The sequence below is a fragment of the Heptranchias perlo genome, unplaced genomic scaffold (assembly GCF_035084215.1).
Source record: "Heptranchias perlo isolate sHepPer1 unplaced genomic scaffold, sHepPer1.hap1 HAP1_SCAFFOLD_56, whole genome shotgun sequence".
Taxonomy (NCBI): domain Eukaryota; kingdom Metazoa; phylum Chordata; class Chondrichthyes; order Hexanchiformes; family Hexanchidae; genus Heptranchias; species Heptranchias perlo.
Window position 1 is genome coordinate 1,881,701 of NW_027139581.1, and position 72,089 is coordinate 1,953,789.

Here is a 72,089-nt window from a genome sequence, read left to right on the forward strand (position 1 = left end):
TTGCTTTCAAACAAGAAAATTAATGAGTTAACGTAATTTGTATTTAAAGTTTTTCACTACACACCTCAATGTTCACAATAAAGTTTTACAATAATTAACTGCCTCAAAATGTTAATGTAAAGTTTTGCACTAATTTTTTGATGCTGCAATTAAAGCTCACTGTTTCACTTTCAATCTCGCTTGTCCTGTTATCTGCTTTCCTGGGAGGGGGCGAGGAGGCAATTACCCATTTTCATCGATGTCTGCAAGCATCAGCCACTGGGTGCTCTCTCGCTGTCCTGTCTCCTGCAGCCACGGTTTCCTCGGGGGTGGGGGGACCAACAATGGCCCCAGCAACATCCGGGTTGCCATCATGCATCTCATCCATTCCCAGAGGCATCTCGTCTTCCTGGTCAAAGGTCAGTCCTTCCCGCAGGGTAAAGTTGTGCAATGCGCTTCAGACAACCACAACCCTGGACACCTTGACAGGTGAGTGCAGCAAAGATCCCCCGACCTGTCCAAGTATCGAAAGCGTGATTTCAGCTCCCCGATTCTCCTCTCCACGACTTGGCGCGAGCACACGTGGGCACGGCTGCACCTCTCCTGAGCTGTACTATTGGTCCTGTGGTTGGGTGTCATCAGCCACGGCTTCAGCGGGTCGCCCTTGTCACCTGATATCCATCCAGATCCTTGCTGCTCTCCGGTGAAGGTATCATTGCAAGTCTGAGAGGCGAAGGACGGAGGCATCATGGGCACTTCCCTTGTGATCTGTATTTACACTCATGATCCACAGGTCGGCATCGCAAAGGATCCTCACATTTAACCAATTAAACACCTTCCTGTTGTTGTTAGTGACAGGTGCCTCATTGGGTGCCTTGAACGTCACATGGAATCCGTCGACAGCCCCCTGTAATCTGGGAATCCAGCGATCCTGTGGAACACGGTAGACCTCTCCCTTTAGGGAATCCAGCGATCCTGTGGAACGCGGTAGATCTCTCCCTTTGGGGAAATCAGCGATCCTGTGGAACACGGTAGATCTCTCCCTTTGGGGAATCCAGCGATCGTGTGGAACGCGGTAGACATCTCCCATTGGGGAATCCAGCGATCCTGTGGAACACGGTCGACCTCTCCCTTTACCGCGCTGGGGACATGTCAAGTTTGATCAACTGGGAAACCGCGCGGAATATCGCGCCCGTGACCTCATGAATCCACTCTCACAGGACTCTGGGTGATTGTGTATCTGTGACCTGATGAATACAGACTCCCGCGGGGCTCTGGCTAATGGTGTATCTGTGACCTGATCAATTCAGACTCCCGCAGGGCTCTGGGTAATGGTGTATCTGTGACCTGATGAATTCAGACTCTCACATGGCTCTGGGTGATGTTGCACATGTCACCAGGGCGTGACTTAATTGACCCACATGCCACTGACGAGGCCCTGCAGGAAGTAGAAGGTGGCTGAAGCTCCTCTTGTAACATCTCACAGAGGCGGCCGATTGCCTCCTTGCAAAAACGAAGTCTCCACACAGATATCTCTTCCCATACCAATGCAGTTGGTGTGGTGTGTATGGACTTTCAAAAGGCTTTTGATAAATTGCCGGTAGGCTTATCATCAAGATTGCGGCCCCTGGAATGAAGAGGGCAGTAGCAACATGGATACAGAATTGACGAAGGGACAGCAAAGAGAGATAACTGGTGAACGGTTGTTTTTCACACTGGAAGGAGGTGTACAGTGGTGTTCCCCAGGGGTCGCTGCTGGGACCACTACTTTTCTTGATATATATTAATGACTTGGACTTGGATTTCCAGGGCACAATTTCTAAATTTTCAGATAACACAAAACTTGAAGGAGTCGTAAAGAGTGAGGAGGATAGTGATAGACTTCAAGGGAATATGGACTGGCTGGTGGAATGGGCGGATACATGGCAGGTGAAATTTAACGCAAAATAATACGAAGTCATACATTTTGGGAGGAAGAATGAGATGAGGCAATATAAACTAGAGGGCAAAAGTCTAAAGGGGTGCAGGAGCAGAGAGATCTGGGGGTATATGCGCACAAATCGTTGAAGGTGGCAGGGCAGGTTGAGAAAGTGGTTAGAAAAGCATCCTGGGTCTTTGGCTTTAAAATAGAGGCATGGAGAACAAAAGTATGGAAGTCATGATAAAGCTTTTTTAAACACTGGTTCGGCCTCAACTGGAGTAATGTTTCCAGTTCTGGGCACCGCACTTTAGGAAAGATGTGAAGGCCTTAGAGAGGGTGCAGAAGAGATTTATTGGAATGATTCCAGGGATCAGGGACTTTAGTTATGTGGATAGACTGGGGGAGTTGGGATTGCTCTCCTTGGAACAGAGACGGTTGAGAGGAGATTCGATAGAGGAATTCAAAATAATGAAGGGTCCAGTCAGAGTCGATAGAGAGAAAGTGTTCCCATTGGCGAAGGGTCAAGAATCTGAGGACATAGATTTAAGGTGATTGGCAAAATAACCAAAGGTGACACGAGGAAAAACTTTTTTGCACAGAGTGGTTGTGATCTGGAGTGCACTGCCCGAGGGGGTGGTGGAGGCAGATTCAATCATGGCTTTCAAAAGGGAACTGGATAAGTACTTGAAAGGAAAAAGATTGGAGGGCTACAGGGATAGGACGGGGGAGTGGGAATAACTGGAATGCTCTTGCATGGAGCCGGCACGGACCGAATGGCCGAATCGCCTCCTTCCGTGCTGTCACCTTTCCATGTTTCTCTCATTCAAATGGAAGAGTGAAAATGAGCAGTATCAAAATGTAACAACTACCAGGAGTGGGGTTCGAGCCCACGCGGGTATAAACCCATTGGATCTTAAGTCCAACGCCTTAACCACTCGGCCATCCTGGTCTTTTTGCGTTTTGGTTTGGTGTGTAATATACTTGAGTCTCACTGCTTCATTTTCATTGTCAGTCAAAGTCCAGGATGAAATGATGTGTGGAGCGGGGAAAGTGTGACAGAGAGAAACTCTGAGAAGCGTTGAAGAAGTGACACACACGCTCAGACACATGACACACACACACACACACACACACACAGCCACGGACACCTCTATGTGTGAGTGTGTGATGTGTCTGTCCGTGCGATCCCCGTCCGTGCCGGCTTCAATTTTTCATGAAATGACCTATTTGACAACAGTTTGTTGAACTTTCCACGGGCCACTGTTGAAAGACGACTCACTGTTCACATTTCCATCTCTCTGTTAGTTAAGATCCAGAATAAAGTGAAGTAGGGTGCGAGGAAAAGAGTGATAAAGAGAGACACTCAGAAAGAGAGAGAGACACTGGGACAGAAAGAGACTCTCTCGGTCTGTCTGAGTCTGTGTCAGTCTCTCTCCCTCCATCTGTCCAATACCCGCAGATTTGAGAATCACAGGGTCAAAGAAGGAAACAGATTGGAGAAAATTGAGCCTGTGTCCTGTTTCAAAACCGACTCCCAGGAAAACGGCTCCGCTAGAATCGTTAAATGGTCAAAGTTTTTCTGGCGACTTTGACCTCCTCCCTGAGATGGCGAGACACGGGGACGTGGGGCGATTGAAAAGGCTTCGGAAAAATCATTTCCAATTGGATATTCTCCATCGTGGTGAGATATCCCCCCTCAGCCAGGGATTTAATTCCCCGACGGGGAGGAAGCATTTTTAAGACGTCAACTACAAATTTTACTTCTTTGCCTCGCTTCTTCTTCAAAAACGAGAGAGAAAAATAGAACAGAAAAAGAATGAAACAGGTGATTGTCACTTTCAGAATATTATTGAGCGGAGACTGTTTGGGGACTGAATTCTTGGGGCCCGTCTGTTGCAGAGCACAAATGTGTTCCGATCTGTTTCCTTCTTTGACCCTGAGATTCTCAGCTCTGCGGGTATTAGAGAGAGGGAGGGGGAGAGACAAACAGACAGAGAGAGAGAGAGAGAGAGACAGAGGTTGAGACGGAGAGAGAGGCAGAGGGAGGGAGAGAGGGAGAGACAGAGGGAGAGAGAGGCAAAGACTGATCCTGAGAGACTCGATGTGCCGCAAGGCCTCCTTCCGGGCTGCAACCTTTCCATGATTCTGTGATGCAAATGGAAGGAGAGTCAATGAGCAGCAAAAAAATGTCACGGGAAAAACAGCTACCAGGAGTGGTGTTTGAACCCACGCGGGTATAAACCCATTGGATTTTAAATCCAACGCCTTAACCAATCGGCCATCCTGGTCCCTCCAGACGTGCGTCTTATGTGTAATGTACTTGAGTGTCACTTCTACTACGCTTTTCTTTGTCATCAAATAAATGCTGAAAACAGATTCACTGAAATTCGAAGAATGTCCAACGCCACCTGTGGAGTGTGTTCATCACCAGACGACACCAGCTCCTCGTTTGTATCGTGGTGAGTCTCCTCGCCTGTTATTCGGACACCCGTCGTGTAGTGTTGAGGGACAGAGAGAGTCAGGCATCGGAAAGGGCGCAGAGGAGGTTTATCAGAAAGATCTCACATGCAGCAATGAAAAGGATGACCAGTTCATCTGCTTTTTGGTGGTGTTGATTATCGTCCAGGTTTCGAAATTTGAGGAAAGCAAGTTCACACAAACAGCAATGACAGAGTGACAGGTGCATGAGGCAGATGGAACAAGAGTGTCAATGAGCTGTATCAAAATGTGACGAAAATAACATTTACCAGAAATGGGATTTGAAACCTTCCCGTTACAGAACCAGATGGATTTTGAATCCAATGCCTTGACCTCGCGGCCATTCTATCCGTTGAGTTGACGGAATCGTGAGTGTCCCCGAGTGGTTCAGGCGATGGACTAAAAATCTATTGGGATCTCTCCGCGCAGGTTCGGAACCTGCCGACTGGGGATCCCATTATCTGCGTTTCAACATGCAGCAAACTTCTTGTAGAATTACTCATTCTTTCGTGAATTAAAAATGCATGGCTTTTAACACCTCGAGATTTATACTCATTGGAATTGATCTGCAAGATTTCACGGAATCTACGATCGAAATAGAAAAAAAAGTGCCAAATGATCGATCGTCTGTCTCTCTCTGTCTGTTTGAGTCACTCGATGTGTGTCTGTCCGTGTGTGTGTGGGCCTCACATTTTCTCCGTTTTTCTGAATGGGTTTCTGTCTCTTTCTTTCTCTCCCTCACTCTCTCCCGCGTTCCTCACATAATTTTACTCTGGACATGATCCAACAAAGAGATGGAAAAGTGGTCGCTCAGTCTTCTTTCACCAGTGGCCCGTGGAAAGTTTAATAAAATGTCATGAAACACCAGACCGAGTGGTTAAGGACTTCAGATCCAATTGGTTCACAGCAGGGTGAACCCCACCCCCGGTAGCTCTTTAATTTAATCCCGTTACACTTTCATACTGCTCAGTTCCACGCGTTTCCCATCTGCATTATGTACCTGTTACTTTGTCATTGCGGTTTGTGGGACCTTGCCATGCGCATGCTTGGAAACCTGGACGATAATCTTTCGTCAAACAACACCACCAAAAAACAGATTAACTGTTGGTTCTGACATCGAGGTGAAGGGTGAGGCAGAGAGCAGCTTTTAAAATCGCTGGAATATCAGTGAAATTAAATTGTGGAAAGTGGGATGGTCCGAGTTTGTCTTTCAGTGTATTTTCCGCATCCAATATTGCAGATAAATTGCAAGAGAAATGAAAGTGAAACTTTTAAAGGCAGCAAAAGTGTAACCTCCCCGTCGGGGAATTGAATCCCGGTGTCCCACGTGGATTTCTCTCTCTGAATAAACAGATTTCAATGCTGAAAAGGTAACAGAACCATTCTCTCCAACTCGAATTAAAGATAAGACACTTGGAAATCCATGAACAGACATTGATAGCCTCATGGTAGCACTGGGGCTGGATATGGAATGGCCGGCTCAAATCACTGGAGAATGACAAGAATCCCATCGTTTTAATTCTGTTTGGGAAATAACACCCTTCTTTAACATTTGAAAAATAGAGTATCGAACAACATAGGAACATAAGAAACAGGAGCAGGAGTAAGCCATCCGGCACCTCGAGCCTGCTCCGCCATTCAATAATATCATGGCTGACATTCGACCTCAACGCCACTTTCCCGCCCGATCCCCATATCCCTTGATTCCCCGACAGTCCAAAAATCTATCGATCTCAGTCTTGAATATATTGAATGAATCAGCATCCAGAAAGACCTCTAGGGTAAAGAATTCCAAAGGTTCACAACCCTCCGAGTGAAGAAATTCCTCCTGATCTCAGTCTTGAATGGCCAACCCCTTACCCTGAGACTATGCTCCCTCGTTCCAGACTCTCCAGTGGGGAAAACAGCCTCTCAGCATCGACCCTGTCTAGCAACCTCAGAATGTTATATGTTTCAATGAAATCACCTCACATTCTTATAAAATCCAGAGTATAGTCCCATTCTACTGAATCTCTCCTCACAGGAGAATCCTCTCATCCCAGAAATTAATCTGGTGAACCTTCATACACCGCCTCTAAGGCAAGTATATCCTTCCTTAGATAAGGAGACCAAAACTTTCGCAGTACTCCAGGTGAGGTCTCACCAATGTCCCGTACAACTGTAGTAAGACTTCTTTACTCATGCACTCGAACCCCCTTGCAATAAACGGCAACATACAATTTGCCTTCCGAATTGCTTGCTGCACCTGCACACTCACTTTTTTGTGTTTCTTGTTCCAGGACACCCAATTTTCTCTGAACACCAACATTTCATAGTTTCTCACCATATGAAAACATTCTGATTTTCTATTCTTCCTACCGAAGTGAATAACCTCACCTTTCCCCACATTATAGTCCACCTGCCACCTTCTTGACCATTCACTTAGCCTGTCTATATCCCTTTGCAGACTCTTTGTATCCTCTTCACAGCTTACTTTCCCACGCAGCTTTGTATCATCAGCAAAGTCGATACAATACACTCAGTCCCTTCATCGAAGTCATTGATATAGATTATAAATAGCTGAGGCCCAATCACCGATTCATCAGGGACCTCATTCGTTGCAGCCTGCCAACCTGAAAATGACCCGTTTATCCTTATTCTATTTTCTGTCCGTTAACCGATCCTCTATCCATTATAATATGTTACCCCTACGCCATGAATCCTTATATTGTGTAACAACCTTTTCGGTAGCACCTTATTGAATGCCTTTTGAAAATCCAAATATACGACATCCACTCCTTCCCCTTTATCTACCCTTCTCGTTGCATCCTCAAAAAACTCAGATAAATTTGTCAAACACGACTTCCCTTTCATAAAACCATGTTGACTCTGCCTAATCACATTATGATGTTCGAAGTGCCCTGTCGCCACTTCCTTAACAATGGATTCCAGCATTTTCCCGACGACCGAGGTCAGGGAACTGGCCTGTAGTTCCCTGTTTTCTCTCTCCCTCCCTTCTTGAATAACGGGATAACATTTGCTGCCTTCCAATCCACTGGGACCGTTTCGGAAGCTGGAGAATTTTGGAAGACCATAACCAATGCATCCACAATCTCTGCAGCTACCTCTTTTAGATCCTTCGGATTTAGGCCATCAGGCCCAGGGGATTTGGCGGCTTTTAGTCCCATTAGTTTGTCCAGTACCTTTTCTCTCGTGATATTACTTGTTTTAAGTTCGTCCTTCTCATTTACCCATTGGAACCCCCTTATTTTTGGGATGCTTTTTATGTCTTCTACTGTGAGGACAGAGAAAAAATACTTGTTTAACGCATCTGCCATTTCCTGATTCCCGATGGGAATTTCTCCTGTTGCAGCCTCCAAGGGACCAACGTTTACTTTTGCTGCTCTCTTCCTTTTTACATAGAAACATATAAACATAGAAAATAGGAGCAGGAGTAGGCCATTCGGCCCTTCGAGCCTGCTCTACCATTCAATATGATCATGGCTGATCCTCAGTCTCAATACCATATTCCCGCTCTTTCCCCATACCCCTCGATGACTTCTTTGTCTAGAAATCTGTCTATCTCCTTCTTCAATATATTCAGTGACTTGGCCTCCACAGCCTTCTGTGGTAGAGAATTCCACAGGTTCCCCACCCTCTGAGTGAAGAAATTTCTCCTCATTTCAGTCCTAAATGTCTTACCCTGTATCCTGAGACTGTGACCCCTCGTTATGGACCCCCAACCGTGAAAAACATCCTCCCTGCATCCAGTCTGTCTCGCCCTGTCAGGATTTTATACGTTTCAATGAGATTCCCTCTCATTCTTCGAAACTCTCGTAAATACAGGCCGAGTCGGCCCAATCTCTCCTCATGCCACAGTCCTGCCATCCCAGGAGTCGGTCTGGTGAACCTTCGCTGCACTCACTCTGTGGAAAGTATATCCTTTCTTCTGTAAGGTGACCAAAACGGCACACAATACTCCAGGTGTGGTCTCATCAAGCACCTAATTAACTGCAGTAAGACTTCCTTGCTCCTGTACTCAAACCCTCTTGCAATGAAGGCCAACATTCCATTAACCTTCGAAAGACTTGATGCACCTGCATTCTTGCTTTCAGTGACTGGCGTACAAGGACATTCAGGTCCCTTTGTACATCAACATTTCCTAATCTATCACCATTTAATTAATACTCTGCCTTTCTGTTTTTCCTTCTGAAGTGGATAACTTCACATTTATCCACGTTATACTGCGTCTGACATGTATGTTCCCACTCATTCAACTTGCCTAAATCGCCTTGAAGCCTCTTTGCATCCTCCACACAACTCACAATCCCACCTAATTTTGTATCGTCAGCAAACTTGGAAAAATTACATTTGGTTGCCTCATCCAAATCATTGATATATATTGTGAATAGCTGGGGCCCAAGCACTGATCCCTGCGGTACCCCACTAGTCACCGCCTGCCACCCAGAAAAAGACCCATTTATTCCTGCCCTCTGTTTCCTGACTGTTAACCAATTTTCAATCCATGCCAGTGTATTGTCCCCAATCCCATGTGCTTTTATTTTTCACACGAACCTCTTTTGTGGGTCTTTATTAAAGGCATTCTGAAAATCCAAATGTACCACATCCACTGGTTCTCCCTTATCTATTCTACCAGATACATCCTCAAAAAACTCCAGTAGGTTTGTCAAACACGATTTCCCTTCATAAATCCATGTTGACTTTGTCTAATCCCGTTGATATTTTCTATGTGTCCTGTTATCACATCCATTATAATGGTCTCCAGCATTTTCCCTACTACTGATGTTAGGCTAACTGATGTTAGGTTCCGTGTTTTCTCTCTCCCTCCTTTTATAAATAGTGGGGTTACATTTCAAAGCCTCCAATCTGCAGGAACTGTTCCATAATCTATAGTATTTTCGAAGATGACAACCAATGCATCCGCGATATCCATGGCCACCTCTGGGATGCAGATTATCAGGCCCTGGGGATTTATCGACTTTCAGTCCCATTAATTTCTCCAGTACTACTTTTTTTTACCAATACTAATTACGATTTTTATCTCCTTCTCACTGGACCCTTGGTTCCCTCCCATTTCTGGGAAGTTATTTGTGTCCTCTTCCGTGACGTCAGAACCAAAGTATTTGTTTAATTGCTCTGCCATTTCCCTGTTTCCCGTTTCTGACTGTAAGGGACCTTCTTTTGTCTTCACTAATCTTTGCCTTTTTACATAGAAGCTTTAACAGTTCGCTTTGATATTCCTTGCAAGTTTACTCTCATACTCTATTTTTCCCCTCTTAATCAATCTCTTAGTCCTTTTTCTATCAATTCTAAACTGTTCCCAATCCTCAGGCTTGCTGCTTCTTCTGGCAACTTTTTTTGACTTCTCTTTGGATCTAATACTATCCTTAATTTCTTTTGTTAGCCATGGTTGGGCCGCTTTTCCTTTTGTGTTTTTGCGCCAGAAAGGAATGTATAACTGTTGCAATTCATGCATTCGTTCCTTAAATGTTAACCATTGCCTATCCACCGTCATGCCTTTTCATGAAGCTCCCCAATCTATCATAGCCAACTCACTCCTCATACCTTCGTAGTTTCCTTTATTTAGATTTAGGACCCTAGTGTCGGATTGGACTACTTCACTTTCCATCTGAATGAAGAATTCTATCATGTTATGGTCATTCTTCCCTAAAGGACCCGCACAATAAGATTATTAATTAACCCCTTCTCATTGTACCATACCCAATCTAGGATAATCTGTTCCCTCGTTGGCTCCTCAACGTGCTGGTTTTAAAAAATCCATCTCGTACACACACCAGGAATTCATCCTCCACAATATCATTGCAAGTTTGGTTTGGCCAGTCTATATGTAGATTAAAGTCACCCATGATTACTGTAGCATCCTTGTTACACGCATCTCCAAATTGCTGTGTGTTGCCGTCCCCTACATTACAACTAGTCGCATTGATTCATGTTATTAAGAAGGATCTCTTTTTTGATTTTATTCCGTTTAGCTTCTTTCTGTGGACACTGTACAATTGGCGGATGAAAATAAAATCAGCAATCATTTTGAGAGAAATGTTGGAACCTGGAGTCCAGGTTGCACAAGCTGGTGTCTGATTTCTGGAGCCTTAAATTTAATATATGGATTGGTAAACTTTATTTAACCAAGTCATGGTCCTTGCCTGGGCACAGTTTACACTCCAGGGATTTGAGCTGAAAATCTAGGCTGACACTCCAGTGCTGTACTGAGGGAGTGCTGCACTGTCGGAGGTGCCGTCTTTCGGATGAGACATTAAACTGAGGACCTCACAGGGGGATGTAAAAGATCCCATGGTACTATTCGAAGATGAGCAGTGGCGTTCTCTCCCATGTCCTGGCCAATATTTATCACTCAACCAAGACCTGAAACACATTATCTCATCATTTTCTTCATTGCTGTTTATGGGAGCTTGCTGTACTCAAATTGGCTCCCTGCATTACAACAGTGAGTACAGTTAAAAATATTTCATTGATTATAAAGAGCTTTGGGACGACCTGACACTGTGAAAGGTGCTTTAGACATGCACGATTTTCTATCCTTCTTATTCTGCATGCGGTCATTTGAATGAGATAATCTGATACACCCCTCTATCCATGATTCCTCTCTTGCTTTGTGTTTTTCAAACAAAAATACAGATTTTTTATATGTATAGATACGTGCAGATATCCCACGCCTTTTTTTCTGATTGGATGATTTTTTTGCTGAACACAATTCTCCATGCCCGGAGCGATAAGCTTTGTTCTTTCAAATTTAGAATATTTTGCTTTTTGTTACAGTGCTGTGGGACCCTGACCAGTTTACTAACACAACAGAAGGGGTAAGAGTACAGGCTGATTTATTACAGAATACAGCAGGTCAGTGGGAAAGTTGCACACTCTACAGAGCAGCTGGTAAAACTCCTGCTGTAACTAAAGGGCAGGGTCAGTTACACAAGACTGAGAGACTTTATTGTGCAGCCTCCAGGCATCATATTTACAACTGTCAAAATTAAACCCGAAATCTGTTCCCCCAGAACAGCCATTAACTGGCTCGCCTGCTTCATCTGCTGCTGTTCTGCTTCTGCACTCACCCACTCCAAGCTGATTACAATGAGTTGTTTTATGATAATTTCGTGCTCTCTGTGTGTTCATCACATTCCTGTCTCTACCTTGCTGTTTTTTTTGTATCTGCCTGTCTTTCATTGGTTCTGTCTCTGTCAATATATTTATCTTTCTCAGTCTCCTTTCTGGCATCTTTCTGTCTTGTTGCTTCACCCTCTTTTAATTTCTGTCTCTGTATCGCTGTTCCATCTGTATATTTTTTCTCTATCACCCGTTGCTTCTCTCTTTATATCTCTATGTTTCTGTCTTTCATCTTTCTATCTTCTTCCCATTTGCCTCGCTGTCCCTCTCGCTCGTTCTCTCCCCACTCTCTCTGTCTGTCTCTGTCTTTTTTGCATTCTCAGCACCTATTCAACTCTTTCTCTCTGCCTTTCACGCTCTTTGTTCTGTCTCTCCTTTTCTCCATTTCTCTCTTCACTTTCTCCGCCTCTTTCTTTTTTATGAATTCACAAACAACTTTAATTTCGTTGTACGCAGACTCCGTAAATGCATCATTAATTCTTGCACATTAGTCCAACATTATCTTTTATGCAAATGAAGAAAATTAACAGTACAATTGGATGTTTGGATAGCAACATAAACACACCCGCTTCTTCTGTTCAGACATATATATAGTAATTATATTCATTTACACGTGTGTTTACATAGCTGTCTCCGCAGTTCAGAAGTAATTCATTGCGTGAAGTGTTTTGAGATGTGTTAATATAAAGGGCACTGTACTAATTCCGTTTTGATGAATTACATTGTCCATTTGTAGACCAGAAAATATCCGCCTCTTTCTTTTGTTGTCTCACTTTGTCTCCTTTGCTGTCTGTCTCTCTCCCGCACTGATTCTTTCTGTGTCTCCAATTACCCTTGTTTCACTTCTTTTGTCTCTTTCGCCCTGTTTCAATCTCTCTTTGTAATTTTCCCTGTGTGCCTCTCACTTTCTGTCGACTTTCCATCTGAGTCTCTTTCTCCATTTGTCTACCTGTTTCTCTCAACTTTCTCTCACTGGTAAACTCACTCTCTTTCTCTTAATCTGTGTTATTCACTTCCTGTCTCTGTTTTCTAATTTATACTTGCTCCTTTCCTGTTTGTACTTTTTCTCCGTGTATTTCTTTCTCATTATATTTTTCTCCTTCCATTTTATCCATCTCTCTTCTCTTTTCTATTTATCTTCCTGTCCCATCTATGTTTCTGCACTTCATTCTTTCTCTCTCTCTTGCTCTCTTTTCTGTTTATTTGTTTTTTTATTGTCTCTAGCTGTTTCTCCATCTAAATCTCTTACTCTGTTTATTTACACCTTTCTTTAACTTGTTAGCTGTTCTTTTCTCTCTGCCCCTTTCGGCTCTTCAGTCACTTTCACTTTTTTTTTCTCGAAGTCTTCCTTTCTTTCACTTTTTTCACGATTTCTTTCTCAATTATCTGCTTTTCTCTCAGTTTATGGCTCTAACTATCTCTTATTTCCCCTTTCTATCTGCCTCTATATGTAAGTTTATCTCGATGTGTCACCATGTCTCTTCCTCTCCTTGCATCTATCTATCTATCTATCTATCTATCTATCTATCTATCTATCTATCTATCTATCTATCTTTCTTTCTATCTCTCTATCTATCTCTCTGTTTGTTGATCTGTCTGTCTGTCTATCTATCTCTGTCATGCGATCTCTCCATTTATGTGGAGTGCACCCATTCTGATCAGGCCCACAGCAGCTCATTTGATTGACAGGTTTGCCCATTTTGCAGGGCGGCCATTTAGTTAAAGTCCAGCTGAGCTCTTCGGTGCCGCCTGTTTGAGCAACAATTCATGTGCTGTCTGCAGAGCGAATCACGCCTCAATAGGTCAGATTATCAATTAAATGCAATATTGGAATCAGATTTAAGATTATTTCAGCTGATGTAACATGTACTTTCCACCCGGTGGGAAGTGCAGCGGGTGGAGTATGAAATGGCTAGAAATAGTTCTAGTGCTTGAAACCCTTCAGCTCTTTCTATGATTTCACTAGTTTAACAATTAGATTGAGTGGGTATTTCACCGCGTTCTTCAGCTCCTCTCTGAATTTCGCCTGGGTCAGGACATAAATACACGTGTTTGTGCAGGAACTGAGAAGCTGCAGCATTCCTGATGTGGCTTGTGTGATAAAACGAGGGTCAGTGTAGGAATTATAATACCGAGTGTCTGAAATTCGCCGATAAATGTTATTTACAACCTGGGTCACCCATAATAGGATAAAACTGCCCGATATACTGAAGAGTAAAATGATGGATTTCTTTCGGTTCTCCATCTCTGGATCCTTGTGATTCTCTCCATTGCTGCGGCCCCGGAGTCCCCTGCGGACTTGACTGGCCACCAAAATGCGTCTGACCGTCATAACATTGAGCAGCAAAATCAGAAAGAACGGGACACAAGGGGTTAAAATGAGGTGAAATAACTCAAATGCGGCCCACACTGGGGAAGTGCGGAAGTTCAGTTTAAAGATACAATGCCGGGGAACATTATCAATTATAAGGTAAGGTTGATATATAAAGTACCAGGGAACACTCTCTAAACAGCCCAACACACTCACTGTTCCTATAACTACAGCCGCCATTTTCTCGGTGCAATATTTTGTTTTAAGATTCTCACAACAAATTGCCACAAATCGATCAAAGGTGAAAGCGACTGTGAGCCAGACAGAAACCACCGTGGCTGCATAACCCAAGAACATAATGGGACGACACACGGGAGTAATGAACAAGAATGAATTGGGGAAATAACTTAGACCAACCCGTGTCAATATTGGATCTGTGATAACGACCAGGAGATCGGCCACTGCCATTCCCACCAGGTAGCGACTGATACATTTGGAGAGCCCGCACTTTCCTCGGGACAGGATCACAATCGCCACCAAGTTAACTGTGAGAGAGAGAAAAGGAAGCAGAGAAATTACTGATCAGACCTGGAGCCAAAGCAGCAATTTGACAGGATCTGGGGTTAAATTTCCAGCTTTGTTGCTGCATCGAACGGTGGAAACTGATTCATTCAACTGAACAGCGCTTTCAGGCAGAGAAATGTTTATAAACTCAATTATCAATAATGAATTGTGAAATCGCTCAAGAAAGTGAATAAATGAGCACTGGATCCACTGGAAGGGCCGAGTGAGAGCGCAGTGCCAGTGGGGAAGAGAGATGGAGTTTTACCGAGCGCGAATCCAACGTGCTGAAGCCGGATTTGTCTCCAGACTGACGGGAAAGAGAGCGATGGCCGGGAAGGTGAGGGGACTCGGGGAGGTGCAGCTGGTTTGTTGCTCTGGGTGAAGAGAGCCTACAGGGGCTGACACAAAACGGGGAAAGGCCGAGAGTCGCACCGGCAAGTTTGAGATTTTGTATCGGATTGGAAGAGGCAGCTGGGGGCCGAGCCAGTGAGTGAGATTGGGAGGTAGACAAGGAAAAGGACATGTCGGAGCAGGAGGGGAGTCAGGAGCAGATAGTTTGAGAAAGCGGATAAACTGAAGCAATGGATGAGGAGACAGAGGATTCAATGTGGTGGTTGGAGAGGCTGGGATTCACAGGGAGAGACTGCAGCAGAGTGTGAGAGGAAATCTAATCTATCGGTCCCACTAACACAATCCAACTCATACATTGAACGGTTCATTTCAGTGATTATTGGTGCAGAGCTCGTTGGGTATAAAATGTGTTCATTAAATTTACTTTGCACATTCAATTAAAATTAAATTAAAATGTATTCATTAAATCAACCTCGATCTTCATTGAATTCCGCTGATACCGAGTTTTCAGAATACAGTATCCTAATGATTCATTAGGATCAAGAAATCATTGATCCAAGCTTTAAATACATTCGAATTATGTTTATTTATTCAGTCAGTGAATAAGGAAAAGTAACAATCACCAAAACAGACTGAGGCCCTGATAACGATAAACACACCCAGCTCTCACAATCTGACAACTTCCTATTAACATCTTCAAGTCACATTTCCTCTGCATAATTGAACTGGAAGTTTCAACAGTTCATTCCGATGAATTATTCACCCTGCTGTCGCTCTCTCACGCATTCTCTCTCTCTCTCTCGCTAACTCTCTCTCCCTCCCTGTCTCTCCCGTTTTCTATCTCTTTCTCTTCTCGCACTACTCCTCCCCCCTCCTCTCATTTTCCCTTTCCGTCTCTGTTTCTGTTTCTATCGCTCCTCTATCTATTATTCTCCACTCTCTACTCTCTTTCTCAATGTCCCTATTTCACATCCGATTCAATCCTAACATCCTGCCGTGCATTCCGTTCACCAGCCCCGTGTTCCACAGATTCCATTCTCAGTGTCAATTTGTTAAATAGTGAAGCTTCTGTGGAATAGTTTAATGTTACTACAGATTTCCAAGTCTCCACCTGTTCGCCTACACTGTTTGCTTCATCTGCAAATCATGGAAGAAACAGAATCAAATGCCTCTTCCAGACAAACTTCACAATAATTGAAATTCCTTCTCCTGTAATTATAAAGTACACCATTAGGTGGAGCTGTTGTTCAATTAACAAAACGCCAACGTCACCGCTGCAACTTCGAATCGACAGACAAATAGAAGGGCTCAGGATCCCAACAGACTCAGTGCAAACTGACACAGCACAACACCAAAACATTGTATTTTAGAATGAACCCATCCACAGTGAAGCAGAGAAGGAGATGTGAAAGATTCAGCAGCAAACTCAGTTCAATAACCAGACCTCTGGAGCCGTGTCAGATGAACATTATGAAATAATGTTTCATAAGTGATAATCAATAAATACACTGAATCCCCTGTTAAACTGAACCATGTTATTGGGGAGGGGGGACATTGCTCTGCCTCCTTGTAACACTGAGACCGTGAGCTGTTTCATTATCAATCACTGAAAACACATTTATGAAAACATATTCCAGGACACGTTGGTTCCACAACATGAAACTGTTAACAGCTCCTGATGGTCTGATACCAGCTCTTAGCCCAGACACCTGATTCCAATACATTCAGTACAGAGATTTATCCAGTAACAATGCCAGTTTGTGATATTCAAAGGTCACTACAGATATAATGGAATTGCGACAAGTCTGAACGTTTAGAAGTTAAGGAGATACCATTATTGAACAGTACATTCAGTACAGAGAATTGTCCAGTAACAATGCCAGGTTTGGATTCACAAAGATCATTACAGACCAGCTCCTACAAGACCAACTTAACACATTCCATCATTCAACTGATAGAACAGAACAGGACACTGTGTAAAACATGCAGGGAGAAAAAATATTTTGCAAAGTACAGCAGCACAGTAAACACCGATTTACACCATTAACCGCCCAAATAACTGCTAACCTGGCACTCCAACGGCTGCAAGAGCAGGATAATAAATATCTTCTATCTGAAACATTACTGGATATCCCATTGCTGTGAGAAGCAGTCACTTCTGTTGGTCTGGGAACCATAAATCCAGAAGACACTCTGAACTGATCAATTCCAATGAACCCTGATTTATACAGGAGACAAGTTTCCACTGACACGGTTATACTCCTGATCATTGCTATTAGTTACAGTCACTTGAACAAACACATTACATCAGCAGCTTTGACTCCGATATAAATCATATGGTGGATGCAACACAAACATCTCAAAGTCCAGGACATTATCTTAATGAGACCTCTCTCAGGAATAAAGTTAGAATCTGTGCTCATACAGGACTGATCCAACAATAATGAGCGGCTTCATTTACAGTTTTCATATAATTGTATTGGTCATGTTCACTCTTGGCGATTCATTTATAATGTATACCGATTTATCCGCAGTGCACATTGAATCCAGGGACTCAACCAGACCCGTTTCACTCTGTTCCTGCAGTTTCCCAATCAAAAAATGAATTTTGATTCCTTAACACGCGGAGAGTTAAAGGGCAGGTTGAGGATTGCAGCCGAGAAATGACTGTGGGTGATATTAGGGGACGGAGACTGAAAGTGCCCCATTGGGATTCCACTCTCCGCTATTTTACTGCAGGGGTTTACCCGTTTATTCTACATTGGTTAACGGGTCCAGTAAAGTTAGCCCCGTGTAACGCCGAGCTGAGCTCATGACCTGATTTGACCTCCATCACAAAGGCCCCCTGTTTCCCTCACCCGCCTCCTTTCCTTCCTCTGCCCATTGCCATTGAAACCCTCATCCATGCCTCTGTCCCTTCCAGACTCCATTCCTCCAATACAGTCCTGTCCGGCCACCGATCCTCCACCTTCCATAAACCTGAGCTCGTCCAAAACTCTGTTGCCTGTGACCAACCAGCACCAGGTCCCGCTCGGCCTCACTGACCCTCACTGGCTCCCACTCCCATATCCCTGAAATTTAGAATCCTCATCCTTGAATTTAAATCCGTCCATGACCCACCCATCTGCATCCCCCTCGTCTCCTCCACAAATAAAATCATAGAATTTGATGGAGGCCATTCGACCCATCGTGCTTGTGCCGGCTCTTTGAAAGAACTATCCAATTCGTCCCACCCGCCTGCTCTTTCCCCATAGCCCTGCACATTTCCCTATGCACCGACAGCAAATCCACTCATGACCTCCTCGCTCATCAGACATTGGCCCCTTTTGGTGGGACTACCCTCGCTTGTTTCCACTCACCTATCTGATCGTAACCAGGAGAAGCTTCTCTTCCCACCCGATCACCGTTATCTCTGACGTCTCTAAAGGTTCAATCCTTGGCTCCCTCCTTGTCCTCATCTGCATGCTGCCCTTTGGTGACTTCGTCCACAAACATGGACCTCCTTTCAGATGAACACTGACAAAACAACCTCCTCCCTCGACCTTTGCAATGTCTTTGTGTTTTCAGATCGACATCCTGTTTTAAATTTCCTCCAATTTCCTTGGAATGTCATGATCTTTGGTCGCACAATCTCCACATCCTCGGCACTGATTCCATCCCCATGCCTGGCTTTAGTCTGAGGCTGAATCTGAATGTTCGTAACTTTTACGTCCCATTCGACCCCGTGCTGAGCTTCTGACCCCATATCCTCTCCATCACAAAGACCGCCTACTTCCAGGTCCTTAATAACGCCCGTTCCACTCACCCTGCTAAGCTTCTACAACCATTAGCCATGCCTTTCTACCCTCTATGGCCTTTCTTCTCCTCTCTGGTATCTCCAAAAACTTCAACTCATCCAAAGCTTTGCTCCCTGTAACGTATCCCTCATTAACTCCTTCACCAATCTTCCAAGCCCCGACTCATCTGCATTGGCTTCCAGTCTCCTAAGTCTTTATTTTTTTCTTTCTTACGCTGAAATACATAAAAGCCTCACCCCTCCCTATCTCTGCAATCTCCTCCATCTTTACAGTCCCTCGCCCTTCTCGTCCACCTCTGGCTGCTGGTGTATCCACAGTCTCTTTGCCCTACTTTTGGCAGCTGATCGTTAAGCCACAGCCACGCCCCAGAATGTGCTCTCTGAGCCCCTCCATCTACATTACTCCCTTTCAATGTCAGCTGTGATTCAGTGGGTGGCACTCTTGCCTCTGAGTTAGAAGTTGAGAAGGTTGTGGGTTCATAGACCCACTCCAGAGACTTGAACACAATATCTTCATTTCAGTGCTGTACTGAGGTAATGCTGCACTGTCAGAGGTGCTGTCCTTCAGATGAGACGTTCAACCGAGGGCCAGTCTGACCCCTCAAGTCGATGTACAAGATCCCATGGCACTATTCGAAGAAGAGCAGGGAAGTTCTCCCCGGTGGTCTGGGCCAATATTTATGCCTCAACCAACATCACTAAAACCAGATGATCTTCTCAATTTCATATTACGGTTTGTGGGATCTTGCTGTGTGCAGTTTGGCCGCTGTGTTTCTTACATTATAACAGTGGCTGCAAAGCACTTTGGGACAGACTGAGATTGTGAAATGCGCTGTATAAATGCAACTTTCTTTCTTTCTTTCTATCCATCTCTTGCTCCAAACTTTTGTCCCTCAACGAATATCCCCATCTTTGGCTGGGGTCCATTTTTGTCTGATTATCTCTCTGTGAATCCCTTTAATTTTTATCCATGTTAAAGGCGCTTTATCAATCCAGGTAGTTATTGTTATACTTTACCATCCTCCTCTGTCTTCATCCCACCATTGGTGGCCATTCCTTCACACAACTAAAACCAACCTGATCCCCTCCGTCTCTCGTTTTACACCCCCCTTAAACCCTCCTTGCCGAAGGATTTCATCATCCCTCCTGATTCCGTTTGTGCCTGTTTTACTTCCAGCCCCTGTGAATCCCCTTGGGAAAGTTTATTACATTAAAGGCGGTCTGTGAATGCAAGTTGTTGTTGATTTTCATTTGAATGTGTTCATTAGTTGTCCACTGTATGAGCAAAAGTAATTTCTGGGCTAATATTCTTGTATCAGAAAGAGATTTATATAATAGGCGGATTTGATGAGATACATTAACATCGGCAGCTACTCGGAGAAATCTTTTTGTTCGAACAACATAAATTGGTTTGTCCACAGACAGCACATTGAAATAGGTTTGTCCCACTGTGAGGCAATCTTCAGGGAGTCTGCTATCGAAGATGAAACCAGCTACAGTTACTAAGATGAGGATTTATTAATTATTTGTCTTTTTTCTCTTTGGTTATAACTCATTTTACTGCACCCTGGCTGATGACTCGGATGAAGCTTTAATCGTTAGTCTCGTCGGTTAGGGGCTGATTCACTTTTTGCCATCCAATCTACGATATCACTGCTCCCTGGGGCTGATTGAGAAAGGCCCCGTATGTTCTGACATTGTGGTGTCTTGGTATGAAATTAGATTGTTGTTTTTGGTACGGGAGGGAGAGAGAAATCCATTGGATACGTGTAGACCAAAGGTTCCAATCTTGTTTGTGGAGAAACTCTTAGAATCCATCATTAGATCTAAAACTGTGGAGCAGGTAGCAGTGCTCGGGTTAATCAAGGAATGTCCATGTGCCAAACCCCACTAACTCCCACTGTTTCTAGAGATGATTTGGACTTAGACAATCTCTAATTTTGCTGAGAAACAAAAGCAGAGTTTGGCAAAATATGAGGAAGACTATAACAACATTAAAGAACGATGCAGGCAGCTTGGCTGGATTGAGCAGACACGAGGAAGCTGTATTTTAATGTAAAGTGATAGATATTGGAAGCAAATCAATGAATTTGTGTATACAGTTAATGAAAAGACGCCGAATGATGTTGAGTGAAAGTGAGAATTAAGTACTTAAATGTATAATTCCATGGAATTGTGACGGCAGCTCCATAAATCATAAACAAATGCAAACAGCATTTTGAATTTTATAAGTAGGGTCACACAGTGCAAAAATAAAGAAGCAATGACAAATTTGTACAAAACATGGGTTAGCCCACATTTCCAGAGTATTGTGTGCATCTTTGTGCATCCCATTATAGAAACTAGATTAAAGCCATCGAGAGCACAGTGTAGATTCAATCGAATGAAGCCCAGGAAGGGAAACTGTCTTCGGGTTAGATATTGGAACTATTTCCACAGAAACAGTGAAGACTGGGGGGAAGAACATCGTAAAGGGCAAGGAGGGTGAAAAATTCCTAAAATGTGTTTTGTAGAACTTTCTTAATCAGTATGTTTCTCGCCCAAAGAGGAAGGAGGCGGTGCTGGATCCAATTTTATGGAATGAAGTAAGGCAAGTGGACTGTGTTTCATTGGGAGAACATCTGGGTAATTGTGATCATAATATAATTTGGATTAAAGTAGTTATAGAAAGGGGCAAATGAAATTCAGCGGTGAAAATACCTAACGGGAAGGGCGACAACATCAGTGCTTTGAAAAGGGATAGAACCATAGAACCATGGAAAAGATTCAGCACAGAAGATGGCCATTCGGCCCATCGTGTCCGCGCCAGCTCGAAGAACAACCATGTGCCCATTCTAATCCCACCTCCCAGCACCTGGTCCGTAGCCCTGCATCTTACAGCACTTTAGGTGCAGATCCAGGTACTTTTTAAAAGAGTTGAGGGTCCCTGCTTCTACCACCAATTCGGGCTCCGAATTCCATACACCCACCGCCCTCTGGGTAAAAAAAGCTTTTCCTCATGTCCCCTCCAATCCTTCCGCCAATCAGTTTAAATCTATTTCCTCTTGTTCTTGAACTCTCCGCTAGGGGAAACAGTTACTTCCTGCCTCCTCAACCTGGGCCCCTCATGATTTTGTACACCTCAATCAAGTCTCCCCTCAGCCTCCTCTGCTCCAAGGAAAACAACCCCAGCCTATCCAATCTCTCCTTGCAGCTGCAATTTTCAAGCCCTGGCAACATTCTTGTAAATCTCCTCTGCACTCTCTCCAGAGCAATTACGTCCTTCCTGTAATGTGGTGACCAGAACTGCGCACAATACTCCAGCTGTGGCATTACCAGCGTTTTATACAGTTCCATCATTACATCCCTGCTTTTGTATTCTATACCTCGGCTAAGAACGGAGAGCATTCCGTGTGCCTTCTTCACAACTTTATCTACCTGTACTGCCACCTTCAGGGACCTGTGCACATGCACTCCAAGGTCTCTCACTTCCTCGACCCCTCTCAATATATTCCGTTTATTGCGTATTCCCTCGACCCCTCTCAATATATTCCGTTTATTGCGTATTCCCTTTTACTGGTTGCCTTCCCCAAGTGCTGTTGTTCCCCCCAGTCTTCTCCGGGTTGAACTCCATTTGCCACTTTTCCGCCCACACCACCAACCCATTGATATCTTCTTGGAGTCGACAGCTATCCTCTTCACTATCAACCACACATCCAATTTTTGTGTTGCTTGCAAATTTGCGAATTATGCCCTCGATATTCAAGTCCAAATCATTAATATATACCACAAACTGCAAGGGACCCAACACTGAGCCCCGTGGCACACCACCGGAAACGGATTTCCATTCGCAAAGACATCCATCGACTTTGACCCTTTGTTTCCTGTTACTGAGCCAATTTTTGGATCCAATTTGCCACATTTCCTTGTATCCCATGGACTTTTACCTTTCTGACCAGTCTGCCACTTGGGACCTTGTCAAATTCCTTACCAAATTCCAGGTAGACAACATCCACTGCACTACCCTCATCAATCCTCCTTGTCACTTCCTCAAAGAATTCAATCAGATTTGTCAGGCATGACCTTCCCTGAACAAATCCATGCTGACTATCCCTGATTAAACCATGTCTTTCCAAGTGACAGTTTATCCTATCTCTCAGTATTGATTCTAATAGTTTGCCCACCACCGAGGTAAGACTGACCAGCCTATAATTGTTCGGCCTTCCCCTCGTACCCTATTCAAACAATGGTACGACGTTTGCAGTATTCCAGTCCTGCGGGAGCTCCCCTGTATCTAGTGAGGATTGGAAAATGATCCTCAGAGCATCCGCTATTTCCTCCCTGGCTTTCGTCAAGAGCTTCGGAAACAATCCATCCGGCCCTGGTGACTTATGAACAATCAAGGATTCCAGTCCTTCCAGTACTTCCTCTCTCGTTATGTTCACCTTATCCAATATTTCACACCTCTCCTCTTTAAAGTTTACCGCAGGATCTTGCACAGGGGCAAATTGTTGTTGAAACAAGCTGTTGTGGGGGGCGGGGTCGACGCGATTAGACCCCACTTGTGGTGCTTGCCAGACCGCTAACATTAATCACTCATGAGCATGGGAACAGGAGGAGGCCATTCAGACCCTCCAGCTTGTTCCACCATTCTATTAGATGGTGGCTGATCTGGACCTCAACTCCATTTACTCGCCTTTGTTCCAAAATGGCAGAGAGAGTAAGCGTTCTCCAAGGCGGCCTTCGAGACACACGACAACGCAAAATCGTCGAGCAGAAGTTGATAGCCAAGTTCCGCACCCATGAGGACGGCCTCAACCGGGATCTTGGGTTCATGTCACGCTACACGTAACCCCACCAGCAAAAAGGGGGAAAAATTTATATGTTTTTAAAAATTCTCTCTCTCTCTCTCTGCCATTTTGAGTTTCTTTCTGCCTGCCTGTGTAATAGACACAATTTATATCCAGTGTACTGGGACGTGCTGTTCTCCGTGACTGGCCTGTTTGAAGAACAACGACACCTTTTGATTGGTGTGATGCTGTCCCAACATAGTATAAGATATGCGATTTGAGAACCTTTTCATTCATTCATCTGACGAAGGAGATAATCTCCGAAAGCTTTTGATTTTAAAATAAATTTGTTGGACTATAACCTGGTGTTGTAAGATTCCTTACCTTTAACTATAATCAAAGGGGAGTGCCTGTCCCTTTAAATATCTGCCCCATTCCCACAGGCAGTGGGAGGAGGAACAGCGCGCGGTCTCATTCCGCCCAAAACCAGCGGGGCCTCGCGCGAGGGAGCAGCTCCATGAGGGGGCGGGGCCAGTGGGTGGGGGCGGGGCCTCGGTTCTGACGTCTCCAGGAGCCCAGCGCGCAGGCGCGGGAGAAGCTCTGCGCGGTCGCCAGACGGAGTCGGAGGGTCGGGAGCAGGTAGGCGGGGGGCCGGGGACAGGACACTGAGAAACCGGGCGGAGGCCGCGCCCCACGGCTTATAAACATGGAGCGGGGCCGCAGGACCCGAGTCGGATCCTCTGGTCCCGAGTGTGAGCAGCCGGACGGCAACTGCGGGACTTCTCCTCGGAGACAGGCCCGGGTTACCGGGGTAACCGGCCGCCATCTTGGTACAGGAGGATGGAGCGTCACTGCGCATGCGCGGCCATCTTGGTACAGGAACAGAGTGGGCGGGGCTTCAGGATATTTCACTCAGAATCTCAACCCGTGCTGTACCTGCCCTGGGATTGTTTGATGGGACAGTGTAGAGGGAGCTTTACTCTGTATCTAACCCGTGCTGTACCTGCCCTGGGAGTGTTTGATGGGACAGTGTAGAGGGAGCTTTACTCTGTATCTAACCCGTGCTGTACCTGCCCTGGGAGTGTTTGATGGGACAGTGTAGAGGGAGCTTTACTCTGTATCTAACCCGTGCTGTACCTGCCCTGGGAGTGTTTGATGGGACAGTGTAGAGGGAGCTTTACTCTGTATCTAACCCGTGCTGTACCTGCCCCGGGAGTGTTTGATGGGACAGTGTAGAGGGAGCTTTACTCTGTATCTAACCCGTGCTGTCCCTGCCCTGGGAGTGTTTGATGGGACAGTGTAGAGGGAGCTTTACTCTGTATCTAACCCGTGCTGTACCTGCCCCGGGAGTGTTTGATGGGACAGTGCAGAGGGAGCTTTACTCTGTATCTAACCCGTGCTGTACCTGCCCTGGGAGTGTTTGATGGGACAGTGTAGAGGGAGCTTTACTCTGTATCTAACCCGTGCTGTACCTGCCCTGGGAGTGTTTGATGGGACAGTGTAGAGGGAGCTTTACTCTGTATCTAACCCGTGCTGTACCTGCCCTGGGAGTGTTTGATGGGACAGTGTAGAGGGAGCTTTACTCTGTATCTAACCCGTGCTGTACCTGCCCTGCGAGTGTTTGGGACAGTGCAGAGGGAGCTTTACTCTGTATCTAACCCGTGCTGTACCTGCCCTGGGAGTGTTTGATGGGACAGTGTAGAGGGAGCTTTACTCTGCATCTAACCCGTGCTGTACCTGCCCTGGGAGTGTTTGATGGGACAGTGTCGAGGGAGCTTTGCTCTGTATCTAACCCGTGTTGTACCTGCCCTGGGAGTGTTTGGGACAGTGTACAGCAATCAATAACCAATGATTAACACTATTCACCCCTATTTATTAAAATCTGGGATATAGTTTCTGAACAGCTTTATCAACGGAGCCTCTCACTTTTCCTCTCCCCAAAATGTATCACTTCACATTTCTCTGCATTAAATTTCATCTGCCATCTATCTGTCCAATTTATTATCCAGTGTCCGTGACACTGGATAATAAATTCCAGTCCTCTTCACAGTTCCCCACACTCACTATCTTGGTGGCATTTGAATTATCTGGAGATTTTCATCTTGTGCCCTATATACCCGAGCCCAGATCATTTCCCTGTATTGAGAAGAGCAATGGGCCCAACACTGACCCTGGGGGACACCACTGTTTACATCCCTCCAGTCTGAACAATATCCATTATCCACGACTCTCTGTTTTCTGCCCTTTCCCCAACTTCCTGTCCACACTGCCCCACTCCCTTCAATTCCGTGAACCTTAATTTTATCAACAAGCCTCCTGTGCGGCACCTTCTCAAACACCTTCAGACAATCCATCCACACAACACCCACTGCATTCCCTTTATCACCACACTGTGTTATTCCTCAAATAATCCCTGCTGTCTGTCCTGAATTCATCCATTTCACGAACAAATGTTGAAATGTTTGCTCCACCCCACAGGGTTCCATCTGTTGAAAGCCACTCAGAGAGAGGTGGGAGAGGCCCATTGTTGGACAGTGTGAGCTGAGGGGTGGGAGAGGCCCATTGTTGGACAGTGTGAGCTGAGGGGTGGGAGAGGCCCATTGTTGGACAGTGTGAGCTGAGGGGTGGGAGAGGCCCATTGTTGGACAGTGTGAGCTGAGGGGTGGGAGAGGCCCATTGTTGGACAGTGTGAGCTGAGGGGTGGGAGAGGCCCATTGTTGGACAGTGTGAGCTGAGGGGTGGGAGAGGTCCATTGTTGGACAGTGTGAGCTGAGGGGTGGGAGAGGCCCATTGATGGACAGTGTGAGCTGAGCAGGCGCAGGAGACGCAGACTTGCGAAAACACCGAGTGCCGCCCCAGACCCCAATATAAAACAGTGAACATTATCCCCCCAGACCCCAATATAAAACAGTGAACATTATCCCCCCAGACCCCAATATAAAACAGTAAATATTATCCCCCCAGACCCCAATATAAAACAGCGAACATTATCCCCAGACCCCAATATAAAACAGTGAACATTATCCTCCCCCAGACGCCAATATAAAACAGTGAATATTATCCCCCCAGACCCCAATATAAAACATTGAACATTATCCCCCCCGGACCCCAATATAAAGCAGTGAACATTATCCCCCCCAGACCCCAATATAAAACAGTGAACATTATCCCCAGACCCCAATATAAAACAGTGAACATTATCCCCCCCAGACCCCAATACAAAACAGCGAACATTATCCCCAGACCCCAATATAAAACAGTGAACATTATCCCCCCCAGACCCCAATATAAAACAGTGAACATTATCCCCAGACCCCAATATAAAACAGTGAACATTATCCCCCCAGACCCCAATATAAAACAGTAAACATTATCCCCCCAGACCCCAATATAAAACAGTGAACATTATCCCCCAGACCCCAATATAAAACAGTGAACATTATCCCCCCAAGACCCCAATATAAAACAGTGAACATTATCCCCCCAGACCCCAATATAAAACAGTGAACATTATCCCCCCAGACCCCCAAAAAAACAGTGAACATTATCCCCCCCAGACCCCAATATAAAACAGCGAACATTATCCCCCCCAGACCCCAATATAAAACAGCGAACATTATCCCCCAGACCCCAATATAAAACAGTGCACATTATCCCCGCCAGACCCCAATATAAAACAGTGAACATTATCCCCCCCAGACCCCAATATAAAACAGTGAACATCATCCCCAGACCCCAATATAAAACAGTGAACATTATCACCCCCAGACCCCAATATAAAACAGTGAACATTATCCCCCCAGACCCCAATATAAAACAGTGAACATTATCCCCCCCAGACCCCAATATAAAACACTGAACATTATCCCCTCAGACCCCAATATTAAACAGTGAACATTATCACCAGACCCCAATATAAAACAGTGAACATTATCCCCCCAGACCCCAATATAAAACAGTGAACATTATCCCCCCAGACCCCAATATTAAACAGTGAACATTATCACCAGACCCCAATATAAAACAGTGAACATTATCCCCTCAGACCCCAATATAAAACACTGAACATTATCCCCTCAGACCCCAATATAAAACAGTGAACATTATCCCCCACAGGCCCCAATATAAAACAGTGAACATTATCCCCGCCAGACCCCAATATAAAACACTGAACATTATCCCCTCAGACCCCAATATAAAACAGTGAACATTATCCCCCCCAGACCCCAATATTAAACAGTGAACATTATCCCCCACAGACCCCAATATAAAACAGTGAACATTATCCCCCCCAGACCCCAATATTAAACAGTGAACATTATCCCCCACAGACCCCAATATGAAACAGTGAACATTATCCCCCACAGACCCCAATATAAAACAGTGAACATTATCCCCTCAGACCCCAATATAAAACAGTGAACATTATCCCCCACAGACCCCAATATAAAACAGTGAACATTATCCCCCCCAGACCCCAATATAAAACAGTGAACATTATCCCCGCCAGACCCCAATATAAAACAGTGAACATTATCCCCAGACCCCAATATAAAACAGTGAACATTATCCCCCCAGACCCCAATATAAAACACTGAACATTAACCCCCCAGACCCCAATATCAAACAGTGAACATTATCCCCCAGACCCCAATATAAAACAGTGAACATTATCCCCGCCAGACCCCAATATAAAACAGTGAACATTATCCCCAGACCCCAATATAATCAGTGAACATTATCCCCCCCAGACCCGAATATAAAACAGTGAACATTATCCCCCCCAGACCCCAACAGAAAACAGTGAACATTATCCCCAGACCTCAATATAAAACAGTGAACATTATCCCCCCCAGACCCCAATATAAAACAGTGAACATTATACCCCCCAGACCCCAACAGAAAACAGTGAACATTATCCCCCCAGACCACAATATAAAACAGTGAACATTATCCCCCCAGACCCCAATAGAAAACAGTGAACATTATCCCCAGACCTCAATATAAAACAGTGAACGTTATCCCCCCCAGACCCCAATATAAAACAGTGAACATTATCCCCCCAGACCCCAATATAAAACAGTGAACATTGTCCCCCCAGACCCCAATATAAAACAGTGAACATTGTCCCCCCAGACCCCAATATAAAACAGTGAACATTATCCCCCCAGACCCCAATAGAAAACAGTGAACATTATCCCCCCCAGACCCCAATATAAAACAGTGAACATTATCCCCAGACCTCAATATAAAACAGTGAACATTATCCCCCCCAGACCCCAATATAAAACAGTGAACATTATACCCCCCAGACCCCAATAGAAAACAGTGAACATTATCCCCCCCAGACCCCAATATAAAACAGTGAACATTATCCCCAGACCTCAATATAAAACAGTGAACATTATCCCCCCCAGACCCCAATATAAAACAGTGAACATTATCCACCCAGACCCCAATATAAAACAGTGAACATTATCCCCCCAGACCCCAATATAAAACAGTGAACATTGTCCCCCCAGACCCCAATAGAAAACAGTGAACATTATCCCCAGACCTCAATATAAAACAGTGAACATTGTCCCCCCAGATCCCAATAGAAAACAGTGAACATTATACCCCCCAGACCCCAATATAAAACAGTGAACATTATCCCCCCAGACCCCAATATAAAACAGTGAACATTATCCCCAGACCCCAATATAATCAGTGAACATTATCCCCCCCAGACCCCAATATAAAACAGTGAACATTATCCCCAGACCTCAATATAAAACAGTGAACGTTATCCCCCCCAGACCCCAATATAAAACAGTGAACATTATCCCCCCAGACCCCAATATAAAACAGTGAACATTGTCCCCCCAGACCCCAATATAAAACAGTGAACATTGTCCCCCCAGACCCCAATATAAAACAGTGAACATTATCCCCCCAGACCCCAATAGAAAACAGTGAACATTATCCCCCCCAGACCCCAATATAAAACAGTGAACATTATCCCCAGACCTCAATATAAAACAGTGAACATTATCCCCCCCAGACCCCAATATAAAACAGTGAACATTATACCCCCCAGACCCCAATAGAAAACAGTGAACATTATCCCCCCCAGACCCCAATATAAAACAGTGAACATTATCCCCAGACCTCAATATAAAACAGTGAACATTATCCCCCCCAGACCCCAATATAAAACAGTGAACATTATCCACCCAGACCCCAATATAAAACAGTGAACATTATCCCCCCAGACCCCAATATAAAACAGTGAACATTGTCCCCCCAGACCCCAATAGAAAACAGTGAACATTATCCCCAGACCTCAATATAAAACAGTGAACATTGTCCCCCCAGATCCCAATAGAAAACAGTGAACATTATACCCCCCAGACCCCAATATAAAACAGTGAACATTATCCCCCCAGACCCCAATATAAAACAGTGAACATTATCCCCAGACCCCAATATAATCAGTGAACATTATCCCCCCCAGACCCCAATATAAAACAGTGAACATTATCCCCCCCAGACCCCAATATAAAACAGTGAACATTATCCCCCCCAGATCCCAATATAAAACAGTGAACATTATCCCCCCCAGACCCCAATATAAAACAGTGAACATTATCCCCCACAGACCCCTATATAAAACAGTGAACATTATCCCCCCAGACCCCAATATAAAACAGTGAACATTATCCCCCCAGACCCCAATATAAAACAGTGAACATTATCCACCCAGACCCCAATATAAAACAGTGAACATTATCCACCCAGACCCCAATATAAAACAGTGAACATTATCCACCCAGACCCCAATATAAAACAGTGAACATTATCCCCAGACCCCAATATCAAACAGTGAACATTATCCCCCCCAGACCCCAACATAAAACAGTGAACATTATCCCCAGACCCCAATATGAAACACTGAACATTAACCCCCCAGACCCCAATATAAAACAGTGAACATTATCCCCAGACCCCAATATAAAACAGTGAACATTATCCCCCCAGACCCCAATATAAAACAGTGAACATTATCCCCAGACCTCAATATCAAACAGTGAACATTATCCCCCCCAGACCCCAATATAAAACAGCGAACATTATCCCCCAGACCCCAATATAAAACAGTGAACATTATCCCCCCCCAGACCCCAAGACAAAACAGTGAACATTATCCCCCCCCCAGACCCCAATATAAAACAGTGAACATTATCCACAGACCCCAATATAAAACAGTGAACAGTATCCCCCCAGACCCCAATATAAATCGGTGAACATGATCCCCCCCAGACCCCAATATAAAACAGTGAACATTATCCCCAGACCCCAATATAAGACAGTGAACATTATCCCCCCCAGACCCCAATATAAAACAGTGAACATTATCCCCAGACCCCAATATAAAACAGTGAACATTATCGCCCCCAGACCCCAATATAAAACAGTGAACATTATCCCCCCAGACCCCAATATAAAACAGTGAGCATTATCCCCCCCCAGACCCCAATATAAAACAGTGAACATTATCACCCCCAGACCCCAATATAAAACAGTGAACATTATACCCCCAGACCCCAACAGAAAACAGTGAACATTATCCCCCCAGACCACAATATAAAACAGTGAACATTATCCCCCCCAGACCCCAATATAAAACAGTGAACATTATCCCCCCCCAGACCCCAATATAAAACAGTGAACATTATCCCCCCAGACCCCAATATAAAACAGTGAACATTATCCCCCCAGACCCCAATATAAAACAGTGAACATTATCCCCCAGACCCCAATATAAAACAGTGAACATTATCCCCCCAGACCCCAATATAAAACAGTGAACATTATCCCCCCCAGACCCCAATATAAAACAGTGAACATTATCCCCCCAGACCCCAATATAAAACAGTGAACATTATCCCCCCCAGACCCCAATATAAAACAGTGAACATTATCCCGCCCAGACCCCAATATAAAACAGTGAACATTATCCCCCCAGACCCCAATATAAAACAGCGAACATTATCCCCCAGACCCCAATATAAAACAGTGAACATTATCCCCCCAGACCCCAATATAAAACAGTGAACATTATCCCCCCAGACCCCAATATAAAACAGTGAACATTATCCCCCCAGACCCCAATAGAAAACAGTGAACATTATCCCCCCCAGACCCCAACTGAAAACAGTGAACATTATCCCCCCAGACCACAATATAAAACAGTGAACATTATCCGCCCCCAGACCCCAATATAAAACAGTGAACATTATCCCCCCCAGACCCCAATATAAAACAGTGAACATTATCCCCCCCAGACCCCAATATAGAACAGTGAACATTATCCCGCCCAGACCCCAATATAAAACAGTGAACATTATCCCCCCAGACCCCAATAGAAAACAGCGAACATTATCCCCCAGACCCCAATATGAAACAGTGAACATTATCCCCCCAGACCCCAATATAAAACAGTGAACATTATCCCCCAGACCCCAATATAAAACAGCGAACATTATCCCCCAGACCCCAATATAAAACAGTGAACATTATCCCCCCCAGACCCCAATATAAAACAGTGAACATTATCCCCCCCAGACCCCAATATAAAACAGTGAACATTATCCCCCCCAGACCCCAATATAAAACAGTGAACATTATCCCCCCCAGAACCCAACAGAAAACAGTGAACATTATCCCCCCAGACCCCAATATAAAACAGTGAACATTATCCCCCCAGACCCCAATAGAAAACAGTGAACATTATCCCCCCAGACCCCAATATAAAACAGTGAACATTATCCCCCCCAGACCCCAATATAAAACAGTGAACATTATCCCCAGACACCAATATAAAACAGTGAACATTATCCCCCCCAGACCCCAATATAAAACAGTGAACATTATCCCCAGACCCCAATATAAAACAGTGAACATTATCCCCAGACCCCAATATAAAACAATGAACATTATCCCCCCCAGACCCCAATATAAAACAGTGAACATTATCACCCCCAGACCCCAATATAAAACAGTGAACATTATCACCCCCAGACCCCAACAGAAAACAGTGAACATTATCCCCCCAGACCACAATATAAAACAGTGAACATTATCGCCCCCAGACCCCAATAGAAAACAGTGAACATTATCCCCCCCAGACCCCAATATAAAACAGTGAACATTATCCCCCCCAGACCCCAATATAAAACAGTGAACATTATCCCCCCAGACCCCAATATAAAACAGTGAACATTATCCCCCCCAGACCCCAATATAAAACAGTGAACATTATCCCCCCCAGACCCCAATATAAAACAGTGAACATTATCCCCCCCAGACCCCAATATGAAACAGTGAACATTATCGCCTCCAGACCCCAATATAAAACAGTGAACATTATCCCCCCAGACCCCAATATAAAACAGTGAACATTTTCGCCCCCAGACCCCAATATAAAACAGTGAACATTATCCCCCCCAGACCCCAATATAAAACAGTGAACATTATCCCCCCAGACCCCAATATAAAACAGTGAACATTGTCCCCCCCAGACCCCAATATAAAACAGTGAACATTATCCCCCCAGGCCCCAATATAAAACAGTGAACATTATCCCCCCAGACCCCAATATAAAACAGTGAACATTATCCCCCCCCAGACCCCAATATAAAACAGTGAACATTATCCCCCCCAGACCCCAATATAAAACAGTGAACATTATCCCCCCCAGACCCCAATATAAAACAGTGAACATTATCCCCCCCAGACCCCAATATAAAACAGTGAACATTATCGCCCCCAGACCCCAATATAAAACAGTGAACATTATCCCCCCAGACCCCAATATAAAACAGTGAACATTTTCGCCTCCAGACCCCAATATAAAACAGTGAACATTATCCCCCCAGACCCCAATATAAAACAGTGAACATTATCCCCCCAGACCCCAATATGAAACAGTGAACATTGTCCCCCCCAGACCCCAATATAAAACAGTGAACATTATCCCCCCAGACCCCAATATAAAACAGTGAACATTATCCCCCCAGACCCCAATATAAAACAGTGAACATTATCCCCCCAGACCCCAATATAAAACAGTGAACATTATCCCCCCCCAGACCCCAATATAAAACAGTGAACATTATCCCCCAGACCCCAACATATAACAGTGAACATTATCCCCCCAGACCCCAATATAAAACAGTGAACATTATCCCCCCCAGACCCCAATATAAAACAGTGAACATTATCCCCCCCAGACCCCAATATAAAACAGTGAACATTATCCCCCCCAGACTCCAATATAAAACTATGAACATTATCCCCCCCCAGACCCCAATATAAAACAGTGAACATTATCCCCCCCCAGACCCCAATATAAAACTATGAGCATTATCCCCCCCAGACCCCAATATAAAACAGTGAACATTATCCCCCCCAGACCCCAATATAAAACAGTGAACATTGTCCCCCAGACCCCAATATAAAACAATGAACATTATCCCCCCCAGACCCCAATTTAAAACAGTGAACATTATCCCCCCCAGACCCCAATATAAAACAGTGAACATTATCCCCCCAGACCCCAATATAAAACAGTGAACATTATCCCCCAGACCCCAATATAAAACAGTGAACATTATCCCCCCCAGACCCCAATTTAAAACAGTGAACATTATCCCCCCAGACCCCAATATAAAACAGTGAACATTATCCCCCCCAGACCCCAATTTAAAACAGTGAACATTATCCCCCCCAGACCCCAATATGAAACAGTGAACATTATCCCCCCAGACCCCAATATAAAACAGTGAACATTATCCTCCCCAGACCCCAATATAAAACAGTGAACATTATCCCCCCCTGACCCCAATATGAAACAGTGAACATAATCCCCCCCAGACTCCAATATAAAACAGTGAACATTATCCCCCCCAGACCCCAATATAAAACAGTGAACATTATCCCCCCCAGACCCCAATATAAAACAGTGAACATTATCCCCCCCAGACCCCAATATAAAACAGTGAACATTATCCCCCCCAGACCCCAATATAAAACAGTGAACATTATCCCCCAGACCCCAATATAAAACAGTGAACATTATCCCCCCAGACCCCAATATAAAACAGTGAACATTATCCCCCCCTGACCCCAATATGAAACAGTGAACATTATCCCCCCAGACCCCAATATAAAACAGTGAACATTATCCCCCCCAGACCCCAATATAAAACAGTGAACATTATCCCTCCCAGACCCCAATACAAAACAGTGAACATTATCCCCCCAGACCCCAATATAAAACAGTGAACATTATCCCCCCAGACCCCAATATAAAACAGTGAACATTATCCCCCCCCAGACCCCAATATAAAACAGTGAACATTATCCCCCCAGACCCCAATATAAAACAGTGAACATTATCCCCAGACCCCAATATAAAAGAGTGAACATTATCTCTTTCCTCCTCCCCCGCCCCGCCCCACCTGCTCAAAACCAGACCTGAATGATGATGGATCAGGGAACGTCTGTCAAGGAAGTAGAAATGGTTACGGGTCACAGAGCGTCTCATTCAAAGAAAAATTGGGATGTGTTCGTGAGCGTTTGTATAAGAGGGAGAATTGGAGATAGGTCAAGGAGAGCCCATCACCAAAATTGGGAGATGTTGCAGATGGACAGTATATAGGGAGGGACAGAGTGTTTGGAAGACACAGACAGAGTCAGTAACTTCAGGGGAGGAGAGAGAGGGGAACCAGTGAGTGCAGACCTGAACCCAGTCAGAGTCAGCACCTTCAGGGAGGAGAGAGAGGGGAACCAGTGAGTGTTGAACTGAACCCAGTCAGAGTCAGCACCTTCAGGGGAGGAGAGAGAGGGGAACCAGTGAGTGTAGAACTGAACCCAGTCAGTGTGAGCACCTTCAGGGGAGGAGAGAGAGGGGAACCAGTGAGTGTAGAACTGAACCCAGTCAGAGTCAGCACCTTCAGGGAGGAGAGAGAGGGGAACCAGTGAGTGCAGAACTGAACCCAGTCAGAGTCAGCACCTTCAGGGGAGGAGCGAGAGGGGAACCAGTGACTGTAGAACTGAATCCAGTCAGAGTCAGCACCTTCAGGGGAGGAGAGAGAGGGGAACCAGTGAGTGTAGAACTGAACCCAGTCAGAGTCAGCACCTTCAGGGGAGGAGAGAGAGGGGAACCAGTGAGTGTAGAACTGAACCCAGTCAGAGTCAGCACCTTCAGGGGAGGAGAGAGAGGGGAACCAGTGAGTGTGGAACTGAACCCATTCAGAGTCAGCACCTTCAGGGGAGGAGAGAGGGGAACCAGTGAGTGTAGAACTGAACTCAGTCAGAGTCAGCACCTTCAGGGAGGAGAGAGAGGGGAACCAGTGAGTGTCGAACTGAACCCAGTCAGAGTCAGCACATTCAGGGGAGGAGAGAGGGTAACCAGTGAGTGTGGAACTGAACCCAGTCAGTCAGCACCTTCAGGGGAGGAGAGAGAGGGGAACCAGTGAGTGTCGAACTGAACCCAGTCAGAGTCAGCACCTTCAGGGGAGGAGAGAGAGGGGCACCAGAGAATGTAGAACTGAACCCAGTCAGAGTCAACACCTTCAGGGGAGGAGAGGGAGGGGAACCAGTGAGTGTGGAACTGAACCCAGTCAGAGTCAGTACCTTCAGGGGAGGAGAGAGAATGGAACCAGTGAGTGTGGAACTGAACCCAGCCAGAGTCAGCACCTTCAGGGCAGGAGAGAGAGTGGAACCAGTGAGTGCAGATCTGAACCCAGGAAGTGTCAGCACCTTCAGGGGAGAGAGTGAGGGGAACCAGTGAGTGTAGAACTGAACCCAGTCAGAGTCAGCACCTTCAGGGGAGGAGAGAGAGGGGAACCAGTGAGTGTGGAACTGAACCCAGTCAGAGTCCGCACCTTCAGGGGAGAGAGAGAGAGAGAGAGAGAGAGAGAGGGGAACCAGTGAGTGTGGAACTGAACCCAGTCAGAGTCAGCACCTTCAGGGGAGGAGAGAGAGACGAACCAGTGGGTGCAGATCTGAACCCAGCCAGAGTCAGCACCTTCAGCGGGAGGGAGAGTTAACTCAGATGGAATGAAATATGTTGGGGATGGTGCGATGGGTTTGGATTTCAGCACAGGGAGGAGGGAGAGTGTGTGGGATTGGGATTTGCAGTCTGTGGGAATGAGCGGGAAGAATATTCTGTAGAAACGAGAATTTTCTGTTCTGAATTTCTATCCTGTATTTACAGTGAGGACTTTTGTAAACTCCTTTTACAGGGGATTGGAAGGGGAGGATTCACAGACTGGAAACTCAAACCAAACCTCATGTCAATCTGACCGAGTCACTCGATTCATCAGGACCTGAATATCATCGGCCTTTGAATGTGGAAGGAGAAATGTTTGTCTGTTCTGTCTGTGGGAAAAGATTTCAAACATCAGTGTGACTGTAAAATCACCGAGACACACACACCCGAGTGAGAGTGTTCCAGTGCACTGAGTGTGGAAAGAGCTTTAACCAGTTACACAGCCTGAAAAAAGATCGCACCATTCACAGCGGGGAGAAACCGTCCACGTGTTCTGTATGTGGACGAGGCTTCAACTGATCGTCCAACCTGGAGAGACACAAGGACACCCGGACCACGGAGAAACCGTGGAAATGTGGGGACTGTGGGAAGGGATTCAATTACCCATCCCAGCTGGAAACTCATCGACGCAGTCACACTGGGGAGAGGCCGTTTACCTGCTCCTCATATGGGAAGGGATTCACTCAGTCATCCACCCTGCTGAAACACCAGCGAGTTCACACTGGGGCGAGGCCGTTCACCTGCTCCGTGTGTGGGAAAGGATTCACTTGTTCATCCAGCCTCATTTCACACCAACTTGTTCACAGTGATAAGCGACCTTTTAAATGTTCTGACTGTGAGAAGAGGTTTAAAAGCAGGAATGCTCTACTGAGACACGAACGTACTCACACTGGGGAGAGGCCGATTACCTGCTCCGTGTGTGGGAAGGGATTCACTCAGTCATCCACCCTGCTGAGACACCAGCGAGTTCACACCGGGGAGAGGCCGTTCACCTGCGCAGAGTGTGGGAAGGGTTTCGCTCAGTCAGCCGCCCTGCTCAGACACCAGCGAGTTCACACTGGGGAGAGGCCGTTTCCCTGCTCCGTGTGTGGGAAGGGATTCGCTCAGTCATCCGCCCTGCTCAGACACCAGCGAGTTCACACCGGGGAGAGGCCGTTCACCTGCTCCGTGTGTGGGAAGGGATTCGCTCATTCAGCCGACCGGCTGAAACACCAGCGAGTTCACACTGGGGAGAGACCGTTCACCTGCTCCGTGTGTGGGAAGGGATTCACTTGTTCATCCAGTCTCATTGAACACCAACTTGTTCACACTGATAAGAGACCTTTCAAATGTTCTGACTGTGAGAAGAGGTTTAAAAGCAGGAATGCTCGACTGAGACACCAATGTACTCGCACTGGGGAGAGGCCGTTTACCTGCTCCGCATGTGGGAAGGGATTCACTCAGTCATCCGCCCTGCTGAGACACCAGCGAGTTCACACCGGGGAGAGGCCGTTCATCTGCGCAGAGTGTGGAAAGGGATTCACTCATTCAGGCGACTGGATGAAACACCAGCGAGTTCACACTGGGGAGAGACCGTTCACCTGCTCCGTGTGTGGGAAGGGATTCACTTGTTCATCCAGTCTCATTGAACACCAACTTGTTCACACTGATAAGAGACCTTTTAAATGTTCTGACTGTGAGAAGAGGTTTAAAAGCAGGAATGCTCTACTGAGACACCAATGTACTCACACTGGGGAGAGGCCGTTTACCTGCTCCGTGTGTGGGAAGGGATTCACTCAGTCAACCAACCTGCTGATTCACCAGCGAGTTCACACCGGGGAGAGGCCGTTCACCTGCTCCGTTTGTGGGAAGAGATTCACTCAGCCAACCAACCTGCTGATTCACCAGCGAGTTCACACTGGGGAGAGGCCGTTCACCTGCTCCATTTGTGGGAAGGGATTCACTCAGTCAACCAACCTGCAGTCACACCAGCGAGTTCACATGTTACCACAGGAGTTGGATTCTGTTGTTAATCACATCCAGGACTGAACCATGTTCATTCTGATCGTTGGGGTTGTCGAAAACTTAAACTTAATATTACCTATTATATACAATGCATCAACTCCCAATCACTTCATTCAGACAAGCAAGAGTTTATGAAGAAACTCGTACAAGAGGAAGTGTCCCTCAAACACTGGTTGATGATACGTCTTCGCTGAGTTCAAGAAACAGCTCACGTTTATACAGTTCATTAACAACGCCCACCTGTCATGGAATATGGGCGTACACATACATTCTTTATTGGTTCAGGTAGTTAGTCAATCAAAATAGGGAACCCACCCTCTGGTTCCCATGGCCGTCTGGTGATTTTGGACACAGGCCTGGGAAAGTGCTTTTCCCTCAGAAACTGTCCTTAATATCAGTGAGTCTGTACCTAGTCTCAAGGCTATATGGTCATTCATTTCTGTTAGTCAGACAGTTATCAGCATGAGAGAGAGCCCAAAGTAATAACACAATTGTGCTTCTGTGTGTTTTTCATGAGAAACTATTCTGTGAGCTTTACATTGAATTAGCTGGTCAGTTAATATGGTCAAATATCCATCATGCATTTCTACATTTGTGGGTTCGGTGTATTAGAGAGAGTTAATATGGTCAGGTATCTCTTTATGCATTTCCACAGGGTTTGTTTCTGATAATAACCCCTATAACTGGGCTGGAATTTAATATTCTGTATCAGTCTCAAATAAATCAGCTTTCTTTTAAATACAGTGTACCATTGTTTAAAAAGGGAGAAAGGGATAGACTGAGTAATTACAGGCCAGTCAGCCGAACCTCGGTGGTGGGCAAATGATTGGAAACAATTCTGAGGGACAGAATTAATCGTCATTTAGAAAGGCACGGATTAATCAAGGACAGTCAGCATGGATTTGTTCAGGGAATGTCGTGTCTGACTAACTTGATTGACTCTTATGAGGAGGTAACAAGGATTGTCGATGAGGGCAACGCGTTTGATGCAGTATACATGGATTTTAGCAAGTCTTTTGACAAGGTCCCACATGGCAGACTGGTCAAAAAAGTAAAATCCCTTGGGATCAAAGGGCAAGTGGCGAGTCAGATCCAAAATTGGCTCAGTGGCAGGAAGCAAAGGGTGATGGTTGACGGATGTTTTTGCAACTGGAAGGCTGTTTCCAGTGGGGTTCCTCAAGGCTCAGTACGAGGTCCCTTGCTTTTTGTGGTATATATTAATGATTTACACTTGAATGTGGAGGACTTGATCAAGAAGTTTGCAGATGATACATAAATTGGCCGTGTGGTTGGTAGTGAGGAGGAAAGCTGTAGACTGCAGGAAGATATCAATGGACTGGTCAGGTGGGCAGAAAAGTGGCAAATGGAATTCAATCCAGAGAAGTGTGAGGTAATGCAATTGGGGAGGGCAAACAAGGCAAGCATCTGTCCATGACGGTATTGGTAGGAGTGACCACCGCACAGTCCTTGTGGAGCCAAGTCCTGTCTTCACACTGAGGACACCATCCAACGTGTTGTGTGGCACTGCCATCGTGCGAAATGGGATAGATTCAGAACAGATCTTGCAGCTCAAAACTGGGCATCCGTGAGGCGCTGTGGGCCATCAGCAGCAGCAGAATTGTAATCCAACACAATCTGTAACCTCATGGCGCGGCATATTCCTCACTCGTATGCACATACGAATTAAGAGCAGGAGTAGGCCATTCGGCCCCTCGAGCCTGCTCTGTCATTTGATAAGATCATGGCTGATCTGATGGTGACATCAACCCTACTTTCCCGTCTACCTACTATAACATTTGACTCCCTTGATAATCAGGAATCTATCTAACTCGGCCTTAAAAATATTCAATGACCCTGCCTCCCCCGCTCTCTGGGGAAGGGAGTTCCACAGACTCACAACCTTCAGGGAAAAAATTTCTCCTCATCTCCGTCTTAAATGGGAGACCCCTTATTTTTAAACTGTGGCCCCGAGTTCTAGTCTCTCCCACAAGGGGAAACATCCTCTCAGCATCTATCCCTTCTATTCCCCTCAGGATCTTATGTGTTTCAGTAAGATCACCTCTCATCCTTCTAAACTCCAATGTATACAGGCCCAACTTGTCCAACCTTTCCTCATAAGATAACCCCCTCATCCCAGGAATCAGTCGAGTGAACCTTCTCTGAACCGCCTCCAAAGCAATTATGTCCTTTCTTAAATAAGGAGACCAAAACTGCGCACATTATTCTAGATGTGGTCTCACCAATGCCCTGAACAACTGTAGTAAAACATTTCCACTTTTATATTCCATTCCCCTTGTAGTAAATGAGAACATTCCATTTGCCTTCCTAATCACTTGCTGTACCTGCAGACTAACTTTCTGTGATTCATGTACCACGATACCCAGATCGCTCTGTACTTCAGAGTTCTTCAATCTCTCTCCATTTAAATAAAATACTGCTTTTCTATTCCTCTTGCCAAAGTGGACAAGTTCACATTTTCCCACATTATACTCCATCTGCCAAATTTTTGCTCACTCACTTAACCTATCGATATCCCTTTATAAACTCCTTATGTCCTCTTCACAACTTACTTTCCGAACTACCTTTGTCTCATTAGGAAATTTAGCAACCATACATTCGGTCCCTTCATCCAAGTCATTGATATAGATTGTAAATAGTTGAGGCCCAAGCACTGATCCCTGTGGCACTCCACTTGTTACATCTTGCCAACCTGAAAATGACCCATTTATGCCTACTCTCTGTTTCCTGTTAGCTAACCAATCCTTTATCCATGCAAATACGTTACCCCCTACACCATGAGTTCTTATTTTGTGTAGTCACCTTTGATGTGGCACCTTGTCAAAAGCCTTCTGGATCTCCAAGTACACCACATCCACAGGGTCCCCTTTATCCACGTTATTTGTTACTTCCTCAAAGAACTCGAATAAATTAGTCAAACATGATTTCCCTTTCACAAAGCCGTGTTGACTCTGCCTGATTGCATTGAGATTTTCCAAGTGCCCTGCTAGAACCTCCTTAATAATAGATTCTCGCATTTTCCCCATGACAGATGTTAAGCTAACTGGCCTGTAGTTTCCGGCTTTCTGTCTCCCTCCTTTCTTGAATAGAGGAGTTATATTTGCTATTTTCCAATCTGATGGGACCCTTCTAGAACCTAGGGAATTTTGGAAAATTAATACCAATGCATCGACTATCTCTGCAGCCACTTCTTTTAAGACCCTCGGATGAAGTCCGTCAGGGCCTGGGAACTTGTCAGCTTTTAGATTTAATATTTTTTTCAAAACCCTTTCCCTGGTGATTGTAAATGTTTTAAGTTCCTCCCTCCCTTTCACCTCTTGATCCACAATTATTTCTGGCATGTTATTTGTATCCTCTACAGTGAAGACGGACGCAAAATATCTGTTCAATTCATCCACCATTTCCTTATTCTCCATTATTAATTCCCCAGAATCACTCTCTGGAGAACCAACTCTCACTTTACTTACTCTTCTTTTTAAATACCTGGAGAAACTCTTACTATCTGTTATTATATTTCTAGCTCGCTTTATCTGGAACTCAAATCTCTCCCTCATTATTCTTTTAGTCATTCTTTGCTGTTTTTTATATTTTGACCAATCTTCTGACCTGTTACTAATCTTTGCGGAATTGTATGTTTATTCTTTCAATTTGATACTATCTTTAACTTCCTTCGTTGGCCACGGATGGTACGTCCTTCCCCTCGAGTCTTTCTTTCTCACTGGAATGTATCTTTGCTGAGTGTTATGAAATATCCCATGAAATGTCTGCCATTGGATCTCTCCTGACACATCCCTTAACCTCAGTTCCCAGTTCACTTTAGCCAGCTCTGTCTTCTGTCACTCTACCATTACCAACAAGCCAGGGGATCAACCCTGGTTCAATGAGGAGTGTAGAAGAGCATGCCAGGAGCAGCACCAGGTGTACCTAAAAATGAGGTGCCAACCTGGTGAAGCTACAACACAGGATGACATGCATGCTAATCAGTGGAAACAACATGCTACAGACAGAGCTAAATGATTCCACAAACAACCGATCAGATCAAAGCTGTGCAGTCCTGTCACATCCATTCGTGAATGGTGCTGGACAATTGAACAACTAACAGGAGGAGGAGGCTTTGTAAACATCCCCATCTTCAATGATAGGACATCAGGTTATAGTCCAACAGTTTTATTTGAAAATCACAAGCTTTCGTAGGCTTTCTCCTTCGTCAGGTGACTCACCTAACGAAGGAGAAAGCCTCCAAAAGCTTGTGATTTTCAAATAAAACTGTTGGACTATAACCTGGTGTTGTAAGATTCCTTACATTTGTCTACCCCAGTCCATCACCGGCATCTCCACATCATCTTCAACGATAGCAGAGTCCAGCATGTGAGTGCAAAAGACAAGGCTGAAGCGTGTGCAAAAGACAAGGCTGAAGCGTGTGCATTTGCAACCATCTTCAAACAGAAGTGCCGAGTGGATGATCCATCTTGGCCTCCAACCGCTATCCGCACCATCACAGAAGCCAGACTTCAGCCAATTCGATTCACTCCACGTGAAATCAAGAAACGGCTGAGTGCACAAATGCTATGGGCCCTGACAACATCCCGGCTGTAGTGCTGAAGACTTGTGCTCCAGAACTAGCTGCGCCTCCAGCCAAACTGTTCCAGTACAGCTACAACACTGGCATCTACCCGATAATGTGGAAAATTGCCCAGGTATGTCCTGTCCACAAAAAGCAGGACAAATCCAATCCGGCCAATTACCGCCCCATCAGTCAACTCTCAATCATCAGCGAAGTGATGGAAGGTGTCGTCGACAGTGCTATCAAGCAACACTTACTCACCAATTCTCAGTTTGGGTTCCGCCAGGACCACTCTGCTCCAGACCTCATTACAGCCTTGGTCCAAACATGGACAAAAGAGCTGAATTTCACAGGTGAGGTGAGAGTAACTGCCTTTGACATCAAGGCAGCATTTGACAGAGTGTGGCACCAAGGAACCCGAGTAAAATTTAAGTCAATGGGAATCAGGGGAACACTCTCCAGTGGCTGGAGTTATACCTCGCACAAAGGAAGATGGTAGTGGTTGTTGGAGGCCAATCATCTCAACCCCAGGACATTGCTTCAAGAGTTCCTCAGGGCAGTGTCCTCGGCCCAACCATCTTCAGCAGCTTCATCAATGACCTTCCGTCCATCATAAGGTCAGAAATGGGGACGTTCACTGATGATTGCAGTGTTCGGTTCTATTCACAACCCCTCAGATAAGGAAGAAATCCGTGCCCACATGCAGCAAGACCTGGACGACATCCAGGCTTGAGCTGATAAGTGGCAAGTAACATTTGTGCCAGGCAAGTAACATTTGTGCCAGGCAATGACCATCTTCCCTTGACATTCAACGGCATTACCATCGCTGAATCCCCCACAATCAACATCCTGGGGGTCACCATTGACCGGAAACTCAACTGGACCAGCCCGAAAAATACAGTGGCAACAAAAGCAGGTCAGAGGCTGGGTATTCTGCGGCGAGTGACTCACCTCCTGACTCCCCAAAGCCTTTCCACCATCTACCAGACACAAGTCAGGAGTGTGGTGGAATACTCTCCACTTGCCTGGATGAGTGCAGCTCCAACAACACTCAAGAAGCTCGACACCATCCAGGACAAAGCAGCCCATTTGATTGCACCCCATCCACCACCCTAAACAGTCACTCCCTTCATCACCGGTGCACTGTGGCTGCAGTGTGCACCATCCACAGAATGCACTGTAGCAACTCGCCAAGGCTTCTTCAACAACATCTCCCAAACCTGCGACCTCTACCACCTAGAAGGACAAGGGCAGCAGGCACATGGGAACACCACCACCTGCATCTTCCTCTCCAAGTCACACACCATCCCGACTTGGAAATATATCGCCGTTCCTTCATCGTCGCTGGGTCAAAATCCCTGAACTCCCTCCCTAATAGCACCGTGGGAGAATCTTCACCACACAGACTGCAGCGGTTCAAGGCGGCGGCTCACCACCACCTTCTCAAGGGCAATTAGGGATGGGCAATAAATGCTGGCCTTGCCAGCGACGCCCACATCCCATGAACGAATAAAAAAGAAAAAGTATACAGTAAATGGGAGGATACTGAGAGGTGTAGAGGAACAAAGGAACCTTGGAGTGCATATCCACAAATCCGCGAAGGTAGCAGGACAGGTAGATAAGTTGGTTAAAAAGGCATCCATGATACTTTCCTTTATTAGCCGAGGCATAGAATATAAGAGCAGAAAGGTTATGCTCGAACTGAAAAAACAATAGTTAAGCTGCAACTAGAGTACTGCATACAGTTCTGGTCACCACATTACAGGAAAGATGTGATTGCACTCGGGAGGGTACAGTGGAGATTTACAAAGATATTGCCAGGGCTGGAGAATTTTACCTATGAGGAAAGATTGGATCGGCTGGGGTTGTTTTCTTTGGAACAGAAGAGGCTGAGGGGAGATTTAATTGAGGTGTATAAAATTATGAGGGGTGAGATGGAGTGGATAGGAAGGACCTATTTTCCTTCACAGAGGGGTCAGTGACCAGGGGGCATTGATTTAAAGTATTGGTAGAAGGATTGGAGGGGACTTGAAAATTATTTTTCACCCAGAGGGTGGTGAGGGTCTGGAACTCACTGTCTGAAAGGGTGGGAGACGCAGCAACCTTCATCACATTTAAAGGGAACCAGGATATGCACTTGAAGTGCCGTAACCTACAGGGCTACGGACCAAGAGCTGGAAAGTGGGATTCGGCTGGATAGCTCTTTTTCAACTGGCACGGACAAGATGGGCCGATTGGCCTCCTTCGTCTCATAAATTTCGTGATTCTCCCCAACTCAACATCACTCTCCTCACACTGACCCCTGGGACAGGTGAAGAGGGGACATTTACCAGACTCCCCACTATTGACCCTCAGTGTCCCTCTCACAGGTGAAGAGGGGACATTTACCAGACTCCCCAATATTGACCCTCAGTGTCCCTCTCACAGGTGAAGAGGGGACATTTACCAGACTCCCCACTATTGACCCTCAGTGTCCCTCTCGCAGGTGAAGAGGGGACATTTACCAGACTCCCCACTATTGACCCTCAGTGTCCCTCTCACGGGTGAAGAGGGGACATTTACCAGACTCCCCACTATTGACCCTCAGTGTCCCTCTCACGGGTGAAGAGGGGACATTTACCAGACTCCCCACTATTGACCCTCAGTGTCCCTCTCACAGGTGAAGAGGGGACATTTACCAGACTCCCCACTATTGACCCTCAGTGTCCCTCTCACAGGTGAAGAGGGGACATTTACCAGACTCCCCACTATTGACCCTCAGTGTCCCTCTCGCAGGTGAAGAGGGGACATTTACCAGACTCCCCACTATTGACCCTCAGTGTCCCTCTCACGGGTGAAGAGGGGACATTTACCAGACTCCCCACTATTGACCCTCAGTGTCCCTCTCACGGGTGAAGAGGGGACATTTACCAGACTCCCCACTATTGACCCTCAGTGTCCCTCTCACGGGTGAAGAGGGGACATTTACCAGAATCCCCACTATAGACCCTCAGTGTCCCTCTCACGGGTGAAGAGGGGACATTTACCAGACTCCCCACTATTGACCCTCAGTGTCCCTCTCACAGGTGAAGAGGGGACATTTACCAGACTCCCCACTATTGACCCTCAGTGTCCCTCTCACGGGTGAAGAGGGGACATTTACCAGACTCCCCACTATTGACCCTCAGTGTCCCTCTCACGGGTGAAGAGGGGACATTTACCAGACTCCCCACTATTGACCCTCTGTGTCCCTCTCACGGGTGAAGAGGGGACATTTACCAGACTCCCCACTATTGACCCTCAGTGTCCCTCTCACGGGTGAAGAGGGGACATTTACCAGACTCCCCACTATTGACCCTCAGTGTCCCTCTCACGGGTGAAGAGGGGACATTTACCAGACTCCCCACTATTGACCCTCAGTGTCCCTCTCACGGGTGAAGAGGGGACATTTACCAGACTCCCCACTGTTGACCCTCAGTGTCCCTCTCACGGGTGAAGAGGGAACATTTACCAGACTCCCCACTGTTGACCCTCAGTGTCCCTCTCACAGGTGAAGAGGGGACATTTACCAGACTCCCCACTATTGACCCTCAGTGTCCCTCTCACGGGTGAAGAGGGGACATTTACCAGACTCCCCACTATTGACCCTCAGTGTCCCTCTCACAGGTGAAGAGGGGACATTTACCAGACTCCCCACTACAGACCCTCAGTGTCCCTCTCACGGGTGAAGAGGGGACATTTACCAGACTCCCCACTATTGACCCTCAGTGTCCCTCTCACAGGTGAAGAGGGGACATTTACCAGACTCCCCAATATTGACCCTCAGTGTCCCTCTCACGGGTGAAGAGGGGACATTTACCAGACTCCCCACTATTGACCCTCAGTGTCCCTCTCACGGGTGAAGAGGGGACATTTACCAGACTCCCCACTATTGACCCTCAGTGTCCCTCTCACGGGTGAAGAGGGGACATTTACCAGACTCCCCACTATTGACCCTCAGTGTCCCTCTCACAGGTGAAGAGGGGACATTTACCAGACTCCCCACTATTGACCCTCAGTGTCCCTCTCACAGGTGAAGAGGGGACATTTACCAGACTCCCCACTATTGACCCTCAGTGTCCCTCTCGCAGGTGAAGAGGGGACATTTACCAGACTCCCCACTATTGACCCTCAGTGTCCCTCTCACGGGTGAAGAGGGGACATTTACCAGACTCCCCACTATTGACCCTCAGTGTCCCTCTCACAGGTGAAGAGGGGACATTTACCAGACTCCCCACTATTGACCCTCAGTGTCCCTCTCACGGGTGAAGAGGGGACATTTACCAGACTCCCCACTATTGACCCTCAGTGTCCCTCTCACGCGTGAAGAGGGGACATTTACCAGAATCCCCACTATAGACCCTCAGTGTCCCTCTCACGGGTGAAGAGGGGACATTTACCAGACTCCCCACTATAGACCCTCAGTGTCCCTCTCACGGGGTGAAGAGGGGACATTTACCAGACTCCCCACTATTGACCCTCAGTGTCCCTCTCACAGGTGAAGAGGGGACATTTACCAGACTCCCCACTATTGACCCTCAGTGCCCCTCTCACGGGTGAAGAGGGGACATTTACCAGACTCCCCACTATTGACCCTCAGTGTCCCTCTCACGGGTGAAGAGGGGACATTTACCAGACTCCCCACTATTGACCCTCAGTGTCCCTCTCACAGGTGAAGAGGGGACATTTACCAGACTCCCCACTATTGACCCTCAGTGTCCCTCTCACGGGTGAAGAGGGGACATTTACCAGACTCCCCACTATTGACCCTCAGTGTCCCTCTCACGGGTGAAGAGGGGACATTTACCAGACTCCCCACTATTGACCCTCAGTGTCCCTCTCACGGGTGAAGAGGGGACATTTACCAGACTCCCCACTATTGACCCTCAGTGTCCCTCTCACGGGTGAAGAGGGGACATTTACCAGACTCCCCACTATTGACCCTCAGTGTCCCTGTCACGGGTGAAGAGGGGACATTTACCAGACTCCCCACTATTGACCCTCAGTGTCCCTCTCACGGGTGAAGGGGGGACATTTACCAGACTCCCCACTATTGACCCTCAGTGTCCCTCTCACGGGTGAAGAGGGGACATTTACCAGACTCCCCACTATAGACCCTCAGTGTCCCTCTCACGGGTGAAGAGGGGACATTTACCAGACTCCCCACTATAGACCCTCAGTGTCCCTCTCACGGGTGAAGAGGGGACATTTACCAGACTCCCCACTATTGACCCTCAGTGTCCCTCTCACAGGTGAAGAGTGGACATTTACCAGACTCCCCACTATTGACCCTCAGTGTCCCTCTCACAGGTGAAGAGGGGACATTTACCAGACTCCCCACTATTGACCCTCAGTGTCCCTCTCACGGGTGAAGAGGGGACATTTACCAGACTCCCCACTATAGACCCTCAGTGTCCCTCTCCCGGGTGAAGAGGGGACATTTACCAGACTCCCCACTATTGACCCTCAGTGTCCCTCTCACGGGTGAAGAGGGGACATTTACCAGACTCCCCACTGTTGACCCTCAGTGTCCCTCTCACGGGTGAAGAGGGGACATTTACCAGACTCCCCACTGTTGACCCTCAGTGTCCCTCTCACAGGTGAAGAGGGGACATTTACCAGACTCCCCACTATTGACCCTCAGTGTCCCTCTCACGGGTGAAGAGGGGACATTTACCAGACTCCCCACTATTGACCCTCAGTGTCCCTCTCACAGGTGAAGAGGGGACATTTACCAGACTCCCCACTACAGACCCTCAGTGTCCCTCTCAAGGGTGAAGAGGGGACATTTACCAGACTCCCCACTATTGACCCTCAGTGTCCCTCTCACGGGTGAAGAGGGGACATTTACCAGACTCCCCACTATTGACCCTCAGTGTCCCTCTCACGGGTGAAGAGGGGACATTTACCAGACTCCCCACTATTGACCCTCAGTGTCCCTCTCACGGGTGAAGAGGGGACATTTACCAGACTCCCCACTATTGACCCTCAGTGTCCCTCTCACGGGTGAAGAGGGGACATTTACCAGACTCCCCACTATTGACCCTCAGTGTCCCTCTCACTGGTGAAGAGGGGACATTTACCAGACTCCCCACTATTGACCCTCAGTGTCCCTCTCACAGGTGAAGAGGGGACATTTACCAGACTCCCCACTACAGACCCTCAGTGTCCCTCTCACGGGTGAAGAGGGGACATTTACCAGACTCCCCACTATTGACCCTCAGTGTCCCTCTCACGGGTGAAGAGGGGACATTTACCAGACTCCCCACTATTGACCCTCAGTGTCCCTCTCACAGGTGAAGAGGGGACATTTACCAGACTCCCCACTACAGACCCTCAGTGTCCCTCTCACGGGTGAAGAGGGGACATTTACCAGACTCCCCACTATTGACCCTCAGTGTCGCTCTCACAGGTGAAGAGGGGACATTTACCAGACTCCCCACTATAGACCCTCAGTGTCCCTCTCACGGGTGAAGAGGGGACATTTACCAGACTCCCCACTATTGACCCTCAGTGTCCCTCTCACGGGTGAAGAGGGGACATTTACCAGACTCCCCACTGTTGACCCTCAGTGTCCCTCTCACGGGTGAAGAGGGGACATTTACCAGACTCCCCACTATTGACCCTCAGTGTCCCTCTCACGGGTGAAGAGGGGACATTTACCAGACTCCCCACTATAGACCCTCAGTGTCCCTCTCACAGGTGAAGAGGGGACATTTACCAGACTCCCCACTATTGACCCTCAGTGTCCCTCTCACAGGTGAAGAGGGGACATTTACCAGACTCCCCACTATTGACCCTCAGTGTCCCTCTCACAGGTGAAGAGGGGACATTTACCAGACTCCCCACTATTGACCCTCAGTGTCCCTCTCACGGGTGAAGAGGGGACATTTACCAGACTCCCCACTATTGACCCTCAGTGTCCCTCTCACGGGTGAAGAGGGGACATTTACCAGACTCCCCACTGTTGACCCTCAGTGTCCCTCTCACAGGTGAAGAGGGGACATTTACCAGACTCCCCACTATTGACCCTCAGTGTCCCTCTCACGGGTGAAGAGGGGACATTTACCAGACTCCCCACTATAGACCCTCAGTGTCCCTCTCACAGGTGAAGAGGGGACATTTACCAGACTCCCCACTATTGACCCTCAGTGTCCCTCTCACGGGTGAAGAGGGGACATTTACCAGACTCCCCACTATAGACCCTCAGTGTCCCTCTCACAGGTGAAGAGGGGACATTTACCAGACTCCCCACTATAGACCCTCAGTGTCCCTCTCACGGGTGAAGAGGGGACATTTACCAGACTCCCCACTATTGACCCTCAGTGTCCCTCTCCCGGGTGAAGAGGGGACATTTACCAGACTCCCCACTATTGACCCTCAGTGTCCCTCTCACGGGTGAAGAGGGGACATTTACCAGACTCCCCACTATTGACCCTCAGTGTCCCTCTCACGGGTGAAGAGGGGACATTTACCAGACTCCCCACTATAGACCCTCAGTGTCCCTCTCACAGGTGAAGAGGGGACATTTACCAGACTCCCCACTATTGACCCTCAGTGTCCCTCTCACGGGTGAAGAGGGGACATTTACCAGACTCCCCACTATAGACCCTCAGTGTCCCTCTCACAGGTGAAGAGGGGACATTTACCAGACTCCCCACTATTGATCCTCAGTGTCCCTCTCACGGGTGAAGAGGGGACATTTACCAGACTCCCCACTATTGACCCTCAGTGTCCCTCTCACGGGTGAAGAGGGGACATTTACCAGACTCCCCACTATTGACCCTCAGTGTCCCTCTCACAGGTGAAGAGGGGACATTTACCAGACTCCCCACTATAGACCCTCAGTGTCCCTCTCACAGGTGAAGAGGGGACATTTACCAGACTCCCCACTATTGACCCTCAGTGTCCCTCTCACGGGTGAAGAGGGGACATTTACCAGACTCCCCACTATTGACCCTCAGTGTCCCTCTCACGGGTGAAGAGGGGACATTTACCAGACTCCCCACTATTGACCCTCAGTATCCCTCTCACGGGTGAAGAGGGGACATTTACCAGACTCCCCACTATTGATCCTCAGTCTCTCACATTTACCTGGTCCTGGACTCGGTCTTCCTGCACCAAGATGGCCGCGCACGCGCAGTGACGCTCCCTCCTCCTGTACCAAGATGGCGGCCGGTTCCCCAGGTAACCCGGGCCTGTCCTCGGGGAGAAGTCTCGCATCTGCCGCCCGGCTGAAGACACGCGGGACCAGAGGATCGTATTCGTTCCCTGCGGCCGCACTCCGTCTTTAAACGGCCTCCCTCCGGTTTATGAATCTCCGGACCGGGCGCTCGCCGACCTCCGGCTCCGTCTGTGGACCGCTCAGAGCCTCTCCTGCGCCTGCGCGCTGAGCTCCGGGGACAGCGAAAGGGCGGGGTCTCCCGCACGGGGGAGCAGGGGCAGTTCCAACCGTCACTGAAACGTCAGAGCCCGCGGACCCGCCCCCCATCACACAGTCAGGCCCCGCCCCCACACACAGTCAGGCTCCGCCCCCACTCCACACAGTCAGGCCCCGCCCCCCCACACAGACAGGCTCCGCCCCCACTCCACACATCAGGCCCCGCCCCCCCACACGCTGTCAGGGCACCGCCCCCCCACACGTAGTCAGGTCCCGCCTCCGCACTTACAGTCAGGCCCCGCCCCCTCCACACAGAAACGAGCCCCGCCTCCTCCACACAGAGTCGGACCCGCCCCCACCACACAGAGTCAGGCCCCGCCCCCTCCAACGGAGGCAGGCCCCGCCCCCACCACACAGAGTCAGGCCCCGCCCCCTCCAACAGAGGCAGGCTCCGCCCCCTCCACACAGAGTCAGGCCCCGCCCCCACCACACAGAGTCAGGCCCCGCCTCCTCCACACAGAGTCGGACCCGCCCCCACCACACAGAGTCAGGCCCCGCCCCCTCCAACGGAGGCAGGCCCCGCCCCCACCACACAGAGTCAGGCCCCGCCCCCTCCAACAGAGGCAGGCCCCGCCCCTCCAACAGAGGCACGCCCCGCCCCCTCCACACAGAGTCAGGCCCCGCCCCCTCCAACAGAGGCAGGCCCCACCCCCACCACACAGAGTCAGGCCCCGCCCCCTCCAACAGAGTCAGGCCCCGCCTCCTCCACACAGAGTCAGGCCCCGCCCCCTCCAACGGAGGCAGGCCCCGCCCCCACCACACAGAGTCAGGCCCCGCGCCCTCCAACAGAGGCAGACCCCGTCCCCTCCAACAGAGGCAGACCCCGTCCCCTCCAACAGAGATGGGCCCCGCCCCCTCCAACAGAGGCAGACCCCGTCCCCTCCAACAGAGATGGGCCCCGCCCCCTCCAACAGAGGCAGACCCCGCCCCCTCCACACAGAGTCAGGCCCCGCCCCCTCCAACAGAGTCGGACCCGCCCCCACCACACAGAGTCAGGCCCCGCCCCCTCCAACAGAGTCGGACCCGCCCCCACCACACAGAGTCAGGCCCCGCCCCCTCCAACAGAGGCAGGCCCCGCCCCCACCACACAGAGTCAGGCCCCGCCCCCTCCAACAGAGGCAGGCCCCGCCCCCACCACACAGAGTCAGGCCCCGCCCCCTCCAACAGAGGCAGGCCCCGCCTCCTCCACACAGAGTCGTTCCCGCCCACACCACACAGAGTCAGGCCCCGCCCCCTCCAACAGAGGCAGGCCCCGCCTCCTCCACACAGAGTCGTTCCCGCCCACACCACACAGAGTCAGGCCCCGCCCCCTCCAACAGAGGCAGACCCCGCCCCCTCCACACAGAGTCAGGCCCCGCCCCCTCCAACAGAGTCGGACCCGCCCCCACCACACAGAGTCAGGCCCCGCCCCCTCCAACAGAGGCAGGCCCCGCCTCCTCCACACAGAGTCGTTCCCGCCCACACCACACAGAGTCAGGCCCCGCCCCCTCCAAAAGAGGCAGGCCCGCCCCCTCCACACAGACTCAGGCCCCACCCCCTCCACACAGAGTCAGGCCCCGCCACTACACACAGAGTCAGGCCCCGCCCCCTCCACACTGAATTGAGCCCCGCCCCCCACGTAATCAGACCCCGCCCCCACACAGAATCAGGCCCCGCCCCCTCCCCACAGACTCAGGCCCCGCCCCTCCACACAGACGCAGGCCCCGCCCCTCCACACAGTCTCAGGCCCCGCCCCCTCCACACAGAGTCAGGCCCCGCCCCCTCCCCCACAGAGTCAGGCCCCGCCCCTCCACACAGATTGAGGCCCCGCCCGCTCCACACGTATCCGGGCCCCGCCCCCTCCCCACAGACTGAGGCCCCGCCTCCTCCACACAGAGTCAGTCCCCGCCCCTCCACACAGACTGAGGCCCCGCCTCACACACAGAGTCAGTCCCCGCCCCCTCCACACAGAGTCTGGCCCCGCCCCCTCTCCAGATACTCAGGCCCCGCCCCCTCCACACAGAGTCAGGCCCCGCCCCCCACACAATCAGACCCCGCCCCCACACACAGTCAGGCCAAACCACTGACAATGCAGTCTTTCACGGGCTTTAGTCGGCCTCAGTGCCACTGGGCTAAATAAGAGTAAAAATCAGCCCGTGTCCCTGCTCATGATGGCGATCCAGTGACACCAACTGGGAAATGTATGGATGTCAATTGTGGGCAGGACTGGACTCTGCTGTGATGCCTACCACAGTGGAAAATCCTGCTGATACTCACTGTGTCTGCTCGTGCATTAAGAATGAAGCGGAGGCGGGTTTCCCCAATGGAGGGCTGTCTACGCGGGAGTCCTCCCCTGCACCATTGGGTGTCTGGGGTGGAGAATGTTGCACGGACCAGTCCCCACAAACCCGGGGTGGGGAGAGGGAAAAGTCGGAGGGCCTCCACGTGGGTCTGCTCCTGGGCCTGACCAAAGTGGCCATCTTCAGGTCCAGGCTAGACGCGGCCCGTTGGGGCGGTCGCTCCGACTGTCTGCCTCCCTACCGTGGCATTCTCCAGACTCGGGTGGCCCTGGAGAGGGATCACGCGGTGTCTGCTGCTTCGCTTGAGGCTTTCCGTGACCGGTGGGCACCGCAGGGGCTGGAATACATCCTCAATCAGGAAAATGGAGTCATTATTTGACTTGACTCTGTGTATTGGCCTGTCGGGATGACATGGGTGGTCCTGTAAAATGGGACACTTCCGCAAATAATCCCTCCCCCCACTTTCTCATGGAGGCCTTAAAAATAAAAATTTAAGAAGAATGGAACATAAGAACAGGAGCAGGCCATTCAACCCCTCGAGCCTATTCTGCCATTAAATGAGATCATGGCTGATCTGGATCTAATCTCCACCCACCCGCCTTGGCTCCAGATCCCTTTATACCCTTGGCTGGAAAAGATCTATTGATCTCAGATTTAAAATTATTAATTGAGCATCTACCGCTTTTTGTGGGAGAGATATCTACATTTCTACCACCCATTGTGTGAAGAAGTGTTTCCCAATTTCTCTCCTGAATGGCCTGGCTCTGATTTTAAGATCATGTCCCCTTGTCCTGGACTCTCCCAACAGCGGAAACGTTTCTCTCCATCTACCCTATCAATTCCTTTCAAAATCCTAAAAACCTCAATCAAATCACCCTAAACCTTGTATATTCCAGGCAATACAAGCGTAGTTTATGTAATCTATCATAATTTAACCCTTGGAGTCCTGGTAACATTCTGGTGAATCTGCACTGCACTCCTGCTGGACCTTGTGGTGGTACGAGAGGGTAATTATTATCTGTGGAACTGCACCCAGTCAGATTGAGCACCTTCAGGAGAGAAACAAAATCACAGACAGTGCAATGAATGTTGATTTTAGACAGTGAGGATGGTGGGAGAGTGTGTAGAATGGGGAATTTACAGCTTGGGAGGGGACAGAATATTCTGCAGAAACACCAACAACTTGTATTTACGCAGAGCATTAAACAAAGTAAAACATCCCAAGGTGCTTCACAGGAGTGAAATCAAACAAAATTTGATACTTGAATTTGAAACTAGAGACAAGAAACTAGAATTGTCTGTTCTGAAATTCTATCCTGTACTTAAAATAAGAACTTTGGTAAACTCCTTTTTCAGGATATTAGAAGGGGAGGATTTGCAGATGGGAAACTCAAACCAAACATCACGTCAAGGTCTGACAGTCACTCGATTCATCAGGACCTGAATATCATCGGCCTTTGAATGTCGAAGGAAAAATCACCAATCACAGCGGTGAGAAACTGTACACGTGTTCTGTGTGATCGCACCTTCAGCCAAGCGTCCAGCCCGTGAGACACAAACACAGACGTGCCGGGAATTTGTTTATTAATTTTATCTCAATCGGATCACAGAATTTAATTTCCGATTCACTGATATGGGCTTTCAATGGCGGAGCTCTTACCCAACATTCCATGCGGTGTACATTTCATCAACCCTGCTTCCAATCTCCAGCCTCCCTCCCTCGCCTTCACATGCTCCATCTCCACCTCTCCCCTTCCTCCACTTCTCTCTCTCCATTTCATCAACCCTGCTTCCAATCTCCAGCCTCCCTCCCTCGCCTTCACATGCTCCATCTCCACCTCTCCCCTTCCTCCACTTCTCTCTCTCCATTTCATCAACCCTGCTTCCAATCTCCAGCCTCCCTCCCTCGCCTTCACATGCTCCATCTCCACCTCTCCCCTTCCTCCACTTCTCTCTCTCCATTTCATCAACCCTGCTTCCAATCTCCAGCCTCCCTCCCTCGCCTTCACATGCTCCATCTCCACCTCTCCCCTTCCTCCACTTCTCTCTCTCCATTTCATCAACCCTGCTTCCAATCTCCAGCCTCCCTCCCTCGCCTTCACATGCTCCATCTCCACCTCTCCCCTTCCTCCACTTCTCTCTCTCCATTTCATCAACCCGGCTTCCAATCTCCAGCCTCCCTCCCTCGCCTTCACATGCTCCATCTCCACCTCTCCCCTTCCTCCACTTCTCTCTCTCCATTTCATCAACCCGGCTTCCAATCTCCAGCCTCCCTCCCTCGCCTTCACATGCTCCATCTCCACCTCTCCCCTTCCTCCACTTCTCTCTCTCCATTTCATCAACCCTGCTTCCAATCTCCAGCCTCCCTCCCTCGCCTTCACATGCTCGATCTCCACCTCTCCCCTTCCTCCACTTCTCTCTCTCCATTTCATCAACCCGGCTTCCAATCTCCAGCCTCCCTCCCTCGCCTTCACATGCTCCATCTCCACCTCTCCCCTTCCTCCACTTCTCTCTCTCCATTTCATCAACCCGGCTTCCAATCTCCAGCCTCCCTCCCTCGCCTTCACATGCTCCATCTCCACCTCTCCCCTTCCTCCACTTCTCTCTCTCCATTTCATCAACCCGGCTTCCAATCTCCAGCCTCCCTCCCTCGCCTTCACATGCTCCATCTCCACCTCTCCCCTTCCTCCACTTCTCTCTCTCCATTTCATCAACCCTGCTTCCAATCTCCAGCCTCCCTCCCTCGCCTTCACATGCTCCATCTCCACCTCTCCCCTTCCTCCACTTCTCTCTCTCCATTTCATCAACACTGCTTCCAATCTCCAGCCTCCCTCCCTCGCCTTCACATGCTCCATCTCCACCTCTCCCCTTCCTCCACTTCTCTCTCTCCATTTCATCAACCCTGCTTCCAATCTCCAGCCTCCCTCCCTTGCCTTCACATGCTCCATCTCCACCTCTCCCCTTCCTCCACTTCTCTCTCTCCATTTCATCAACCCTGCTTCCAATCTCCAGCCTCCCTCCCTCGCCTTCACATGCTCCATCTCCACCTCTCCCCTTCCTCCACTTCTCTCTCTCCATTTCATCAACCCGGCTTCCAATCTCCAGCCTCCCTCCCTCGCCTTCACATGCTCCATCTCCACCTCTCCCCTTCCTCCACTTCTCTCTCTCCATTTCATCAACCCGGCTTCCAATCTCCAGCCTCCCTCCCTCGCCTTCACATGCTCCATCTCCACCTCTCCCCTTCCTCCACTTCTCTCTCTCCATTTCATCAACCCGGCTTCCAATCTCCAGCCTCCCTCCCTCGCCTTCACATGCTCCATCTCCACCTCTCCCCTTCCTCCACTTCTCTCTCTCCATTTCATCAACCCGGCTTCCAATCTCCAGCCTCCCTCCCTCGCCTTCACATGCTCCATCTCCACCTCTCCCCTTCCTCCACTTCTCTCTCTCCATTTCATCAACCCGGCTTCCAATCTCCAGCCTCCCTCCCTCGCCTTCACATGCTCCATCTCCACCTCTCCCCTTCCTCCACTTCTCTCTCTCCATTTCATCAACCCTGCTTCCAATCTCCAGCCTCCCTCCCTCGCCTTCACATGCTCCATCTCCACCTCTCCCCTTCCTCCACTTCTCTCTCTCCATTTCATCAACCCTGCTTCCAATCTCCAGCCTCCCTCCCTCGCCTTCACATGCTCCATCTCCACCTCTCCCCTTCCTCCACTTCTCTCTCTCCATTTCATCAACCCGGCTTCCAATCTCCAGCCTCCCTCCCTCGCCTTCACATGCTCCATCTCCACCTCTCCCCTTCCTCCACTTCTCTCTCTCCATTTCATCAACCCGGCTTCCAATCTCCAGCCTCCCTCCCTCGCCTTCACATGCTCCATCTCCACCTCTCCCCTTCCTCCACTTCTCTCTCTCCATTTCATCAACCCTGCTTCCAATCTCCAGCCTCCCTCCCTCGCCTTCACATGCTCCATCTCCACCTCTCCCCTTCCTCCACTTCTCTCTCTCCATTTCATCAACACTGCTTCCAATCTCCAGCCTCCCTCCCTCGCCTTCACATGCTCCATCTCCACCTCTCCCCTTCCTCCACTTCTCTCTCTCCATTTCATCAACCCTGCTTCCAATCTCCAGCCTCCCTCCCTCGCCTTCACATGCTCCATCTCCACCTCTCCCCTTCCTCCACTTCTCTCTCTCCATTTCATCAACCCTGCTTCCAATCTCCAGCCTCCCTCCCTCGCCTTCACATGCTCCATCTCCACCTCTCCCCTTCCTCCACTTCTCTCTCTCCATTTCATCAACCCTGCTTCCAATCTCCAGCCTCCCTCCCTCGCCTTCACATGCTCCATCTCCACCTCTCCCCTTCCTCCACTTCTCTCTCCATTTCATCAACCCTGCTTCCAATCTCCAGCCTCCCTCCCTCGCCTTGACATGCTCCATCTCCACCTCTCCCCTTCCTCCACTTCTCTCTCTCCATTTCATCAACCCTGCTTCCAATCTCCAGCCTCCCTCCCTCGCCTTCACATGCTCCATCTCCACCTCTCCCCTTCCTCCACTTCTCTCTCTCCATTTCATCAACCCTGCTTCCAATCTCCAGCCTCCCTCCCTCGCCTTCACATGCTCCATCTCCCCTTCCTCCACTTCTCTCTCTCCATTTCATCATCCCTGCTTCCAATCTCCAGCCTCCCTTCCTCGCCTTCACATGCTCCATCTCCACCTCTCCCCTTCCTCCACTTCTCTCTCTCCATTTCATCAACCCTGCTTCCAATCTCCAGCCTCCCTCCCTCGCCTTCACATGCTCCATCTCCACCTCTCCCCTTCCTCCACTTCTCTCTCTCCATTTCATCAACCCTGCTTCCAATCTCCAGCCTCCCTCCCTCGCCTTCACATGCTCCATCTCCACCTCTCCCCTTCCTCCACTTCTCTCTCTCCATTTCATCAACCCTGCTTCCAATCTCCAGCCTCCCTCCCTCGCCTTCACATGCTCCATCTCCACCTCTCCCCTTCCTCCACTTCTCTCTCTCCATTTCATCAACCCTGCTTCCAATCTCCAGCCTCCCTCCCTCGCCTTCACATGCTCCATCTCCACCTCTCCCCTTCCTCCACTTCTCTCCATTTCATCAACCCTGCTTCCAATCTCCAGCCTCCCTCCCTCGCCTTCACATGCTCCACCTCCACCTCTCCCCTTCCTCCACTTCTCTCTCTCCATTTCATCAACCCTGCTTCCAATCTCCAGCCTCCCTCCCTCGCCTTCACATGCTCCATCTCCACCTCTCCCCTTCCTCCACTTCTCTCTCTCCATTTCATCAACACTGCTTCCAATCTCCAGCCTCCCTCCCTCGCCTTCACATGCTCCATCTCCACCTCTCCCCTTCCTCCACTTCTCTCTCTCCATTTCATCAACCCTGCTTCCAATCTCCAGCCTCCCTCCCTCGCCTTCACATGCTCCATCTCCACCTCTCCCCTTCCTCCACTTCTCTCTCTCCATTTCATCAACCCTGCTTCCAATCTCCAGCCTCCCTCCCTCGCCTTCACATGCTCCATCTCCACCTCTCCCCTTCCTCCACTTCTCTCTCTCCATTTCATCAACCCTGCTTCCAATCTCCAGCCTCCCTCCCTCGCCTTCACATGCTCCATCTCCACCTCTCCCCTTCCTCCACTTCTCTCTCTCCATTTCATCAACCCTGCTTCCAATCTCCAGCCTCCCTCCCTCGCCTTGACATGCTCCATCTCCACCTCTCCCCTTCCTCCACTTCTCTCTCTACATTTCATCAACCCTGCTTCCAATCTCCAGCCTCCCTCCCTCGCCTTCACATGCTCCATCTCCACCTCTCCCCTTCCTCCACTTCTCTCTCTCCATTTCATCAACCCTGCTTCCAATCTCCAGCCTCCCTCCCTCGCCTTCACATGCTCCATCTCCCCTTCCTCCACTTCTCTCTCTCCATTTCATCATCCCTGCTTCCAATCTCCAGCCTCCCTTCCTCGCCTTCACATGCTCCATCTCCACCTCTCCCCTTCCTCCACTTCTCTCTCTCCATTTCATCAACCCTGCTTCCAATCTCCAGCCTCCCTCCCTCGCCTTCACATGCTCCATCTCCACCTCTCCCCTTCCTCCACTTCTCTCTCTCCATTTCATCAACCCTGCTTCCAATCTTCAGCCTCCCTCCCTCGCCTTCACATGCTCCATCTCCACCTCTCCCCTTCCTCCACTTCTCTCTCTCCATTTCATCAACCCTGCTTCCAATCTCCAGCCTCCCTCCCTCGCCTTCACATGCTCCATCTCCACCTCTCCCCTTCCTCCACTTCTCTCTCTCCATTTCATCAACCCTGCTTCCAATCTCCAGCCTCCCTCCCTCGCCTTCACATGCTCCATCTCCACCTCTCCCCTTCCTCCACTTCTCTCCATTTCATCAACCCTGCTTCCAATCTCCAGCCTCCCTCCCTCGCCTTCACATGCTCCACCTCCACCTCTCCCCTTCCTCCACTTCTCTCTCTCCATTTCATCAACCCTGCTTCCAATCTCCAGCCTCCCTCCCTCGCCTTCACATGCTCCATCTCCACCTCTCCCCTTCCTCCACTTCTCTCTCTCCATTTCATCAACCCGGCTTCCAATCTCCAGCCTCCCTCCCTCGCCTTCACATGCTCCATCTCCACCTCTCCCCTTCCTCCACTTCTCTCTCTCCATTTCATCAACCCGGCTTCCAATCTCCAGCCTCCCTCCCTCGCCTTCACATGCTCCATCTCCACCTCTCCCCTTCCTCCACTTCTCTCTCTCCATTTCATCAACCCGGCTTCCAATCTCCAGCCTCCCTCCCTCGCCTTCACATGCTCCATCTCCACCTCTCCCCTTCCTCCACTTCTCTCTCTCCATTTCATCAACCCGGCTTCCAATCTCCAGCCTCCCTCCCTCGCCTTCACATGCTCCATCTCCACCTCTCCCCTTCCTCCACTTCTCTCTCTCCATTTCATCAACCCTGCTTCCAATCTCCAGCCTCCCTCCCTCGCCTTCACATGCTCCATCTCCACCTCTCCCCTTCCTCCACTTCTCTCTCTCCATTTCATCAACCCTGCTTCCAATCTCCAGCCTCCCTCCCTCGCCTTCACATGCTCCATCTCCACCTCTCCCCTTCCTCCACTTCTCTCTCTCCATTTCATCAACCCGGCTTCCAATCTCCAGCCTCCCTCCCTCGCCTTCACATGCGCCATCTCCACCTCTCCCCTTCCTCCACTTCTCTCTCTCCATTTCATCAACCCGGCTTCCAATCTCCAGCCTCCCTCCCTCGCCTTCACATGCTCCATCTCCACCTCTCCCCTTCCTCCACTTCTCTCTCTCCATTTCATCAACCCTGCTTCCAATCTCCAGCCTCCCTCCCTCGCCTTCACATGCTCCATCTCCACCTCTCCCCTTCCTCCACTTCTCTCTCTCCATTTCATCAACACTGCTTCCAATCTCCAGCCTCCCTCCCTCGCCTTCACATGCTCCATCTCCACCTCTCCCCTTCCTCCACTTCTCTCTCTCCATTTCATCAACCCTGCTTCCAATCTCCAGCCTCCCTCCCTCGCCTTCACATGCTCCATCTCCACCTCTCCCCTTCCTCCACTTCTCTCTCTCCATTTCATCAACCCTGCTTCCAATCTCCAGCCTCCCTCCCTCGCCTTCACATGCTCCATCTCCACCTCTCCCCTTCCTCCACTTCTCTCTCTCCATTTCATCAACCCTGCTTCCAATCTCCAGCCTCCCTCCCTCGCCTTCACATGCTCCATCTCCACCTCTCCCCTTCCTCCACTTCTCTCTCCATTTCATCAACCCTGCTTCCAATCTCCAGCCTCCCTCCCTCGCCTTGACATGCTCCATCTCCACCTCTCCCCTTCCTCCACTTCTCTCTCTCCATTTCATCAACCCTGCTTCCAATCTCCAGCCTCCCTCCCTCGCCTTCACATGCTCCATCTCCACCTCTCCCCTTCCTCCACTTCTCTCTCTCCATTTCATCAACCCTGCTTCCAATCTCCAGCCTCCCTCCCTCGCCTTCACATGCTCCATCTCCCCTTCCTCCACTTCTCTCTCTCCATTTCATCATCCCTGCTTCCAATCTCCAGCCTCCCTTCCTCGCCTTCACATGCTCCATCTCCACCTCTCCCCTTCCTCCACTTCTCTCTCTCCATTTCATCAACCCTGCTTCCAATCTCCAGCCTCCCTCCCTCGCCTTCACATGCTCCATCTCCACCTCTCCCCTTCCTCCACTTCTCTCTCTCCATTTCATCAACCCTGCTTCCAATCTCCAGCCTCCCTCCCTCGCCTTCACATGCTCCATCTCCACCTCTCCCCTTCCTCCACTTCTCTCTCTCCATTTCATCAACCCTGCTTCCAATCTCCAGCCTCCCTCCCTCGCCTTCACATGCTCCATCTCCACCTCTCCCCTTCCTCCACTTCTCTCTCTCCATTTCATCAACCCTGCTTCCAATCTCCAGCCTCCCTCCCTCGCCTTCACATGCTCCATCTCCACCTCTCCCCTTCCTCCACTTCTCTCCATTTCATCAACCCTGCTTCCAATCTCCAGCCTCCCTCCCTCGCCTTCACATGCTCCACCTCCACCTCTCCCCTTCCTCCACTTCTCTCTCTCCATTTCATCAACCCTGCTTCCAATCTCCAGCCTCCCTCCCTCGCCTTCACATGCTCCATCTCCACCTCTCCCCTTCCTCCACTTCTCTCTCCCCATTTCATCAACACTGCTTCCAATCTCCAGCCTCCCTCCCTCGCCTTCACATGCTCCATCTCCACCTCTCCCCTTCCTCCACTTCTCTCTCTCCATTTCATCAACCCTGCTTCCAATCTCCAGCCTCCCTCCCTCGCCTTCACATGCTCCATCTCCACCTCTCCCCTTCCTCCACTTCTCTCTCTCCATTTCATCAACCCTGCTTCCAATCTCCAGCCTCCCTCCCTCGCCTTCACATGCTCCATCTCCACCTCTCCCCTTCCTCCACTTCTCTCTCTCCATTTCATCAACCCTGCTTCCAATCTCCAGCCTCCCTCCCTCGCCTTCACATGCTCCATCTCCACCTCTCCCCTTCCTCCACTTCTCTCTCTCCATTTCATCAACCCTGCTTCCAATCTCCAGCCTCCCTCCCTCGCCTTGACATGCTCCATCTCCACCTCTCCCCTTCCTCCACTTCTCTCTCTACATTTCATCAACCCTGCTTCCAATCTCCAGCCTCCCTCCCTCGCCTTCACATGCTCCATCTCCACCTCTCCCCTTCCTCCACTTCTCTCTCTCCATTTCATCAACCCTGCTTCCAATCTCCAGCCTCCCTCCCTCGCCTTCACATGCTCCATCTCCCCTTCCTCCACTTCTCTCTCTCCATTTCATCATCCCTGCTTCCAATCTCCAGCCTCCCTTCCTCGCCTTCACATGCTCCATCTCCACCTCTCCCCTTCCTCCACTTCTCTCTCTCCATTTCATCAACCCTGCTTCCAATCTCCAGCCTCCCTCCCTCGCCTTCACATGCTCCATCTCCACCTCTCCCCTTCCTCCACTTCTCTCTCTCCATTTCATCAACCCTGCTTCCAATCTTCAGCCTCCCTCCCTCGCCTTCACATGCTCCATCTCCACCTCTCCCCTTCCTCCACTTCTCTCTCTCCATTTCATCAACCCTGCTTCCAATCTCCAGCCTCCCTCCCTCGCCTTCACATGCTCCATCTCCACCTCTCCCCTTCCTCCACTTCTCTCTCTCCATTTCATCAACCCTGCTTCCAATCTCCAGCCTCCCTCCCTCGCCTTCACATGCTCCATCTCCACCTCTCCCCTTCCTCCACTTCTCTCCATTTCATCAACCCTGCTTCCAATCTCCAGCCTCCCTCCCTCGCCTTCACATGCTCCACCTCCACCTCTCCCCTTCCTCCACTTCTCTCTCTCCATTTCATCAACCCTGCTTCCAATCTCCAGCCTCCCTCCCTCGCCTTCACATGCTCCATCTCCACCTCTCCCCTTCCTCCACTTCTCTCTCTCCATTTCATCAACCCTGCTTCCAATCTCCAGCCTCCCTCCCTCGCCTTCACATGCTCCATCTCCACCTCTCCCCTTCCTCCACTTCTCTCTCTCCATTTCATCAACCCTGCTTCCAATCTCCAGCCTCCCTCCCTCGCCTTCACATGCTCCATCTCCACCTCTCCCCTTCCTCCACTTCTCTCTCTCCATTTCATCAACCCTGCTTCCAATCTCCAGCCTCCCTCCCTCGCCTTCACATGCTCCATCTCCACCTCTCCCCTTCCTCCACTTCTCTCTCTCCATTTCATCAACCCTGCTTCCAATCTCCAGCCTCCCTCCCTCGCCTTCACATGCTCCATCTCCACCTCTTCCCTTCCTCCACTTCAGCCCAGAGGCTGCCCACCAATATTTACTAGAAGCCCACCACTCCCACCCCCACCCTGATTACACTTCCTCCCACCCTGGAAGGACTCGGTTCCATTCTCCCACTTTCTCCGTCTCCCTCGCATCTGTTCCGACGATGCCACCTCTCACACCAGTGCTTCCGATATGTCTCCCTTTACCCTCGGCCCAGGATTCCTCCCCCCCCCCCCCCCCCACTGTGGTCGACCGGGTCCACGACCGTGTCCGTCCCATTTCCCTCACTTCTGCCCTCACTCCTTCCCCTCCCTCCCAGAACCAAGATCAAGTCCCTCTTGCACTCACCTTCAACCCCACCAGCCTCCACATTCAATGTATCATCCTCCGCCATTTCCGCCACCTCCAGCGTGATCCCACCACCAAACACATCTTCCCCTCCCCTCCTCTTTCAGCATTCCGAAGGGATCGGTCCCTCTGTGGCACCCTGGTCCACTCTTCCATCACCCCCAACACCCGCTCCCCTTCCCACAGCACCTTCCCGTGTGAGCGCAGGGCATGCAACAACTGACCATTCCCCTCCTCCCTTCCCACCGTCCAGGGCCCCAGACGCAGGTGAACCAGTGATTTACTTGTACTTCTTTCAATTTACTGTACTGTATTGGCTGCTTACGATGCGGTCTCCTCTACATTGGGGAGACCAAACGCAGATTGAGTGATCGCTTTGCTGAACACCTCTGATCAGTCCGCAAGCCTGACCCTGACCTGCCGGTCGCTTGCCATTTTAATTCTCCATCCCACTCCCACTCTGTCCTCGGCCTCTTACACTGTTCCAAAGAAGCTCGAGGAACAGCACCTCATCTCTCGTTTAGGTACTTTACAACTTTCCGTACTCAACACTGATTTCAATAACTTCAGATCAGAACCACTGCTCCCATTTTTCAGACAGCAGGTGCTGGTAATGGTTCTGCTGTTGCCATTTACACCTCCTCTAGACCCATCTTTTGTTTCTTTACTTGTCCCATTAACACCCCCTTTGCCTTGCACCATTATCCTTTTCGTCATTTAATCAATCCTGCCCTCCACCCTATCACAGACCTTCCCTTTTGTTCTTTCCACCCCTCCCCCTTCTTTCCCCCATCCCATTCCTTGTCTCTGTACTCGGCAATTTTTTGAAATCTTTCCTACTACCAGTTCTGATGAAAGGTCATCGACCTGAAACGTTAACTCTCTTTCTCTCTCCACCGATGCTGACTGACTTGCTGAGTGTTTCCAGCATTTTCTGTTCATTTCTGAATTTCTAGCCTGTATTTACAGTGATGACTTTTGTAAACTCCTTTTACAGGACACTAGAAGGGGAGGATTTGCAGACGGGAAACTCAAACCAAACATCACGTCAAGATCTGACAGAGTCCCTCGATTCATCAGGACCTGAATATCATCGGCCTTTGAATGTGGAAGGAGAAATGTTTGTCTGTTCTGTCTGTGGGAAAAGATTTCAAACATCAGTGTGAGTGGAAAATCACCGAGACTCTCAGACCCGAGTGAGAGTGTTCCAGTGCACTGAGTGTGGAAAGAGCTTTAACCAGTTACACAGTCTGAAAAAACATCGCACCGTTCACAGGGGGGAGAAACCATCCACGTGTTCTGTGTGTGGACGAGGCTTCAACTGATCGTCCAACCTGGAGAGACACAAGGACACCCGGACCATGGAGAAACCGTGGAAATGTGGGGACTGTGGGAAGGGATTCAATTACCCCTCCCAGCTGGAAACTCATCGACGCAGTCACACTGGGGAGAGGCCGTTCACCTGCTCTCTGTGTGGGAAGGGATTCACTGAGTCATCCGCCCTCCGAACACACCAGCTTATTCACACTGGGGAGAGACCTTTTAAATGCTCTGACTGTGGGAACAGGTTTAAAAGCTCGGAGGGACTGATTAGACACCAGCGAATTCACACTGACGAGAGACCGTTCAGTTGCTCTCACTGCGGGAGAGGTTCAGGCAGTCATCCACTCTCATTGCCCACCAGCGTGCTCACACTGGGGAGAGACCGTTCACCTGCTCCATGTGTGGAAAGGGATTCATTCAGTCACAGCACCTACTGACACACCAAATTGTTCACACTGATAAGAGACCGTTTAAATGTTCTGACTGTGGGAAGAGCTTTAAGAGCAAATGGGAACTGCTGACACATCATCGACGCACTCACACTGAGGAGAGGCCGTTCACCTGCTCCGTGTGTGGGAAGGGATTCACTCATTCATCCAACCTGCGGAGACACCAGCGAGTTCACTTGTGACTTCCGGGGTTGGATTCTGCTGTTATTGCTGCTGTTAATCACATCCAGGACTGAACCATGTTCATTCTGACAGTTGGGGTTTGTTTCTGATGTTAATAACCCCGATAACTGGGCTGTAGTTTAATATTCTGGATACATGTTAAATGAGGCAGAAGATCAGCCATGATCTTATTGAATGGTGGAGCAGGCTCGAGGGGCCATATGGCCGACTCCTGCTCCTATTTCTTATGTTCTTATGTTAACTGCTGGTTGAACACAACAGCAGTGATTTGCTGTCCAGATAAAGAAGGACCTGCAGTGTGTTTCCAAGAGTTCCCTGTTTTATTGATACATTTATCCAGTACCGTTAACGTAGTAAAACGTCCCAAGGCTCTTCACAGGAGCGATTAACAAAATAAATTTGACACTGAACCACATAAGGAGATATTAGGACAGGTGAGCAAAAGCTTGGTCAAAGAGGTAGGTTTTAAGGAGGGTGGACTGGATTCAGTAATGAGTAATGAGCCAGACTTAGTTAATAATCTAACAGTAAGGAAACATTTATACATGGGCCCACACAGTGAGTGACAGCAGGATTATCCACTGTGGTAGGCATCACGGTCGAGTCCAGTCCTGCCCTCAAATGACAGCCATAAATTTCCCAGTTGGTGTCACTGGATCTCCTTCGAGAGCAGGGTTACTCTTATTTAGCCCAGTGGTACTGAGGCCAATTCCAGACCCTGAACTGCTGCCTTGGCTGAGATCAAGGATTGGACTTGTGATCTTCCTGGTCAGTAGTGCAGAGGGTTTTAAACTGGGCCGGGGGTTAGAACAGAATATTTTGAAACAAATGTCATTCTACCTTTAAACAAAACCATCAACACACAGTTGAAAAATCAGAAGTCTTTCAAAATGAAACAAGTGAGTCAAATGGATCTTCGAAAATAGTGAGAGATTTTAGAAAGGCGGAACTCACTAAAATAGACAGGTTTCCATTCACTGCACTGAATACAGAAGGGAGCGACTGTTAATAGGGACCCTGTTAGTGAAGGATGAAGCAGTGTCTGGCCCTTTATCATAGAATCATTGAATGATAAAGCACAGAAGGAGGCCATTAGGCCCATCATGCCTGTGTTGGCTTTGGGAAAGAGCTATCCAATTGGTCCCATTCTCATGCCCTTTATCCTGCAAATTTATCCTATTCAAGTATTTATCCAATTCCCTTTTGAAAATTATAATTGACTCTGATTCCCCCACCCTTTCATGCAGTGTATTCCAGCTCATAATAAATGGCTGCGTTAAAATATTCTCCTCATCTCACCTCAAGTTCTTTTGCCAATTACCTGAATGCTGTGTCCTCTGGTTACTGATCTCCTGCCACTGGAAACAGTTTCTCACCATTCAGTCTATCAAGACCCTTCATGACTTTGAACACCTCGATTAAATCTCCCCTTAACCTTCCCTGCTCCAAGGAGAACAACTCCAGTTTCTCCAGTCTCTCCATGTAACTGAATTCTGTATCCCTGGTACCAGTCCAGTAAATTTCCTCTGCACCCTCTCTCAGGCCTTGACATCCTTCCTGAAGTGTGCTGCCCAGAATGAACACAATACTCCAGCTGAAGCCTAACCAGTGTTTTGTAAAGATCTGGCTTAAATATTTACAATCTATATCAATGCCTTGGATGAAGGGAGCGAATGTATTGTTGCTAAATTTGCTAATGAGACAAAGGTAGGTAGGAAAATAAGTTGTGAAGAGGACATAAGGAGTCTGCAAAGGGATGTGGATAGGTTAAGTGAGTGAGCAAAAATTTGGCAGATGGAGTATAATGTGGGAAAATGTGAACTTGTCCACTTTGGCAGGAGGAATAGAAAAGCAGTATTTTATTTAAATGGAGAAAGATTGCAGAATTCTGAAGTACAGAGGGATCTGGGTATCGTAGTACATGAATCACAGAAAGTTGGTCTGCAGATACAAGAAGTGATTGGGAAGGCAAATGGAATGTTGGCGTTTATTGCGAGGGGAATGGGGAGGGGCCGTGAGAGACACTCAACACGGCATCCGGAAAAGAAGGTCACGTCTTACAAACTTGCTTGAGTTTTTTGAGGAAGTTGCTGGGTCAGTGGATGAGGATAATCCGGTTCACATTGACTATCTCAGGGGGGTCAAACTCATTTTCTATGGTGGGCCTGATCCGATCTCCTGACACTTGGCCTGGGCCACATTCAGCAAAACTTATTAAACTAGAAATAGATCAAGATGAACGATATCGGTCCTCACAGCACACAGAAAAAATGAAGCCTCGAAGTTTCTCTGAGAATAACAGGCCTGAACTCGAGTTGGAAAACACAGTTGGAAAACATTGATCAATTGAACCGGACTGGGCGGGGCCTGAGGTGCGAGTTGGTGAAGGAAAAGTGGCGACCGGTGAACTTCGCTCCCTGTCTGAGGGCCCGGGCACTCGGGTTTCTGTATAATTTATTGATTGATTTTGTTTAATGTTTATTGTCCCTCTGGCCCCAATCTCGAAGCGATGACGAAATTTCTGTTCACCGATTCGGACCTTCAATGGCGGAGACTTTACCCAGAATCCCCCGCGGCCCAGAAAGTGCCCTATCAGTGACTACAGGAGCCCAGTGCGCGGGACTGGGCTGTGCTCTGAGCATGCGCGGTGCGAGTGGTGGAGACGGACTGAGGGAACAGGCGGGTCGGGATCCGGTCGGAGACGGTGGGCGCGGGGGAGGAATTGGACCTGTGGGTGGGCAGGGAAGCTTCATAAACACCCGGTGCAGGCCTCAGGCCCCGAATAAGAGCCCACAGGCCCCGTGTTTATACCGCGGTGACAGGCCCGACCGGCGGCCGCCCGGGTGAGAGGGGAACTGGCCGGCATCTTGGTCAGAGTTCAGGGATCACGGAGCATGCGCGGCCATCTTTGCTCAAGAGTGGGCGGGGCTTCAGGGTCCCTGTGACCGGGAACCAAGAGTGGGCGGGGCTTCAGGGTCCCTGTGACCGGGAACCAAGTGTGGGCGGGGCTTCAGGGTCCATGTGACCGGGAACAAAGAGTGGGCGGGGCTTCAGGTTCCCAGTGACAGGGAACAGAGTGGGCGGGGCTTCAGATTCCCAGTGACCGGGAGCAAAGAGTGGGCGGGGCTTCAGGGTCCCTGTGACAGGGAACCAAGAGTGGGCGGGGCTTCAGGGTCCCTGTGACCGGGAACCAAGAGTGGGCGGGGCTTCAGGGTCCCTGTGACCGGGAACAAAGAGTGGGCGGGGCTTCAGGGTCCCAGTGACCTGGAACAAAGAGTGGGCGGGGCTTCAGGGTCCCTGTGACGGTGAACAAAGAGTGGGCGGGGCTTCAGGGTCCCAGTGACCGGGAACAAAGAGTGGGCGGGGCTTCAGGTCCCAGTGACTGGGAACAAAGAGTGGGCGGGGCTTCAGGGTCCCAGTGACTGGGAACAAAGAGTGGGCGGGGCTTCAGTGTCCCAGTGACCGGGAACAAAGAGTGGGCTGGGCTTCAGGGTCCCAGTGACGGTGAACAAAGAGTGGGCGGGGCTTTAGGGTCCCTGTGACTGTGAACAAAGAGTGGGCGGGGCTTTAGGGTCCCAGTAACTGTGAACAAAGAGTGGGCGGGGCTTCAGGGTCCCTGTGACTGTGAACAAAGAGTGGGCGGGGCTTCAGGTTCCCAGTGACTGGGAACAAAGAGTGGGCGGGGCTTCAGGGTCCCTGTGCCTGTGAACAAAGAGTGGGCGGGGCTTCAGGGTCCCTGTGCCTGTGAACAAAGAGTGGGCGGGGCTTCAGGGTCCCAGTGACTGTGAACAAAGAGTGGGCGGGGCTTCAGGGTCCCTGTGACTGTGAACAAAGAGTGGGCGGGGCTTCAGGTTCCCAGTGACTGGGAACAGAGTGGGCGGGGCTTCAGATTCCCAGTGACCGGGAGCAAAGAGTGGGCGGGGCTTCAGGGTCCCTGTGACAGGGAACCAAGAGTGGGCGGGGCTTCAGGGTCCCTGTGACCGGGAACCAAGAGTGGGCGGGGCTTCAGGGTCCCTGTGACCGGGAACAAAGAGTGGGCGGGGCTTCAGGGTCCCAGTGACCTGGAACAAAGAGTGGGCGGGGCTTCAGGGTCCCTGTGACGGTGAACAAAGAGTGGGCGGGGCTTCAGGGTCCCAGTGACCGGGAACAAAGAGTGGGCGGGGCTTCAGGTCCCAGTGACCAGGAACAAAGAGTGGGCGGGGCTTCAGGGTCCCAGTGACTGGGAACAAAGAGTGGGCGGGGCTTCAGGGTCCCAGTGACTGGGAACAAAGAGTGGGCGGGGCTTCAGTGTCCCAGTGACCGGGAACAAAGAGTGGGCTGGGCTTCAGGGTCACAGTGACGGTGAACAAAGAGTGGGCGGGGCTTCAGGGTCCCTGTGACTGTGAACAAAGAGTGGGCGGGGCTTCAGGGTCCCAGTGACTGTGAACAAAGAGTGGGCGGGGCTTCAGGGTCCCTGTGACTGTGAACAAAGAGTGGGCGGGGCTTCAGGTTCCCAGTGACTGGGAACAAAGAGTGGGCGGGGCTTCAGGGTCCCTGTGCCTGTGAACAAAGAGTGGGCGGGGCTTCAGGGTCCCTGTGCCTGTGAACAAAGAGTGGGCGGGGCTTCAGGGTCCCAGTGACTGTGAACAAAGAGTGGGCGGGGCTTCAGGGTCCCTGTGACGGTGAACAAAGAGTGGGCGGGGCTTCAGGGTCCCAGTGACTGTGAACAAAGAGTGGGCGGGGCTTCAGGGTCCCTGTGACTGTGAACAAAGAGTGGGCGGGGCTTCAGGGTCCCAGTGACTGTGAACAAAGAGTGGGCGGGGCTTCAGGATCCTTGTGACGGTGAACAAAGAGTGGGCGGGGCTTCAGGGTCCCTGTGACCAGGAACAAAGAGTGGGCGGGGCTTCAGGGTCCCAGTGACTGTGAACAAAGAGTGGGCGGGGCTTCAGGGTCCCAGTGACTGTCAACAAATAGTGGGAGGGGCTTCAGGGTCCCAGTGACTGGGAACAAAGTGTGGGCGGGGCTTCAGGGTCACAGTGACGGGGTACAAAGAGTGGGCGGGGCTTCAGGGTCCCAGTGACCGGGAACAAAGAGTGGGCGGGGCTTCAGGGTCCCTGTGCCTGTGAACAAAGAGTGGGCGGGGCTTCAGGGCCCCTGTGACGGTGAACAAAGAGTGGGCGGGGCTTCAGGGACCCTGTGACGGTGAACAAAGAGTGGGCGGGGCTTCAGGGTCCCAGTGACGGTGAACAAAGAGTGGGCGGGGCTTCAGGGTCCCAGTGACTGGGAACAAAGAGTGGGCGGGGCTTCAGGGTCCTAGTGACGGTGAACAAAGTGTGGGCGGGGCTTCAGTGTCCTCGTGACGGTGAACAAAGAGTGGGCGGGGCTTCAGGGTCCCTGTGACTGTGAACAAAGAGCGGGCGGGGCTTCAGGGTCCCAGTGACGGTGAACAAAGAGTGGGCGGGGCTTCAGGGTCCCAGTGACGGTGAACAAAGAGTGGGCGGGGCTTCAGGGTCCCTGTGACGGTGAACAAAGAGTGGGCGGGGCTTCAGGGTCCCAGTGACGGTGAACAAAGAGTGGGCGGGGCTTCAGGGTCCCTGTGCCTGTGAACAAAGAGTGGGCGGGGCTTCAGGGTCCCTGTGCCTGTGAACAAAGAGTGGGCGGGGCTTCAGGGTCCCTGTGACTGTGAACAAAGAGTGGGCGGGGCTTCAGGGTCCCAGTGACTGTGAACAAAGAGTGGGC

At 49.2% G+C, this 72,089-nt stretch overlaps 2 protein-coding genes, 2 non-coding genes and 1 pseudogene across 4 annotated transcripts; 2 read left to right on the forward strand and 3 right to left on the reverse strand.

The window, feature by feature from the left end:
* Positions 1-2,766: 2,766 nt before the first annotated feature.
* Positions 2,767-2,849, reverse strand: trnal-uaa (transfer RNA leucine (anticodon UAA)). Its single transcript has one exon. It is a non-coding gene; the product is annotated as a tRNA-Leu (tRNA).
* A 1,256-nt stretch (positions 2,850-4,105) lies between these two features.
* trnal-uaa (transfer RNA leucine (anticodon UAA)) lies at positions 4,106-4,188 on the reverse strand. Its single transcript has one exon. It is a non-coding gene; the product is annotated as a tRNA-Leu (tRNA).
* Positions 4,189-13,472: 9,284 nt separating this feature from the next.
* Positions 13,473-16,884, reverse strand: LOC137315736 (probable G-protein coupled receptor 139). Its single transcript, XM_067980236.1, has 2 exons — positions 16,815-16,884; positions 13,473-14,377 (listed from the first exon to the last, which is right to left on the reverse strand). The coding sequence occupies exons 1-2, from the start codon at positions 16,882-16,884 to the stop codon at positions 13,473-13,475; spliced, it is 975 nt and encodes a 324-aa protein (XP_067836337.1).
* Positions 16,885-23,926: 7,042 nt separating this feature from the next.
* On the forward strand, positions 23,927-39,154 carry LOC137315815 (zinc finger protein 239-like). Its single transcript, XM_067980295.1, has 2 exons — positions 23,927-23,951; positions 36,605-39,154. Exon 2 carries the CDS (start codon positions 37,951-37,953, stop codon positions 38,437-38,439), a length of 489 nt encoding a protein of 162 aa, XP_067836396.1. The 5' UTR covers positions 23,927-23,951; positions 36,605-37,950; the 3' UTR covers positions 38,440-39,154.
* Positions 39,155-53,633: 14,479 nt separating this feature from the next.
* LOC137315738 (zinc finger protein 436-like) overlaps positions 53,634-72,089 on the forward strand; it is a 20,694-nt pseudogene continuing 2,238 nt past the window's right edge.

What these genes read in the sequence shown, in the direction of transcription:
- LOC137315736 (XM_067980236.1), bottom strand. Translation starts at nt 16,884, where the DNA reads ATGGGATATCCAGTAATGTTTCAGATAGAAGATATTTATTATCCTGCT. An exon ending in TGCAGCCGTTGGAGTGCCAG is followed by an intron (nt 14,378 to 16,814) that starts GTTAGCAGTTAT and finishes TCTCTCTCACAG; the next exon opens with TTAACTTGGTGGCGATTGTG.
- LOC137315815 (XM_067980295.1), top strand. Translation starts at nt 37,951, where the DNA reads ATGAAACACCAGCGAGTTCACACTGGGGAGAGACCGTTCACCTGCTCC.